Genomic DNA, 52,821 nt, shown 5'->3' with positions numbered 1-52,821 from the left:
GGGGGTTGGAGCTTCGTGATCCTTGAGGTCCCTTCCAGCCTGGGCCATTCTGTGATTCTGTGTAACAGCACTTAGATGGAAGCAGATGGCTTCAGGGCTCTTCCATTTTTGGGACCATGCTCCGAGTGAGGAAGTGCTTGCAAACATTAATCCCACCTCAGTTAAGAGAGCAAATGCAAGCCTCAAGCCGAGCTCCCATTTCAACTGGAAGATACCCATGAATATTTTATTTTTAAAATAAAAGCTGTGGAGGCCTTTTGAGCAATGGAGCTTGTGGGTGGAAGTATTCTGGTTAATTAGAGGGTGTTGTGGAAGATGTATATAACTTACAGCTCCTTAGTCATTGTTTTTAAATATAGCACTGTCTTAACGCCGGAGCTCCGCCGCAGCGGCTGGGTGTGTGGATGGCAATGCTTCTCAGCAGGTTCAATTCAGGGGGCGTAGCACAGGCTGTAAAAATACTCTGTGCTCAGTCAGACGTTGGGGGAGCTGCCCTGGCTGGGTGCTGGGGAGGAGTGGTGGTGGTGGTGATGGTGGGGAGGGGGTCCTCCGTGGAACCGGGGAACTGCAGTGAGGGCACAAAGCGTGGGGAGGTGTGGGGCTGTGCGTGGAGCCAGGCCGAGCACTGTGTGCATTCAGGGCAGTGGAAGCCAGGCAGGTCCAAAGCATCATCTGGTATGTTTTATTTTCTTTTTATTTAAATGAGGGAAATAAGAAGTCTGGCTTGTGGTTCTGCAAACTACAAACCCTCTGCTGTCTGGGATGAGGTCCTGCCTGGCTCTGCCCGCTTGCCCATAGGAGCAGTGCCATTGGTGCTGTGTGAACCCCACAGTCCTCCCTGCAGCAGCACGGTGGTCACCGAGTCCAAAAGCACGCGTTAACGTTGGCTGCAAACAAAGCCCCTCTGCTGGAGGTCACTGCTGTGCTGTGCTCGGGGTGAACTCCTGTGTGGGTTTAGGGTTTGTTCCAGGGGAGGAAAACGCTGACCTTCATTCATTGGTATTCCTGAGAGTGGCTCATCAGTGGGAATTAATGATTGTAAAGGCACCGATCGTAACACGGCGTGGTGGAAGAAAAGGAGGAGGCACCATTTCCAGCAACGTGCAGCTGCCAGAAACGCTGGTCTTAGAAAATCATCTCCCCGAGAGCTCTGAGACCCTGCGAGCATCCATCCACAGCCCCACCGCCGCTACGGAAATGTGCAGAGCCAAAGAGGAGCACAGGGGAGGGCGGGCAGCGGTTGGGAGAGAGGCTGCGGTGGGCAGGAAGGGGTGGGAGAGGGGCGGGGGGACGGGAGGGAGCTGCCGTGAGTCGGGGGCACGCGCAGCATCGCAGCCGGGCTGAGCCGCACAGCGCCGGGAGACGCCGAGCTCCAGAGATGTCTCTCTCCAACCAGCAGCCCGCTGCCCTGTCTGAATACAGCCAGCTGTGCAAGGGCAAGACTGAGAGCTTCTCGGAAGCTTTCCGCTGCATGGAGACCCCGAAAGACTTCGGGAAAACGGAATTCGAATGGCAGAGGACGGAGGGGAAGCTGAATGAGATTGGCTTGAATGTGAACTCGGGGGGACCGATGAAGGACGGGCTGGTTAAGAACGCCGGTTTCACGGATGAGGACAAGCTGTGCTTCTTTGAAGGCAAATTAGACAAAGAGCTAAAAATAGCTCAGAAAGACAAAAGAGAAATTGAGGTGCAAGGCAAAGCGTATCAGGCGGCTGCGGGTCACCTTGAGAGCTGGTCTTTGATCGCCGACGCGTTCCCTTCGGCCGAGGGGAGCTTTGCAAACCCCAAAACGACCGATTTCCACGTGGGGCCAACAGGAGCTGAGAAACCGTGCCCTGGGCTGGGCAAAACCACAGCCATCACCGACCAGGAGAAGGCAGCCGGGAGGGCCGGCGTGGAGAGCCGGAGCCAGGCAGAGCCCAGCCCTCTGTCTGTGCCGGGGAGCGATCCCGGTAAGAGCACCAAGGAGCAGGAGGTCAGCGTCTGGAACCCCAATTTCCACCCTGTCCTGCCTAATGATTCGGGCAGTAAAGAAGCAGCCGTGAAAAAAGATGGAGCCCCCAGCTATTGTGTGGTCGGGGTGGTTAATGACAACTATGTGCAGAGTGGATTTCCTTCTTCCTCGACCGCCGCGAAGATGGAGCCCCCAACCACCACTGTCGAGCTGGCACAAGATGACTCCAAAAGTCACTTCAGTAACGCTGCCGAGATGGAGGAAGAGATGGAGGAAGAGATGGAGGAGAAGCTGAGCTGTGCAGACGATGGTTTTCTGAACAGAGCTGCCCAGCAAAGGAAGGCGATGAGGCGTGCCATGTCCGAGTGCTCGCACTTGTCCGTGCCCCTAACCCTCAACCTGGCTGACAAGTACCCGGAGCCGGTGCTCCGCGAAGACGTGGCCACCGGGCTGCTGTCCCCCAGCAGCAGCCTGAGCCAGTGCTCCAGCCCCACGGCCAGGAAGCAGAGCGCTGCCATCAAGAGGTCAATGACGGTGGCAGAAGAGCAGGCGGCCGGCGTCGGGTTGGGCACAGAGCTGCCCAGTTTGGTGATACGGGAGCACCCCGAGTGCGCGGCCGAGGAGCCGAGCTCCAAGAAGAAAGAGGAGCGCGGCGGGGTGGGCAGGAAGGAGCTGAGCAGCCCCAGTGCGTATCACAGCAAGCTGGAGCAAATCCCTGAGATGGGCTGCCTCGACAGAGGGAGGGAGGAGGGGAAGGGGGAGAAGAGAGATGCCACCGGGGGAGCTGCCGGCGCTGAGCCTCCGAAAAGCAAAAGCGCCAAGATGGAATCCAGCAAAGCTGCTCCGCTGGAAAGGAAAGAAATTGAGGTCAGCGATGCGCGGAGCACTCTGACTCCCAAGCAGGATTCGCCACGTGATGGTATGTTGCTAATTTTTCCCTCCCTGGGGAGGATGCAGCCAGGAGGGGAGTCAGCTCTGTGCAAGGGGAGATGGCAGCGGGACAAGGGAAATGGTTTGGAGTTGAGGGAGGGCAGCTGGAGGTTGGATGTCAGGGGAAGTTGTGTGCTGTGAGAGCGGTGAGGGGCTGGAACAGCTGCCCAGAGAGGCTGTGATGCCCCGTCCATCTGTGGAGGTGTTGGAGGCCAGGTTGGATGGGGCCCTGGGCAGCCTGGGCTGCTGTGCAATGGGGAGGTTGGTGGCCCTGCATTGGTGGGGGGTTGGAGCTTCGTGATCCTTGAGGTCCCTTCCAACCCAAGGCATTCTGTGATTCTGTAATTCTGTGACACAGACAGGCAGAGGAAGCAGCTCGCTGAGTCCGGGCTGTGGGAGGAGAGGTTCACACACCTGGAGGGATGGCACTGGTTGGAGGCTGGTGCTGGGGACAAAAGGTGGATGTTTGGGTGGAAGAAAATGGAGAAACACTTCAACAGCTCACTGCTTTAGTGGTAGCTGGGAGCCCACATAGACTTTGCATCCTGCAGTGTGCACTTCAGTAAGGGTCCGACTGTGGGATTTCAGACCTGTCAGTTTCTCCCCAGGTGTTTGAGCAGTGCCCTTTTCAGCTCAGCCTTCGGCACCCTGTGCTGTTTATCCAAGGTGATGAACAAAAGTCTGTGTGTGGAATGGTTTCTGTCATTCAGCTCTTCACAAGTACTTCAGTGCTGGAACTCAGGATGGAATTCCTGCAGCCTTTTGCAGCCACTTTTCCAGCACCCGGCTCTGACAGAGCTTTCCCTTTTGCTGTGTGGCAACAGCAGCTTTGTGCTGGTGGTTGTGTAAATGAGATCAGTCTTCTCAGATGTACAATTTGGGAGAATTGTGGTTAATCTTTGCTCTCCAGCCTGGAACAGCATCCCTGTCCCTCCTGCCAGTCTCAGCCCGTGCTGCACCCAGATGCGGGATGTGAGGAGGGTTGGTGCACTCCCTCTTTGTGGTTTGTGCTAAGGAGCATTCATGGGAAGGAGAAAGAAAATCTCCTTCTCCTGGGGAAGGAAAGACAGAAGATTGCAATGGAATTCTGGCACCAGTGACTCTTTGTGCCTGCGCCGGTTGGCTCAGCCTTCAGAGGAGGAATCACAGAAACTTGAGGTTGCGATGCCTGCTGTGACAGGGGAGGGTGACAGCACGCAGAGAAAGGCAGCACAGGTCAGTGGGGCTCTGGAATGCTGTGTTGGAGGGGTGCTGGGCTGCCCCAGTGCCACGGCACGCAGAGCAGGGCAGGTGCTGTGCCATGGGTTTGGCCATGGTTCGTGGCGTGCTGCTGACACCCAATGGCTGCTTAGTGACCCCAGGAGCGTGGCAGCCCCCAAGATGCTCTGATCTTCCTTCCAGCTCTCAGTAACCACGTTCAGCACGGTTGTGTTCTGTCCTTAATGCCCTTTACTCCATCTGATGCCTGATTTGGTGTCCTGCACCTAGGAGTTGGAACTGGATGGTCTTTGAGGTCCCTTCAACCCAACCATTCTGTGATTCTGATCCTATGATTTCCTCGAGGTGCTTCAGGTCCCAGGGCTCCCTCCAGACCCACAAACCTCCCAGCTCTGACACACCACCCCCTCTCCCCTTCTCTTACCTTACTCATTATGGTCTAGTTGGCATGCAGATTTCAAGTTGTCCTGGCAGCCGTGTGATGAAGCAGCATCACTTCTGGTTGTTGTGGGTGCAGACATCCATCCTGAAGGGGTTAATGGGGTTGTCACAGCTCCACAGACCCACAGGAGCCAGCAGGTCCCACTGCTGACAGAGGGGTCAGGTTGGGGCATAAGAGGATCTGTGCTTCTGGACTGCTCAGCCATGATTAGCAGTGATGTCAGGGTAAAACGGGAGCAGGAAAATGCTGTATTTGTGCCTTGGACCTTTCACTTTAGGGAATTTCTGTGCTGTTGGGGTCTGCTGATGCTGAGGGTTATTTGCAGGGACAGTCCGTGTTGTTGGCGAGGAATCGTGGAATTGTAGAACCTTTTGAGATGGAAGGGACCTCCAGAGGTCCTCTGCTCCTGCTTTGGACACACAGTTTTGTGCTGGGCCTGGGCTGCCCGTCCCATCAGGCCATTTCAGAACAGATGTACAGCATCTTTTAGGCAGAGAGGCATAAGAAATGGTTTTGAGTGGATTGATGTGTTTTCCCCTGGGGGGCTGAGCACCAGCAATGTAAAGGTCACTGAAAGCTGGGGACGTGCAGGGCCTTCTGCTTGGCTTGCCTTTGGTGGATGACCGCTTCGTAGCACCGAGATGTAAGCGTCCCATTTGGAAGTTCTTTCCTCTGTGTTTTAAAAGCTGATGTATGGACCGTAGGGCACAGGTCTGAGTGTGAGCTGGTGCTGGCAGAGCTGGCTGGGCTCTCCTAGGCACGGCAGTGAGAGTGACTGCTCCATCCCCTGCCCCAGAAGGAGCAGTGAGGGCTCAGGCAGGTCAGGTTTGCTTTGTGCAGAGCCTCGCTAAGAAATCCGCTCTGGATTTATTCTCTGCTGGAAGAAAATATGGTTGGGTTTGGTGACCTTCGTGGTCTTTTTCAGCCTTAATGGTTTTATGCACTGGCACAGGTTGCCCAAGGAGGCTGTGGATGCCCCATCCCTGCAGGCATTCAAGGCCAGGCTGGATGTGGCTCTGGGCAGCCTGGGCTGCTGGTTGGCGACCTGCACACAGCAGGGGTTGGAGCTGGATGAGCATCGTGCTCCTTTGCAACCCAGGCCGTTCTGTGATTCCATGATTCTTAATGACTCTATGAAAATGTAGCAGTAGAAGCAACAGAATGTATGTTTTTGCTTCATATATCTACAGTTAAGAAAGAATTGTTGGAATGCAAAAGAAAACAGAGCAAAATTACTTGGCTGTGTATGCAGCGCTTCCAATCCTGTGCTGAGCTTTCGCTCCCCCTCTGCTGGCACAGGCAGAGTGCCATCAGTGTGCTGCAGGTTTGGGCTGATAGAGCTGACTGGCACTCCGTGCTGTGCTCCCTTATCACATCAGCATTGGCCACAGAGCCCGGCCACAGCGTGAGCTTGCATTGTTTCCTGTGCTGAACAATAGATTCATGTATGCGCTGTAGAAGCAGCCAGTGTGTGATTTCTTGCACATACCAAAAATGTCGGCCCCGATGGCATCCCGTACAAAAGCGATGCCGTTCCCCACTGCTTTTTTTGCTACTTTCTTTGAATTTCCTCCGATTTCAAAGATTTTTTGCTCTCAAATATCTGCAATCCCAGGCACTGCTGGGATATGACAGCCCTGACCGTCGCTCCCAATGCTCAGCACAGTGTGTGTGCATCCAAGAAGCCATCCTGGCTTTGTGAGCATCGTTCCTCTGTCAGTCCACGAGCAGCAGAATGCTGTTCTTGTGTTCAGAGGACCATCTGAGCCATCCCTCCCTGCTGGGGGAGGCTGTGCTGTCATCACCCCATATTTAAATAGATTAAAGTTAATGATGGGCTTAGGAAATATCAGCCCCACTGCCTTGTAGCCAAGTAATGATGTTTGCTCAGGGGATGCTGGCGGCGTGGTGGCTGCTTTGCTGACATGGTTCCTTGCTGGATGAAATCATGGTTTGAATGAGAAGGAAGGGAAAGTGAAGGACTGCGGGATGGAAGGGAAAATCAAGAGATAGGTGATGAACAGAACCTGATACAGGGTCCCATAAAGTCCTGGTTTGGTGTTCAGCCTTAAGCACAGAACGGCATCGATGTCTGTCGGGGGCTGAGCTGGAAATGAATGTGGGAGATTGATAAGAAGGAAGGTTTGATAAGAAAATAGTTTATACTGAGGGCAGCGAGGCACTGCATGGGTCGCAGTGAGAGGTGGTGGTGCCCCAACTCCTGCAAACACCCGTGGTCAGGGCATGGGCTGTGAGCACTGATGCAGCTGTGGGTGTCTTCATTCACTGCAGGGAGTGGGACCTGATGGCCTTCAAGGGTCTCTTCCAACTCAGACAGGTCCAGGATTAGCAGGATAGCAAGATAAGGAGAAATGGTTTGAAGCTGAGGGAGGGCAGCTGGAGGTTGGATGTGAAGGGAAGTTGTGTGCTGTGAGAGCGGTGAGGGGCTGGAACAGCTGCCCAGAGAGGCTGTGATGCCCCGTCCATCCGTGGAGGTGTTGGAGGCCAGGTTGGATGGGGCCCTGGGCAGCCTGGGCTGCTGTGCAATGGGGAGGTTGGTGGCCCTGCATTGGTGGGGGGTTGGAGCTTCGTGATCCTTGGGGTCCCTTCCAATCCAAGGCATTCTGTGATACAGGATTCTGTGATTCAGTGATCCAAGGTGTTGTGTTGGTTGCAGTGCTCACATGTATTCCTTAGAACCATTGCCATGGAGGCACAGGCTCAGCTCTGGAAGTGCGTTGAAGTGGGGGGAGCACAGAGGAGCAGCAGGGCAGTGCAGAATTTGCTCCATCCAATAAAGTTATTGTGCTCTTTGTAGTTTTTTTCCATTTAGTTTCCAGGGAAATAAATCAGAGGCGTTACTCTTGGGGTCACCTACATGTGTTGGTTACTCTAACTAAAGCTGACTGCAGGCTGTGCCGTGCAGTAGATACAGCAAGCAGCTGGTTTGCAGGAGAGCAATTTGTGATGTAGGGCTTCCTTTCCCATGTAGAAATAGTAACAAATCAGGCTGGGCTGGGCCAGGCTGGCCATGAGGATGTCAGCTGTGCTCCTTCAGTTCTGATCACAACACCCAACATGACATTGATGTCCGGTGCCACAGCAAATTACAGAACCGTTATGGGTGGAAAAGCCCCCAGTGATCTCCAATGCAACACCACCCAGCTCCACACTGCCCACATCCCACAGTCCTGGCGCAGCCCTGGGTGGTGACCCCAACCCCTGGCAGCTGTGCCTGTGCCCAGGCACTCTTTGGACAAGAAATGCTCTGCTCTTCTGTGTGGGTGCCAATGGGAGATGCTCTTCTGCACGGAAGACGCTTTGGTTGGCATTCTCTGGGGAGGAAAGAAGCAGACGGTTGTATTTTGGGTTGTATTGCTGCTTTAACGATGAGCTGTTTTGTGAGTAGGATGGGTGAAGTGGAAAGCTCGTGCCTGTGTGATATTTTGGGCAAAACCAGCGTCGAATGAGGGCTGGTTTTGATTCTGAGGTTGTTTACGTTAGAGAGAGTAAAGATGGCCACTGCCTTATTGCTTAATCTGTTTCTCTTAATGGATTTGCTGTTGATGACTCTAATCCGTATGAGAATTCCGGGGCTGTTGCAGTGAATGATGTTTAGCTCGGCTTAGCCCGCTGATATCCCTCACTGGAGATTGGGGCTGAGCGCCTGGCCTCGCTCACAGCTGCCTGGGGATGTGGCTGCAAATCCACCCCAGAGCTGGCCCAGGCCTGGGAGGGGGTGCAGAGACCATAAAGCTGAGCAGGTGGGACAGGAGTGGGTTGCTCAAGTCTGTGGTCTGCACTGAAAAGCTCTTGGCTTCTTTTTGCCCCGTCCCTGGATGGAGCCCTGGGCACCTGAGCTGTGTCTGTGTTAGGGGCTGGCAGCCCTGCCTGTGGTTGGAGCTGGATGGTCTTGCAGTCCCTTCCAAGCCAACTGTGCTGCGCTTCTAACCAGCCAACAAGCAGGAAAGAAAGGAAAAAAGCCCTGGCAGCACTGATGTTCTCAATGCGTGGTGTGTGGTCACCACTCTCACTTATCTTCCTTTTCACTTTGGAGCTTTTGCTCACCATGGTAGCAGGAAATAGAGCTGCTTGCTTGTGGCCCTCAAAAATGAGCTTAAGGTGCTTCATGGTGGGGTCTTCCTCTGTTCCTCCTGACTCAGAGGATGAATTTTTGGGAGTAGTTGCATGAGTTGCTGCGTGGAGCTTGGGAAACAGCACCCAGGGGTTTTGTTCTGCATCAGTTCATGATCCATGAAACATGGCAGTATGGATGGAATGTAAGAGTTCTGATAGGAGAAGAGAACCAAGTAGGCAAAAAAAACTCCATCCATTTATATGTATATCAAATATTGGAGGAGAAGCCCCATGGTGTGGGATCCCTGGGGTACTCAAAGGACACCATGGCAAAGCCTTGAGCATCCTGCTGTAATTTGGAGCAGTTTTGAGCTGGGAATTGGTCTGAACGACCTCCAGACATCCCTTCCAGCCTTCATCATCCTGCCATCCTAATGTTAAATGGTTACGTGGGCTACAAAGCTGTCGGAGAAGCTCATGGGAGGCTGCAGGGAGGCCTGGGGAGCCTATAGGGTGAAAATCACAGGGTGCTGGGGGGCTTCTTCTTAGGGATGGTGGGTTGGTTTTTTTCCTTATGTTTAGGAAAACTCCCTGTGGTTACTCTGCTTGTAAGCAGGACTTGGTTTTGGGACAGCAGGTCAGGAATTACGTGTGGTGTGGGCATCCTCCTCTCCATAACACAGGGCCCTGTAGACTGGCGTGAGTTGCAAAGGAGCACGATGCTCATCCAGCTCCAACCCCTGCTGTGTGCAGGTCACCAACCAGCAGCCCAGGCTGCCCAGAGCCACATCCAGCCTGGCCCTGAATACCTGCAGGGATGGGGCATCCACAGCCTCCTTGGGCAGCCTGTGTCCACCAGCACTCCAGGGAGGCCCCATGCGCTGTGTCTGCTGCTCGGAGCCGATGTCCTTGGAGTACTTCTGAGGTTTGCTGCCACATGGGGGGAGCTGAAGGGCTCTTCAGTAACTCTTGCAGACTAATGAACACATCTGATTAAGGTTTGGCAGCTTTTCCCAATATCCCCCACAGCGAGCACGAATTCCCAGGCGGTTCAGTGCTCCGGATGGCAGAGTGCACCCTCCTCATTAATGGGTGGGTGGAAGCAAGCAGACTGGGGAGCGTGTTGGGCTGGTAATTGCATGGAAGCAGCACAGAATGGTTCCTCTGCCATCCCTGGGGCTGTGTGCAGGTGGGACCCCCTTATTGGGTGGGACCCCCTTATTGGGGCTGCCATGAGCAGAGCCCTCAACCATCCGGGTTCCCTCCCCCATCCTCAGTGCTGTTCCCAGGTGTGGGTCCATGACCTGGGCCGTCATCCTGTGCGTAGCTCCATCCACCGATGATGTTGCTGTTCTGAATTAAAGAACTCTGCTCTGCTGGTTGTGTAGGAGCTCTGTGCTCACCCAGTTGCTTGGTGTGTTTGCTGGGGCTGCTCGCAGGGGTCCTGTGCTGTGGTCTGTAGCTGGTAAGGTAACATAGAACAGTGTCTTCTGATGCACTGCAAAGCTTGGCAGCTGCTGGAGTTGGAATCCTGAAGCTTCAGTAATCCACATCCCGAGCAGACAGGCGGCTTCTGTTGGGTGGCTTTAGAATTGCCATCAAGGGAGAGGTTTTGTGCACCACTGAGTGGGCTGAAATAGCAGCAGTAATGGCAGCGCAGGGAGGGAAGGTCGTTCCAGTGGTGGCTGATGGCTGAGAGGGGAGATTCCAAACCCAGCTGTGCAGGATGAGCTCTGTGGGGGTGGATGGGCACAGGGCTGTGGTTCCACAGCACGTTTGCTGACAGCAGGCACTCGTCCTGGTGTTACTGCGGGTAAAATGGGTGAGAGATGAGGAGAAGTGGGGATTCGGTGGGGAGAAGAAGTAGAAAGGAGCCAACATAAATCAGCTGCAAACCAGGGCTTTGTGGAACTGCTGAGATGTCTCTGAGTGAGAAAACAGGAAGAGAATCATGGATTTTGCAGAGATACAGAAAACAACGTCCCTCTGTTGGGGTTGTTGTGCTGCTGTCCTTTGGCTGCAGACAATCCCTCGCCTTGTTGTGGGAAGCGGCACTGATGGCTCTGTCTGAACTGCAGGTGATGGGGGATGAGCATCCCAAGGCTCAGCGCTCTGTGCTGGGAGATGGCAGAGCTTCGTTCCAAAATGTAACAGCACTGAAGGATGGGAAAGTTTGCTGGTTTTACTTAACCAAGAGGTTCCCTTCGGCAGCTCCACGAGCCGAGCAATTGGATGCTGATGGCATTGGATGAGCGTTTGTTGGCCTCGTCCTGTAACAGGGAGGGTGTTCTTCCCATGGGTGTTCTGGTTTTGGGGGTATTTTCCCCAAAATAGCCAACCCGTAACCGATTCTGTTCTGTTTCCTCTTGTTATGCTAATGAATAATAGGGAAAAAAACAAACCGCCCCGCCAACCACGCCAACAAAAAAGGCTCACACTGAAATCTCCGTTCTTCTTTTTTGCCAGCAAAACCAGAGGAGCCCAAGGCAGCCGACGCCGTGACAGGGAACGACATCACAGCACCCCCCAACAAGGAGCTGCCCCCGAGCCCCGAGAAGAAGACAAAGGTAAGAAGACAAAGACCTCCCACCTCCACCCTCTGTGCTTCCATGGCTCCCTTTGCTGGCTTTGCTGCTTCTTAAGCCCCAGCCACGACTTCTGTTTTCTGAGCCACCACTGGGGAACCGTTTTGTTGAAGCAAACGCCTTCAGTTCTGCAGTTGCAACCTGTAGCAGAGTTGGCTGAGGAAGGGTGTAACCATTAAGGGTGAGCTTTTATTTCAAAGGTTGACATCTGCCATGCAGAAGTGGTAAAGATATTCAGTAACAAGTGTGCTGTGCTGATGCTCTCCTTGTTGACAGCATTGCATTTACAATGTAATTACATTGCAGTTAGCACCGAGGTGTCCTGCTCAGGACCCCACATTCCCTCGCCTTCTGAAGCATGGTAGAGCTCTGCCCCCCGCAGCATGCAGCCCTTGGCACGGCCACGTTCCTGCAGTTAGCACAGGGCAGGGAGCACCGGGCCATTGGAGCCGATGGGCTCGGATCTACAGCTTGCCATCCCCCGTGTGCATGTAATTTGGGAAGCAGCATCTTGCTTCCTGCGTGCAGGACTGGATGCCAGGAGCAGCCATCACTAATCCCAGCTTTAGCAATGCTTCCTTCTGTTGCTTCGGATGTCGCTGGAATCAATTTTTAGCAAACTGAATGGCAGAACTCCACTGGGCTCTGAAGGCATCGGAGCTGCTTCGTTGTCATCTCCGTTAGGCTCAGAAAATAGAAAGCTAATTCTTTTTCTTTCATTTTAATTGCCGTTTTCTTATGTTCCTGCAGCTTGATATTTCAGTTTTACCATGCGCTCTTTTTTTGTTGTTGTTGTTGTTGTGTTTTCTTTCGTTTTTCTTTCCATCCCGGATTTTGCTTTTTGACAACCCATAAAGCCTGCAGCATCCACACCAGCAGCAAAGCCCACGGCAACGAAAGCCAGGCCCGCGGCCGCCACCAGCCCCAAACGGCCGGCCTCTGCCACTCCTGGCCCCCACAAAAAGCCCACCAGCCCCACGGCGGGCCCTCCTGCCACCACCACTCCCAAGCGCCCTGCCAGCAGCGCCACGCGGCCCTCCACCCTCACTCCAAAAGAGATTAAGCCAAAGGTAAGTACTGCCGCGCTGTTGTGGGGAGCCCCGAGAGCTTCACGTGCCCCCAGTTCTGCCCAGAAGTCAAAACTAGTGCTGACAGTGGGAGGATAAGGCAGCAGATGTGATTTACTGTGTTAGGAGGCGTGCGGTTGTTGAGCAGTGAGGAGCTGGCGCTGCCCAGAGCTGTGGGTGCCCATCTCTAGGGGTGCCCGAGGCTGGGGGGGGTCCTGGGCAGCCTGAGCTGTGAGGCAGCCAGCTCAAGGCAGAGGGCAGGTCTGGAAATGGCTTTCAGCATCTTTCCAACCCGACCATTCGGGGATTCTTTGGCTCTGTGGTCTTAAAGAACCCTTCCAACCAACCATCCTATGGCTCTATGATCTTTAAGGTCCCTTCCCACCCAACCATCCTTTGGCTCTATGATCTTTAAGATCCCTTCCAACCCAACCATCCTATGGTTCTATGATCTTTAAGGTCTCTTCCAACCAACCATCCTATGGCTCTATGATCTTTAAGATCCCTTCCCACCCAACCATCCTTTGGCTCTATGATCTTTAAGATCCCTTCCAACCCAACCATCCTTTGGCTCTATGATCTTTAAGATCCCTTTCCACCCAACCCATTCTATGGCTCTATGATCTTTAAGGTCCCTTCCAACCCAACCATCCTATGGCTCTATGATCTTAAAGATCCCTTCCCACCCAACCTATCCTATGGCTCTGTGATCTTTAAGATCCCTTCCAACCTGATAATTCTGTGTTTCTATGATTACTGACATTAGCTTGCATTAACCCACATGGAGCATCAGGTCTCAGGCATTTAGTTCTCACAGAGGTGAATATGAAACTTGACTGCATTCCCATGATTTTCCTTGTGAGCTGTCACAGAGCACGCAATATATTTTTCTGTTTCTCTATTTCTTGTCATTTTGAAATATAGATACACTGCAAACCCAAGATAACTGTTAAATCAAACAAAAGCATGGAATGGAGAATTTCAGAGTATTAATATTGAAGGAGGAAAAGCAGTTTGAACACTCCAGTATTTCCCACTGACTGTTTCTGTATGAAGGGCTGGAACTGGATGATCTTTAAGGTCCCTTCCAGCTTATGTCCTTCTACAGCTCTATAGCCATTATAGAACTATGCAAAGATAACTGGTACAGTGATGGGCTTAGCAAACACTGTAGATTTGTAATTCTCCTCGAAGAGATCATCTGTGAACAGTTCTTGAAGTGTTTCATCTGAAAGCTCAAGTAAGGCTTCCATGCACAGTGTTAACAACAGGGAATGTCCCTGGGGTTTTCCCTACCCTGACTTCTGTGGCCTTTCTGCGTCGTGCAACCTGGAGCTTACAGGCATGGAAATGTGGAGCATCCCTCCCCAGCCCTTCACATTCAAACCTTGTAGGAATGGAATCAGCTTTTGCCTGAAATCCTGTTGATATTAAGTTGAATTTTAAGGTCTAGTGAATTTTCTGCTCTCAGTGAAGTTGACAAACGAAACTTTCATTCTTCTCTCTGCTTTAATACACATTTGGCCCAAGGTCCTATCTGTGTTCAAGGATTCACCTTCTAGACTTAGCACATGAGAAAAATAAACCTATTTATTTCATGCTTTCTGCTGTCAGACTCTTTGAAGAGGCAGTCAGTGAGCTGCTGGCTGTGACAGAACCTGTCTGTTTCCAGGTCACAGATGCAAAGAGCCCGGATAAGAGGACCTCGCTCTCAAAGCCTCCATCATCTGCTGCTCCTCGTGCTGCTGCCAGGAGCACCGCTGCCACTCCTCGGACAACGGCCACCTCCCCTGTGACTGCAGCTGCTGGGGCGAAGAGCACCACTGCCTCCCCCCCCCAAGAGGCCAACATGTAAGCATGCCCTCCTTTGTTTCCAGCAGGTCTCTTTCTATCCAACTGCTGGTTTTTGGTTGAGTAGCACCAGCAGTTCATGCGAAGGGATGTGTCCATCGTGTCGCTGTGTTCAGTAGTCGCTGTGTGGTCATCACCCTGTGACTCCCAGTTGATTAAAATTAGTCTCTTAATGAGCAAGCAAGGTTGATTCGTGGTTAATGCAACTACTGAGCATGTTTGATTTAAGAGCGAGGACTCGGCTGCTGTCTGGTCTGTCTCCAGCTGGAGGCTGGTGGCTTTTCCCCTTGACCAATGCTTGGAGAGCTTGCAGATCACATCAGCTTCACCCGAAACCTGTGTCCACCCAGGGCACTGCTGCCACGAGGGAACTTCCCATGAGTTTAACACAGCCAACACAGCAGCACATTGGCCTCCTGAAAGCATTGTTTTCACCCATCTCAGTAGTCTGAGAGATTGAACTTCAGATGAAAAGGTATTGCAGTGTTCTCACGTGGTTGGACCTCATCATCACTTATCAGAATGCCGTGGAATCATAGGATGCCTTGGGTTGGTTCCAACCTGAGATTAGCCAGTGAACTTTTAAAAACCAATGCACATTAGTTGCTTTGCTCTATGAGTCCCAGAGCATGAATTCATAACCCGCATTTCCTGAAGGAGTAATGGTGTTATAACTGTGCTGAAATGTGTTACACTAGATGTGCATCCCACGCTTTTTTTGCTCAGGGGGAAAGTGTAATTAATCCTGCGCAGAGGAAGTGTTGCAGTTTGCAAGAGCTGTATGTCTTCACTCATCCTGTGGACGTTCTGTTAGAATTCCTTTTGTTTGCTCTGTTATGCAAACTGCAGCATAGAATGCTTGACACATTTTAATGAGTTCAGCTGAGTTAATTCCTCCTTCCAAAACTGAGATGCAAACAAAGGAGAAGTGTCATCTGCTGACATCTGAAAGGAGATGGAGGCACTGATGCAGAGACAGAGGGAAGCTGTTCCAAGTGACAAGATGTGCAGTGGAAGGGGCTCCTGTGCTATTGAGGGTGTGGGACATGGCCAGTGTACAGAGGGGAAAGAGGGACGGTGGTGGAGACGTGAGGGCAGCTGGAGGGGCTCCACCAGGAACTGAAGCTGTCCTGGGTCTGGAATGCAGAAGGGAGGCAGGGCTGGTGGAAGAGCCCCATCCCTGGAGGTGCTCGAGGCCAGGTTGCATGGGGCCCTGGGCTGCTCCTCTGCTGTTTGGCTCGAGGTTGGCAGCCCTGCCTGCAGCACTGGGTTGGAAAAAGGGGGTCTTTGAGGTCCCTTCCAACCCAGCCACCCTGTGACCCTGTGAAAGAAGGGAGGCTTCTTTTGGAAGGGGACAAAGTGATGGTGCAGTGAAGGGTGAATGGTGCAGTGAAGGGTGAATGGTGCTGTGAAGTCTTGAGCCACTGCAGCTCAGGCAGAGCAGATGCAGCTCCAGCAGGGTCCAGTGGAGAGGATGGAGAGCTGGCTCTCATCACGGCGTAGCATTAAGCCAGAAAGTAACTTTCTGGCTGAAGATGACATTTTAGAAGGACATCTGCCCTTGATTTTCACACCTTAGAAACCACATCCCAGCTTGCCCAAATGTTTTATCATTCTCACTGTATGAAAGTGTGGATGGTGGCTTCTTTGGAAGTTGCATGGCATCGCTTCTTTGGGTGCTGGCAGTCAGTCTCCTATCAGAGAAGAGGTCTGAGTTCTGTTCAGTGCTTGGCCCACCATTACAGACCATTTTCCCACTACTGGGTCTTCAGCATCACGTGCTGCTGATGTGAGTGGGCTTCCAGCACCTGGTCCTTGCTGACAGGAGCAGAAATAGTCACAGCTCTTTATGTGTTTGCTCCTCACACCTTTATACTGGGCTGCCCCTGCCCTGCTGCCAGCAATCCTAGTCCTGGGGTCTGGAGGAGGGAGATGCATTTGGTTCAAGAGGACCTTGTTATGTGATTGGCTTTAATTAGCTATCTGTCCTCAAGGTCTTATTAAATTATTCTGGTGTGTTTCATCTCATTAGCTTGTGTCTTATCTGTGGTGTTTAACTGAGAGCTTTTAGCAAAGTCTGGATGGAACGATCAGGATGACCTGACCTGTCATTACCTGCCCCTTTTTTCTGTGCTGATGTGCCATGAAATTCCCCCCCAGCCCCTGGAGAGTACCAAAAAACCTAAGACTGTTACAGGAAATTAAGCATTATCATTATCAACTCCTTCAAATAAGGTTCTGTTTGTGTATTTCAGTCCGTTTTTACCTTGATGGTAAAAAATGTGCATAGTTTTTTTCTGCTTTGAGCAAAGATGTGTTCCTGGTTTAGTGACCTCTGCCTGGTTGGGTTGTAATCAGGTCAGCATCACTGGGCTTTGCCCAAAGGCACATTTTCACTTTTGTGATTGATTTTATTTTTATGCAGTTGTAACAGGCACCAAAATGTGCAATAACCTCTGTGCAAGGAAATTGGCATTGGTTAACATTGATCTACCAGTGACACCAAGGTTACGGGTGGACAAGCGTTTGTTTTTGCTGTTAGTTAAAGAAAGGCTTTTGAAAGCAATGAAGCTGGGGTAATGTTGGAGTGAGTGCCATCAGATTCTGGAAGTTATTTTAAGAATAGAAGCAGTGTGTGGTGACCTCTGGGGGAGGCTGTGCTGCTCACCTGCGCTCGTTGGCTTTCCCCACTGAAGTACCATAGACTCAGAATGGCCTGGGTTGCAAAGGAGCACGATGCTCATCCAGCTCCAACCCCTGCTGTGTGCAGGTCACCAACCAGCAGCCCAGGCTGCCCAGAGCCACATCCAGCCTGGCCTTGAATGCCTGCAGGGATGGGGCATCCACAGCCTCCTTGGGCAACCTGTAACAGTGCCTCACCACCCTCTGGCTGAAAAACTTCCTCCTCATATCCATCCTAAACCTCCCCTGTCTCACTTTAAAACCATTCCCCTTGTTCTATCAGTGCTAACCACACGTTCTGCCTTGGGCAGCCATCAAGACCGATGCAAAGCCTGCAGATGCCAAGAAGGCCACAGCCAAGTCCCCGTCAGGTAACTCTGCTGTTTCCATCTACTCGAATCCTTTGTTTGCAGCCGCTCTGTGCCTTCGTGGCCCCGGGGCGCTTTGTGGCCGTGCCATCTGACCCCCCTTCCTTCCCCATCATCCCTCCCATGTCCCTGTGCTCATTACAGCAGACCTGGCCCGCCCTAAGAGCGCTGCTGGAAGCGCTGTGAAGAGCAGTTCCACCACCCCCACCACCACCAGCACCACCAGCACCGCAGCCGTGCCCGGCGCAGCCGCCAGCCGCCCCAAACCCAAACCTGCAGCAGCCAAACCCACCGCCGCCTCCAGCGCCGCTGCGGATGCAAAGAAACCACCTGCAAAGGCTGCAACCAAACCCAGCGCTGCCCCCAAAGCGCTGCGCCCCACCAGCAGTGCTGCTGCTCCAGACCTGAAAAACGTCCGTTCCAAAATCGGCTCGACGGATAACATCAAGCACCAGCCTGGAGGAGGGAAGGTACGTTTCTTCCGACTTGAGAACCGTGTGCTCTCTGAAACTGGAGCTCTGAAGCGTTCTGGGTGCTCGTTGCTGGTGTTGGTGGCTGTATCCTCGCTGCTCTTCTCGTGTTTTTGCCCTGCAGAGCTCCTCTTTGGGTTCTTGGTTTGTGCACAAGGCATTAACAAAGCAGTGAGAGTGGTGTACAGAAGGAATCCACCAGAAAAGCCTTCCTGGCACACGTACAGGAATTCACAGTGTTGTGGTTCCGTGTTTGCTGTACATCCTGACAGAAAGTAGTTGGTTTGGGGAGCTTCAACCTTGTCTGTGTTCCAAAATGTTGCCTTTGGAAAGAGGATCTGAGTCTGCCGGGTGGTACAGGGGTGAAGTAATGCACTGTGATGCAGGAAATCTGGATTCAGGAGCAAGACCCACAGATCCTTCCCCAGGTGTAGGAGCAGGGACCGTGGTCAACGTGTCGGACCTAAAGCTGAAGTTAATCTGCATCTATTGCTCTTACGTAGAACCACAGAATCATTATGGTTGGAAAAGACCTGTAAGGTCATCAGGTCCAGCCATCAACCCATGCCCACTAAGCCGTGTCCCTAAAGGTGGGGACTTCCAGCATTCCCAGCAAAGCACATCTGTACCCACAGCAATTCAAGGAACGTGCTGTGAGCTCTGTTGGCAGAGCTTTTGGGGTCCCACCAGCACAGTCACTGGTTAAGGATGGGATGCAATTTCTCCACGTGCAGCTGCAGCCCACAAGGTCATAGAATCATGGAGTAGTGAAGGTTGGAAAAGACCACCAGGCCCAAGCATCAACCCTTCCCACCATGTCCCCAAGTGCCACTTCTGCCCTTTGGATGATTTATGGTGGCCACAATAAAAGAAGTGTTGGATGAGCTGTAGGGAGAAGTGCGTGCACAGATAACACTTGAGGCTCTCCATCAGTAATGGGCTTAAATTGCATTTTCACTGCCATGTCAATGGTGCAGGTTTGGGGATGTGCCTGTAGCCCTTTTGTAATCGCTTTGTGGATATCCTTCATCCTAAAATCCTTATTGGATGTTGTCCAGCAGGTACAGCCATCATTGCCCAGCAGCTTGCCTATAATCAGAGGGCTTCAGATTCCACAAAGTGGAGCAAATTCACCCACTTACCTTTGCTGCAGCTCTGCTGGTATGAATGCCCAACCCACAGCTTCCACCTGACGCCAAGGGAACGCAGTTGGTGCTGGGAGCCCAAATCTCCTCTTTGGCACATGGAAGCCAGGGTGTTCTGTGGGGTCATGTGCCACAGGGAGCATCCAAGTGTGCATGGAGTTACCCTGCAGTTATGGGTGTGCTGTGCTCTATCACAGTGTGGTCCCCTGAGCTTGGAGGTGTGGGAGATAAAACGTTCACTCCCCAGAACAGTTTCTGGAAGTGACAGCAAGAAGAACTGCAGAGCTTTGAGGCGAGCAGAATTGAGACCCTTCCCAGCACAACACACTGCAAATTGAAACCAAACTGATGTTCAGAAATGCTTCTGGTATCTGCTCAGAAAGGACACGTATGGCTGCTCTGTGGTTTAGACCATGGTGGGGTCTGGAGGGTTGCAGTGCTCTGTGCCTTGCAGGGTTACCGTGTCGGTTCAAGGGATGTGTTTTCACATTCTGTTTGACTGCCCTTTACTTTGTTGCCGTTTTCATAGAGGTGCTACATTTGATTTTGAGGAAAGCTGTCTTTTTTGTACCCTTCCTTATGCTGGATGCTTCCAGGGCCTCAAAATGCCTCAGTGCTGAGTGCTCAGGCTTTGCTTCCTGGTGGGTCGGGGAAGGCAGGATCCCTGCTGACAAACTGCTCTGCTCACCTGGATCCAGAGCAGCAGACGAGTGGATATTCTCAGGCAGTTGGTGAATTTTTCTATTATTGTACCTTTTTATTCCATCTTCTGTTTAATGGGATCAGCTACAATCACCTGGGTTAAGCTGCAAAATTACATCAGCTCTTCATTCCCAAGCCTGAGTCCAGGCAGTGTGGGGCTGAGAAACCCGAATGGCAGCACAGCTGTGCATGGGGTGGAAGCTCCAAGCAAAGCAGATGTGCCAGCAGTGTGTATCCCCCAGGTCTGCACAGTGCCCTCCGTGGGAAGGAGGTGGTCCTGTGCTGCTGTTGGCTTAACCCAAGGTTGGGGTCGGTGCTTTCAGTGTGTGATGGTGTCCTCTTGGACTCCCGGCCGCGGTGCTGGGCCCCAGCTGCGTTGCTCAGGTCTCTGGGGTTGGCAGCTGTGCTGTGTGGATGGGGAGCTGGGATTCCCGTGCCTTCCTGCCCGTGCCTTTGCTGTTGCTGGTTGAAACCATCCATTTGTCTCCATCTAGGGGAAGGTAGAGAAAAAGCCAGAATCAACCGCTGCTGCCCGAAAGTCTGAGCCCAATGCGGTCCCTAAAATGGCTCCAACTAAAACAGCCGTAACAAAAGAGGGTGTCCCCAAACAGCCCAATGGGAAAGTGAGTTCCTTTCAGACTTTTCTCTGTGGGAGATGAAGGACAACATTTCCATTTTGAGTCACTTTCCCTTCTCTTCAGCTCTCCTGCTTTCTCCTGTCAGTGTCACTGTCCCTTGCACAACACTTCTCCGGCTCTTCCCTGGGATGTGCTCAGTAAAACACGTGGAGACCACGGTGGTAATGATGCCTCTGCATTCCGTGAGCATTTTTGGAGTAGAGTTCTCCATTTGCCCTTTTAGCCTTAATTTTGAGTCGGAAGAGCCTCAGCACCACTTTTCCCTTAAGGCCACTTTTCCTACACGGCGCTCATTTGGAACCAGGGCCAGAGCTGCAGCTCAGCGCCGTGCATCGCTGTGGATGTTGCAGAGCATGAAGGGCTCTTCCCTCCAATGTTCCCATCCACTGCCTGGGAGCAGCCTGGTGTGTTGGGCAGCCACCGCTGCCCCAGCTCAGATGGATTCAGGGAGAGCCTGTAACGAGCAGCCAGGGTTTGTGCTCCGTGGAAGGCAGTAAACCTACATGAGCTCAATGGCCAAAGTGCATTTTTCAGACAGGGTTGCACTGAATCCAGTCTTTCTGAACGGGACGAGTTGCTGGTGGAAACCTGTTACAGTGAGAGTGTTCCGGTGCTTCCTTTCGTGCTTTGGGTTCATCACCTCTTTCCAGCAAGTGCTTGGGGTTCAGCTTTTGCCACGGGGAGCGCTGCTCGCTGTCACTAACCCTACAGACACGTGGATCTGGCACTCTGACTCAGTTAATTAACCCCTGGGAATCAAAGGCAGCCCGTGTATGCACTGCTTTGGGATTTGGTTAAAAAAAGAAAATAAGAATAAACAGTCCTGATAGTTTAAGGGGAAACAGTGCATCTCTCTAATGACCGTAAGACTCATCAGATCAACGGGAAGGAGGTTGTGCAGCCTTCAGTGGGATGTGGGGTCTCTCAGCCCAGGCTTTATGCCCACGGCTGCTGGAGGACATCCCCAGCCCTGCAGGCAGGAGTGTGAGCACAGCCCCGCTCCGCTGGACACGGCAGCCCATGGCTCCCCTGGGCGACCTTTGAGGCCCTTCCACCCCCACCTCCTCAGGCAGTGCCACGCTCTCACACTAACACTGTGCAGCTCTTGTTCCATCCACGTCTTCACTTCTCTCTCGCTCTCCTCTCCGTTGCTTCCACCCCCGTTTCTGCAGTTGCTGTGAGTTTAACACAGCCCCGTGTTTGTCGCCGTTCGGAGCATCCTCTCCAGCCACAACGCTAACCGGTCCTCTCCCTTGTGTTGTTTTCCATTCTGTAACATTCCAGGTCCAGATAGTCTCCAAAAAAGCGAACTACAGCCATGTTCAGTCCAAGTGTGGTTCCAAGGACAATATTAAGCATGTCCCTGGAGGTGGGAATGTAAGTATGGACTCTGGGCAAGCTGTCTTTCTACTAACTCCTGCTCGTGTACTGTGTTGTTGTGTGTCGGTCCATGGATGCTCTGTTCCTGCAGAACGGTGTGGCAGAATTTCAGGGCTCGTGCAAACGGCGTGGGCTGGAGACCCGCATTGGCCATGGGTGCTGCTGTGGGTGGGTGCTGCTGCTGGCTGACAGCTGCAGCTCCTGACCTCTTTCTCGCCTCGTTTACGCGGTATTAATTGAGCGAATGGAGATGTGCTCAATGCTGGCCCCGGGAGTTGGTGCACTGTGGATTCCCTCTGCAGTCAGTGGAGGCCCATCAGTTCCCGGCCTGCTTCTGCTGTCTGATGTGAGATGAGATGAGGTGTGCTGAGTCAGATTCGTTTCCCTCTGTGTCTCACAAGAAAGGAGACTTCAGCAGAGGAGGGGAAGGCTGGGAGTCACCCTTGAAGCTGCAATTAGCTTCTGAAAGTAGAGGCTGCTGTAAAAGCTGCTGGTGTCTCTGGCAGCAGAGCTGAGCTCGTTGAGCGCAGAGCTCACCTGGTGGTGTCCATGTGCTTGGTTTGCTGGGCTGTATCCTGAAAGCTTCTGGCAAAAGAACACAAGGTAACTACAAAACTACACAGGTGCTAAATCATGGACTCATAGAACGGCCTGGGTTGCAAAGGAGCACAGCGCTCACCTCATTCCAACCCCTGCTGTGTGCAGGGTCACCAACCAGCAGCCCAGGCTGCCCAGAGCCACATCCAGCCTGGCCTTGAATGCCTGCAGGGAGGTGGTGGTAGCCTGGCAGACAGGCAGTGCTGACCTGCTGTACTCGTTTTGGTGGTTTTGGTGGATGGTTCCAAAAAGACACCCAAGTGTTGAGCACAAAGGTCTCTCTCTGTTGGTGTGAATGGATGCTGGGCTGAGGAGCAGTGCCAGCACATCCCGTGGCGCCCGGTGGCCATGGAACTGCAGGTGTCTCTGCGTGGTGTTGGCACTCAGTGCTGGGTTCTGTTGGACACCAGGCTCAGCAGTCCCAGCCCTGAGGTTGCTGCTGACGCCGCTGCTTCTGGGAGCACAGTGTGTGTGGATGGGGCTGAGCACTGCTGCAGCACCAGTTAGAATCACAGAAAGGAGCACAGTGCTCATCCAGCTCCAACCCCCTGCTGTGTCACCAGCCAGCAGCCCAGGCTGCCCTGAGCCACATCCAGCCTGGCCTTGAATGCCTGCAGGGATTCCTTCCTGTTTCCATCACATCTGACAGAAATACAGCAACACAAGGATGAATTTCCTGGGCAGAGCCTTTCTTATGCTTTAGTGTTTTTCCCCCCCTTCTTTTAAAGAAAGCAACAGTAAAGCCACAGATTTTCCACCATGCAGCTAGAGTGGGTATTGCTGCAGGTTTAATCAGATGATTTGGAGTTTGCACGTCGTTTCCCTACCCTTTGGCTGTAGCTCCAGAGCTGGATGAGGTGATGGTCAGAGATGGAAAACGTACCAAGAGATGAGGGTCACCTTCCTACCAGAACCTCTGCACGGAGCACTGGAGGCTCAGCTGTACTTGGCAGTGGGCTCTGAGTGTTTGGCTCTGCAGGTGCCAGCCCTGCTCTTCTCCCATTGCGATCTGAACGCAGCGACTCATGTTAGAGTTGTTACACTTCCAGTGAGGTAGGACTGTTTGGATCCCCAGGAGATGTCAGATGACTGCATGGAATGAAAGACATAGGGGCTGACTTTGGAGCAGGGGGGTCTTTCACCCACCTGGAGCTGCAGGGAGGAGCCTTAAGGCCTCAAGCTGGGCTCAGTGCATTGCAGAATCACAGCATCACAGAATGGCCAGGGTTGGAAGGGGCCTCAAGGATCATGAATCTCCAACCCCCCACATGCAGGGCCACCAACCTCCTCGTTTAATGCTAAACCAGGCTGCCCAGGGCCCCATCAACTTGGCCTTGAACACCTCCAAGGATGGGGCATCCACAGCCTCTCTGGGCAGCCTGTTCCCATGAACCCATGGTCTGAGAAGAGATGTTTGTAGGACAGAAGGACCCCAAACCAGTGACTCCTCACCTGCACCGCTGTGCTAACATAGAGAAGATGCTTTGCCCCAAATTCAAACCGATGTCTGTAAGAGCTGTGTTGGAACATTTGGCTCATTATTGGTTTTGAAGATGGTTTGCTGAGCATGGATGTGTCACGATCTTATGGTTGCATCACCTCGATGTTTTTTTCCTGAGAGATTTTCTCTGCCGGTCTCAGATCACTGATAGAGTGAGGTTCAGCAGTGATGGGAAGCAGCTCCCACGCACTGCTTGTCTCTGAGGGCAGCTTGTTCTCTCCAGTTGTTCCATCTGGGCACGATCATTGAACCGCAGAACCATTGCAGTTGGAGAAGCTGAGATCGCTGAGCCCAACCTCCGCTGAGCAGACGGGATGGGGGACGTGGCAGTGAGAGCAGCTCCTCTCTGTCCCTCTGCCACGGATGTGCCATGAGCACAAAGCATTGCTGATTCTTGTCCATGTGTCAGCTTTGACCTGCCTTCAGTTTCTCTCTGCTCACATTAACTGCTCCGGGTTGGTGCAGGTCTACAGGTGACACCAAAGCGTGGGGCGTTCAGTGGCTGGGAGGTTGGGGGTGGGTAAAGAACCCAGTGCAAAGGGGTGTGGGTTCAGGAGGTGCCAGGACCCGATGGGGGGAGGCGCGTTGGCCTCCAGGTGCCCAGGAGTGGTTCTTTGTGTTCAGTTCTTTCTTTCTGTCTCTCCAGGTGCAGATCCAGAACAAGAAAGTGGACCTCTCCAAAGTGTCCTCCAAGTGCGGCTCGAAAGCAAATATTAAGCATAAGCCAGGTGGGGATTTTACCATTTCCTCATTGTTTGTCTGCAGAAGATGAAGTCATTTATGCATTGCCCTGCAGTACTGAAGTAGTTCAGGGGCTTTGTTGCTCCCAGGCTGTATTTCCAGAAGGGCTGCCTGGGTTCGTAGTGGTTTTGAGTGCAGAGGAGGGATGGGAGATGCCTTACCCTGGAGGTAACCCACTGAAGTGCTTGGATAGGCACCGTGGCTGCTTCTGGGGGGTGGAGGCTTTATTCACACTCAGATTGCTCCAGGGCTGTGCTGGGGAAGGAGCCATGGGAGGACGAGTGCCCTCTGTGCAGGTGGTAGAGCAGCTACGAGGGAAGTGTCAGCCTCCAGCTCAGCAGAGCTCCTGATTTATTTGGGCTCTTCGGTGCCATATTATGAGATGAGGGTGCAGGAACTGTTTGTTCCCCACTGAGAGCACAGTGACAGCCTGCAGCCTCCAGGCACCACGGCTGGCAGCACACTGTGTCTCTGTAGCATCCTGAAGCGTGGCCAGCATGCTGCCTTGTGCTGCTATGGCTCTGTGTGGGGGCCGCTACTGCACGGAGGACTGATGGCAATGGCACATCCGTGTGCGAGGGATGAATCTCAGTGACCAGAGCTGGAAGCCATGATCACACACTTGTCTCTGTGTGCTCCTGGTGTTTCCTGGCCCCCTCTGCCAGCACGATGGGTTGAAAGCAGTTCAGCCGTACGCACAGAGCTCCACAGCTGAACACATCACAGCTTCCATGCTGAGAACATGGGGCCTCCAATGTGACCTCTGCTTGTTCAGCCATCTCACCATGAGCTCTGTGCAACAATGCTGCCCTTGTCCTGGGGTGAAAGCAGAGTGATCCATCCAGAGCTCTCTGCTGTCAGAGCTTCTCACTGGTTTGCTCGGTTGGCTCCCACTGTTGGCCACACCAAGGTGGTGCCAATGGGGGAACTGCAGCCACCCATGTTGCTGAAGGGCCGTGGTTGTTTCCTGACCTTCGGTGCCCATCCATCTCCACGTGTGCCCTCAGTGTCCCCTCCATTTCCACCTCCTGCCATGGTGACACGTGGCTCTGTGTGTCGCTCACAGCGGTGGGGTGGGAATGGGAATGCACAGGGAGAATTTGGGAACCAATCTTAGGCATATTTGCAGCCACCGGATTCTGTGGCATCATTGCCTGTATTTCTGTTGTGGGCACTTCCACAGTTGGACTTGATGTTTGCACAATGGGATGCTGGGGGTTTCTCTACGGGTCGGGAGGGGACAGTTTGGGTAGAACCATTCAGAGCCCCCCATGAATTCACTGCTCCTCCATCTTGTCCTAGGGGGAGGAGATGTCAAAATCGAGAATCAGAAGCTGAACTTCAAGGAAAAGGCCCAAGCCAAAGTGGGTTCTCTGGACAACGTGGGACACTTGCCAGCAGGAGGAACAGTGAAGGTGGGTGCGGCGAGCTCTGGTACAGCGGCGTGGGGCTGACATTTGGATCTTCTCCTTCTCCTGCTGTTATTGCAGCCCAGCCTCTCCACCCCGGCCTTTTATAGCCACCTCTTTCCGTAGCCTGCTGTGAGCCCCAGCAGTATGACTCACAGAGAAGAGCTGTGAACACACTGGCAGCCTGAATGGGTCCCTGCTGTGTGTTACGTGCAGGGCTCGAGCTGCCCCATCACATCCCTCCCCAAGGCCCTTAGCACAGGCTGTGCTCTGAGCTGTGGGACGTCAGAGGAGCTGTGCAGGACTTCCTCCCCTTCTCCTTTTGCTCCACAGTGGAATTTGCTGAGACCCCAGCTGCTATTGCTGGGAAATGGCCCCAGCAGCCCATCCCACAGCTCAGCCCAAAGGCCCTTTGACTGAGGATTTGTGCAGTGTTGCTGTGACTCACAGCTTCTCCCCATGAAAGCAGAACTCGAGCTGCCCCCATCCTGAGCTCTGCAAATTGACATCTTCCTTGGGGAGGGGAGAGCCAAGCTGTGGGCTTCTGTGTCCCAGAGTGCTTGGAGTAGTGCTGGGAACTGCAGCCTCGTACGTCCACTTGTGCTGCAGCTTCTCTGCCAAATGCTGCTTCTGAATGGCAAAGCTGGGACCTGGCTGTGCCCCCAGCAGGAGGGGGGAAGCCCTGGGAGCACCGAGCCCTGCGCTCATCCCAGCATCGCTCCGTGGAGCACCTGTGGGTGCTGGAGGGACCTCAGGCGCTGCTGGGTTGGGCTGTGGGGGTGAACGCTGTTCCAAGAGCTGATGCTGCCCTGGAGGGCAGGGAGCAGTGCTGCACTGAGCCCCATTAACACGTGGCAAGAGGTGACTGCTGGGATGTGCTGGGACTCTCCCATCTCCAGTCCTTTGTGGAACCCTCAGACTGACAGAATGGGCTCGGCGAAAAGCTGAAAGCTGCTCTGGGAGAACTGCTGCATTGGTTGGGGCAGAGACCTCAGTGCAGTGATGCATGACTGCTCCCCTTTGTTGGGGTTCCTACCCATATGCTGGTGCTGTTTGCTGCCTGTCAAATCTTAGCTGGTCTGCATTAGTCTCATTTTTCCCAATCGCCATTGGAGCTGTGGGTGCCCTGGAGGTGCCCGAGGCCATGGCTGAGCCCTGGGCAGCCTGAGCCCTTGGGATGGGGCTGGGGGTTCCCTACCAAACCAGCCATGCTGTGATTCCATGGCTCAGTGATCTTTAAGGACCCTTCTAGCACAGCCATCCCATGGTTCTGTGATACGGAAGGTCATGGCCGTGCAGCAGCAGTCCTTGTTCCCCATGGAGGGGGCTTTATAGGGCAGGGGCACAGAATAAGAGCAGAGCTGCTGTGAACTGAACGCCAGCAGAAGCTGGTGACTGCAGGTGGGATTTGGGGCAGAGCAGGACAGGGGCTTCTCTAAAGGCTGCCTTCCTGGGCCCAGTTCTTGTAGTCCAGCATCAAAGCTTGGCCATCCAGGTTGGGGATCTACTGCGTTTCCTTTAGGTCTGGTGTATGAATGCATCCACGAGAGCCAGTGGAAGCCCCTTCATTGCAGGCACCCGAGGTCAGGGGCTGGGCTCTGAGCACCCGCTTGGTTGCAGGGAGTTGGGTTAGGGGACCTTCAAGGTCCCTTCCAACTCCAGCCTTTGGTCCTGTGAGCCCGCAGGGGGTTCGGCTCCTCGGAGCTGCCCTCATCAGCTCGGCTCTGGGCCCGCAGAGCTCTGCCCTCCATCCCGGCTCCGAGGGGGCGCTGAGCCCACAGGGGAGGGCGGAGGGGCTCAGACGTCACCCCCCGGCGCCCCGTCTCCTATTGACCGCTCCTGTCGTCCTCCCCACCCCGTTGTTGTCTCCTTGTAGGCTGAGGGCAGCGCGGAGCCAGAGCAGCTCCCGCCAGCCCCTCAGAACGGAGAGGTGCGAGCGGCGCAGGCAGGCAGCGCCCTGCAGGAGAATGGCGTAGGGCCGGCGGTGCCCACTGCCCTGAGCGGTGGTGACCAAAGGGAAATTCAGAGCTTCGAGACTCAGATACAAGAAACAAGTAAGTGCCCGCGCTTCTCATCACGCTGCCGGGGGGTGGGAGAGCACCGGTCGCACCCCGCTGTCCTCCGAGCGTGGAACTGTTTGTAGCGACGGCCGTAGGGCTCCTGCTGTTGTTTTAACTCGGAAAATTGCCTTTTATCTTCCAGGCATCTAACGATGACATTCTGCTATCGTCTCCCGTCCCCTTCTCCCCCTTCTCTCCTCTCCCCGTCCCCCGCCCCCCCCCCCACCCCCCTCCCCGCCCTTTGTCGCTGCAGATTGAATCCCACAGGCTGACGTTCCGTGAGAAGGCGAAGGCGCGCACCGACCACGGAGCGGACATCGTCGTCGCCTCCAAACCCCCCACCCTCCCCAGCAGCACCTCTGCCAGCGACAGCCCGGCCTCCCCGGCACCGCCGCAGCCGCCGGCTCTCCCCGCCGCGCTCCCGCAGCAAGGCTTGTGACCCCCCGCCCCGCGCCCCGTAACGCAGCTTGGCTCTCTTCACGCGGCCTCCGGCTTCACGCGGGACGGGGATTTGCCCAGCGGCCCCCTCCCTTTGGCTTTGGGGGTTTGGGGGTTTGGGGGTCAGTGCTATGCTGTCCCGGGGGCTCCGGGGGGAGCGCGGCGGCGGCCGGGCCGAGTTAATAGGGATAAGCTGTGATTTCTTTCTTTTTAAGAGAACCCCCTTTTCCTCCTGGCTGCTTCGTTCCCTGACCCCATTGACGCTGTTACCACACACGTTAGGGCTGTTTTAACTGTTGACTTTTACCTTTTATTCTTTGTGACGACGTGTTGATGATTTATCGTGCTACAAACCCACACCGAGGTTCCTTTCCTCTTTCCTTAACCATAGCAGAGTAGGGACATTAACCGCTGCTGCAGTGCTGCTTCTTACTGACATATCCAGCAGTCGTAACTTTTGTTGTTGGTTGGTTGTTTTGTTTTCTTTTTTTTTTTTTTTTTAATATTTTAAAAACGATGGAGCAAATTCATGGGATTAAGCCATGTCCGAAAGAGAAAGGCGTAGGGATGTGTTGAAGGAAAGCTTCTTGGTGAGCAGCTCGGGCAGAGCTGTGTTGGCTGCAGCCGGACGCGTTGCGTTGGTGCCGGCCCCGCTGTGCGGCGACGTTGGGTTGGCTGTCGGTTGGATTTTGGCTGGTTGTTGGGTGTTGGTTGGCTGTTGGCTTTTGGTTGTTGGTCGGTTGTTGATTGCGGGTTGGCTGGTGGTTGGATGTTTGTTGGTTGGCTGTTGGCTTTTAGTTGTTGGTTGGTTGTTGGTTGGCTTTTGGCTGGTTGTTGGATGTCAGTTGGCTGTTGGTTGTTGATTGCTGGTTGGCTGTTGGTTGGCTGTTGGTTGGCTGTTGGTTAGTTGTTGGTTGGTACAGCCCAACTCGGGCTCATTCTGGCTGGAGGCTGAGCACGGGCTGTGCAGCTCTGTGGGCTCCTGGGCAGCTCCATGGCTTTGGGGCAGCTCTGTGGATTTGGAGCAGCTCTGTGGGTTCTGGGAAACCCCGTGGTTGCAGGGCTTGGAGTGGGGCCGGGAAGTGCAGAGGGTTTGTGGCTGTGGAGCCGGGGAGGTGAGCTGCTGCGTGAGGCCGGAGCTCCTCGTTCCGTGTTTGCAAATGACACTAAAAAAAAGATGAGATGTAAATAAAAGAAAAAGAAAAAAAATAATAATAATAAACCAGAAAAGCCGTTCTTGGGTCGTCGAAGTAATTTAAAGAGAAAAAAAAAGCAAAAAAAAAAAAAGCAAAAAAAAAAAAAAAGCAGAATAATGAAACACTGGGATCAAAGTCAATGGAGGGGAGCAGGCGCTGCCGGGGGCTGCGCGGAGGGGCGGAGGGAAGCTGATGGCTTCTCAGCTTTGTGGGAACGGTTCTTGGGGAAGCCGACAACGACACGATAACCCGGAATCTGTATTTACACACAAAGATTCTTATTGCACTTGTATTTTTTATATTAAAGTTTGCATGATTTCTAATAAAATGGCATTAAAATGTACTAGTTTGCATCCAAGTCGTCTGCTAGTTTCATAAGTGCTTTTTTTTCCTCTGGATACAAATTGAAACGAGCAATGCAGATTTGCACCTGAGCGGGGCGGTTATATATACCCACAGCCCTGCTGCCTTCCTCCTCCTCCTCCTCCTCCTCTTCACCACCTCCCCCCTGTGCCCCCCCAGCCCCACTGAGCTCCTCCTGCCCCTCTCCCCCCCCAGCCTCCTGCACACCCCCCAGTATATATCACTGCCCCTCCGCTGACGCTTCCTTCTTTCCATTGCTAAATTCTGAACACCAGAGCTCCATCTCTGCAATCCATCGATACGTATTTTTTATTTCTATTTTTTTTTTTTTAGTTTTTTTTCCAGCACTTTTGGAATAGGGCTGTTGGAAAGAGGGGGCTCAGGGCAGCTCAGCCCCTCCGCCTCTCCTCCCAGAGCCGGACCGGAGCGCGTGTGGGGCCGGTGCTGCTCTGAGTCCCCATAGAGGCAGACGTGGCCCCGCTCAGCTCCAGCACTGCTGTAGGAAAGCGATGGCAACGCTGCACTTTGTCTTTGCACTGCGTTGGGTCGCTGCTGAAGCGCCGCAGCGCTGTGGGTCGCTGTGCTCACTGTGCGACGGCTGCGGTGCCGCTCGGGGCAGCGCTGATGTCGGGAGGCGGCTGCATGCAGTGCGTTGGGTTTTGGCCGTGCATGGAGGCTGCTGGGGGCAGAGCAGGACAGGGAGCGGTGCCTGGAGCTGCCCGAGGGCTTCTGGAACCAAAAGTCTTTTGGGGAGGGCAAAAAAAAATCATCCTGATTACTTTTAATGGAGTTGTGGTTCGACTTTGATGCAACGTGAATGTACGGCCGCGCGGTGCTGAGCGTGGGGCCCGGCGTCGGCTGCAGCGATGGCACAGCGCGGTGCTGGCGGTGGTGGAGATGCTGAGTGCAGGGATGCGCTCTGAGCGCTGTGCCCTGGGCTCGGGGTGGGAGCACGGAGGGGCTCAGAGCGGCCAAGCGGCTGTTGGCCCCCGGGGGGTGCCGTGTCATTGCCGGTGTGGTTACTATGGGCCTTTTTCTACTGTACAAGCAGTTTACTGTCCCGGCTGCGGACTGAATGTAGCGCGCTCTGCTGCCCCTGGGCTCCCCCTGGCTCTCAGTGGTGGCGTTTGGGCAGAATTTCTCAGCAGCGGCCCCCGGGTCTGGGCACAAAGCCCAGGGCACAGCGGAGGAGCGCTCCGTCCTTCACCCCATCCCCACCCGGCTTCCCCGCGGCGCTGCCCGTGCCATCCCTGCACACAGAGCCTCGCTGGCCGCCAGCTGGTGTCTGGGATCCATCAGACACGGGGCTCCTCCCGCACCTCCCGAGCGCTCAGCATCGCTCCGTCACCCCGGGACGTGGGGCAGGATGTGGGGCAGCGAGCGCAGACGCATTCGGCCCCATGTGGGGCGAGCGCAGCTCCAGGCTCCCGGCCCTGGGCAGTCATAGAAGCCCTCTGCCTCAGTTTCCCCACCCGTGGGGGGGACGATGCGTACCTCACTGTGAGGAGTGCGGGGAGCGTTGGCTACATGTGATGTTTCCTCATTATTTTGTGCTGTACGGAGGTTGTGCTGCAGCTCCAGGGTCGGAGCCGCACAGCAGTGGGGCAGAGGGTCGGGGTCCCCCCTGGGGGCAGTGGGGCAGAGCTGCTCTGTACCCACGCAGGGCTTTGCGTGTCTGTCTCCTGAGCACCATTTCCTGATTTGATGTTGTGATTCTCTTCCTATTGTAAACGAGTTGAAATAAATAAAGCTTCTCGATGTTGCCCTCAGCGTGGCTGCGTTGTTTTTGGGGGGGGAGGCAGCTGGGGGCCCTTGGGGGGCTTCACCTACAACTCTTTGCCCCATAGGCTACAATGAAGAGCACCCAGCCCCCCAACCCTCCCCCACGTACAGCCCCGCTCCCATTGAACAGAAGGACGAGGACAGAGGCTGTTACTACTCTATCCCTTTTTATTGTCTTTAATCTATGTTGTAAAAAGATCCAGTATCACATAACAGCCACTGAAGTATCCCAATATCACACTAGTTCTGAACCATTTAGACAATAGCTTAGTCTTTTTTTGTTTTTAAACCTGCTGGAAGGGAAGAAAAAAAACAAAACAAAAAAAAACCAAAAAAAACCCCCAAACCCATCCTGCCCCTCATACAGGCTGAAAGAAACAAACACTGCTCAACTCAGAGTGACAACCTCAAGCAAGTGAAATGAATGAGTTCCGCACGCTGCGCCCATCGCCGCCCATCAGTTCGCACGGCCAGGGCTGCAGCTCCGCTCCTAAAAGGCCGTGAGGAGGAAACGAAATCGCAGTGCAGAACAAAAAGGGGCCCCGGCGCTGACTTCAGGTACAAAGAGCGTAAGAAATGGTGAATAAAAACAAAACGTGGGCCCTCAGAACCCCCCTGCACTGCCCGCAGCCCAGCGGCCCACAGGGGACGAACGGAACGAAGCCTCACAACAGCCCTGTGAGGTAGGTGGCACCGACAGGGACCGAACTCCAGAGCTCCTTCACTGCAGTGCCGCCCCAGTCCTCCTCCTGCACAAACGTGGTCCCCGCTCGTACAAAACAAAGGCTCTGTGCCTGTGCTCCTGGGCGCCTGCAGGAGCCGCGCTCGCAGGCACAGTGACAGCGACAGCGGGGTCCTGCGGTGCACAAGGCCAGGGATCCGAGCTCCTGGGCGCGGGGAGGACGAGAAATCATACAAAAATCATAAGAACAACGCAAGAGACAAAAAGTACAGGCAGGGCGGGAACAACGAGTCACGTCTCACAGGGTGCCAAGGCACCGCGGATCCCAGGCGTCACCGATCCCGTGCCGAGCATCACCGCCGCGTCTTTCTCCCCTGTGCCGGGCTGGGAGCCATGGAGCTGTGCTGCTGCTGCTGCTGCTGCATCCGAAGGCTGAGATCCGCATTCCAGAGCTGGAGAAGCTCAGCTCTGCCCAGCGCTGCTCCCTCCCGGCCCTGTGGGGATGGGCAGAGGACGGCGCAGCCGCAGCCTCGTGGTCCAGTTCAGGGTGCGCGGCGCCCATCGGCTTCCATCGGCGCTTGTGGTCCGGGCGGGCGGTGCTGCGCTGGTTGTTCCTCCTGGTGACCATGCACGGAGCCGACAGCAGGAGATCAGACAACATTAATCTTCTAGGATGGAGAGAGATGACTTCACAAGGGATAAATAGAACTTTTATTTAAATAAACATTTGTGAACATCTTTATACAAATTACAAGTCCCCACAAAATCCTCCGGCTCCGCCTCAGGCGCCGAAGCTGCCGGGAGGGCCTTTGAGCAGATCCACCAGGATGTCGAGCAGCTGGCTGTGCTGGTGGTGCAGGTCGCCGGGGATGGCCGCCATCTCGTAGCACAGACACGTCTCCACCATCTTGGAGAGCGAGACGCGGAAGTCGCGCAGCAGGCGGATGGTGTAGGAGTCGCCCTCCAGCACCAGGAGGTCGCTGTCCGTCAGGGAGACGGTCGCTCGCCAGCCGTCGTCTTGGTGGGGAGAAGAGAGCGGGTGAGGAGCCAGAATGGCGGGGAGCTGCTGCTCTGCCTCTGCCAGGGGCACCACAGGCACTGCACGGCTCGCAGGGCCTCGGCTGGGCCAAGCCAACCCTGGGCACAGAGCAGAGCTCCAGGCTGCCTGCACCACCGGGCTGGAGCCCAACAGCAGCAGCATCCAAAGTGCAGGGGCTAAAGCAGCACACAGCAGGAATCACAGAACGGCCTGGGTTGCAAAGCAGCACGATGCTCATCCAGCTCCAACCCCTGCTGTGTGCAGGTCGCCAACCAGCAGCCCAGGCTGCCCAGAGCCACATCCAGCCTGGCCTTGAATGCCTGCAGGGATGGGGCATCCACAGCCTCCTTGGGCAACCTGTGCCAGTGCCTCACCGCCCTCTGGCTCAAAAACTTCCTCCTCATATCCAACCCAAACCTCCCCTGTCTCACTTTAAAACCATTCCCCTTGTCCCATCACCACCCACCCTCACACACAGCCGTTCCCCTCCTGTTTATCCGCTCCCTTCAAGCACTGAAGGTCACCATGAGGTCTCCCTGCAGCCTTCTCTTCTCCAAGCTCAACAAGCCCAGTTCCCTCAACCTCTCCTCACAGCAGAGCTGCTCCAGCCCTCTGAGCACCTCAGTGCCTCCTCTGGACCCGCTCCAAGAGCTCTGTGCCTTTCTTGTGCTGGGGGCCCCAGGCCTGGAGGCAGTGCTGCAGACAGGGCCTCACAAGAGCCGAGCAGAGGACAGACCCTGCTCCTCCCCCCTGAAGCCCAGCCCAGCAAATCCCTCCCCCAGGGCTCACCCCAGGCCCTTCACACTCACCTCGGACGTGGATGTCCGTGTCAGTCATGAGCAGCACAGCCAGCGGGTGGACCTGGGAGGAGTCCCGCACAAACACCCCTCCGTTGGACTTCACCGCCATGAAATAGGTCAGCCAGCGACTGTACAGCTTGGAGGCCTCCCTGCACAGGGGAGCCCTGTCAGCCATCGCCGGACGCAGCAGAGCCCCGAGGCTCTGGGCCGGTGCGTTCACACGCGTGGCTCGCTCACCTGTTGATGGTTGACTTGTGAAGCAGAACGGTGCCCGCCTTTGTCCGGTACGCGTAGCTGTTGGGCTTGAACTTCCCTTGGCGGGTCACCTTGCCTTGTCTCACCTGGAAGGAGAAGAACAACACCTCAGGCTCTGCCCACAGAGCAGCTTTGTCCTGCACAAGATCCCACCTGGGCGGCTCCCAGCCAACCTACAAGAACCGAGCAGCACAGCCCCGCTCCTCAGAGGAGGATCCAGACGCCCAGCAGCGAGTGCAGAGTGGGGAGCTGTACCTGGATGAGGTTGGGGTAGAGCCCGGCCATGAGGACTCCCTTGACCAGTTCCTCCTCTTCACTGTACTGGTTACACACAGATGAAGGCATGGTGCAGTCAGATGGCGAGGACACCAGGAAGGCTTCGTAGAGGTTCTCTGAGAACTGCTTGACAAGGCCTGCGGGGAACAGACGGCACTGCTGAACCCTCTGCTCTCCCACCAGCAACGAAACGACCCCAGCAGGGCAGCTCCAGCTCCAGCTCAGCTTGGAGGCTCTGCCTTGGCACCAGAACAGACTTTCCTGCCTGTGGCCTCCTGCAGCCGGGGCTGCCTCTGCACTCCTGAATTCCAAAGCCAGGATTCACCTGCAGGCCAATCCCATTTCTGCGCTCTGCTTTTCATTGAATCATTCAGGATGGAAAAACCCTCTGAGACCCACAAGCCCAAGCCCACCCTGCCCACTGCCCACAGTCCTGAGTGCCACATTTCCACAGTTCTGGTCACCCCCAGGGCTGGTAACCCCCCACATTGCCTGGGCAGCCATGCCAGCATCCAACCACTCTCCTAGGGAGTAGGAGTTGTTCCTAATATCCAACCTGAACCTCCCCCTGTTGGAACTTGAGGCCATCACCTCTCATACTATTGCTTCTAGGAGCAGAGGCCAAACCCACCTCACCCCAACCTTTCAGGAGCTGTGGGGAGCAGCGAGGCCTCCCCTAAGCCTCCTCTGCTCCAGACTGCCCCATCCCACTTCCCTCAGCCACTCCGTGTAGCACCATGGCTCCAGACCCCTCCAGCTCTGCTGCCCCTCTCTGGACACGCTCCTGGCCCCCCACGTCTTTCTGACAGCGCGGGGCCCAGCACAGCACTGAGGTATTAAACAGGAGCAGTGCTTCAGCCTCTTCAGGGGACAGGATGCAGAAGCAGGTGCGTGGGACTCACCGTTGATGAAGCGAAGGCTGGGGCCATACAGGTAGTAGTCCTGCAGGTAGTTATCCCTGGCACGGCTGTCTCTGCGTCTCAGCACCTCCTCCCAGCCCGCCACAGCTCTGACAAAGGCGAGGTGATCGCTCCCACTTTCCCTGCTCAGAACGGCCTTGGCCTGGCAGAGGGACGCAAGGTCAGCCAGGCGACAGCCCCTCTCCTGCCCGCTCCCACCCTCCTCCTGGAGGTCTCCTCACCTTGTCCACCTCCGCACGGTTCTGCAGGCTGCTGCTGAAGGGGTCCCGGGTGAGGCAGGAAACGATGACGAGCAGAGGGTGGAGGCAGCGGTAGATGGATGCCAGGACGATGGCCTTTGCCAGCCGAGGGTCTGTGGAGATCTGGGCAAGGCGTTTGCCCAGCGTGGTGAGGGCTTCTCGCTGGTCCAGCACCCCTGCAACAGAGCCGCACGCGAGGGCGTCAGCAGCAGCTCCAAGCAGGAGACAAGTGGCAGCCAGCTGCTTTGGGGATCTGCCAGGAGGATCTCAGTGCTTGGATTATTTGGTGTAAGCTGATAAAGCACGCAGCACGGGGGCCGTGGAATCTCAGAACGGTTGGGGTTGGAAAGGACCCCGAAAGCCCCCCAGGTCCAACCCCTGCCATGGGCCCAGGGCCCAGTCACAGCCTCAGGCACCTCTCCAAGGGCGGGCACCACAGCTTGGGGCGCCTCACCAACTTCTGAGTAAAGATCTCCCCTCTCCTTGAGCAAAGCAGTGCAGGAAATGAACCAGCACCACAATGTGCGCAGTTGCCATCCTTATCTGGGGACAATCCTGCCCAGTCTATCCCACAGGATCCTGTGCCAGCTCTCACTTCCCACATTCAGACAGCAAACACGTTCCCATCACACCCACACCAGGACATTGCATTAGCTCACCGATTTCCTGCAGCAAAATCACTGCTTCATCCACAGCTTTGATGTCAGGGCTGTCCAGAGCCTTGGAGAGAAATTCAACTGCCTGCAATACACAGAGGGAAAACAAAAGGCATGTTTCCCAGCACATGGAAAAGCCTCCATGAGCCCACTGTTCTGCCCCAGGGCCATGAGTTCCCCTCGTTTCCCCTACAGGGACATAAGCACAGTCCTCTCCACTCACGCACAGAGTCTAGCTCTAGACACACTCATCAAAATAATCTCTGTATTTTCTGGTCTTCTCTGGATAGCAGTGCATTTGGGGAAGCAAGAACTAGAGCCATCAGCACTGGATTGAGGCAAGAGCTCATCTCTGGAGCGGGCCCCCGGCACGCCGCATCCCGCTTCAATTGGCTGCTTACTGTTTTCTCTGGCATGTGGATCTTGGCCTGAACCACCAGGTTCTCCAGCGGGGTGCGCAGGATCTCTGGCACCTGGTACGTTGGCATCTTGTCCAGGCGGCTGCGAGGGAAGAGGTGATAGGCAAACCCCGACTGGCAGCGGCCGGCGCGCCCTCGCCGCTGCACCACGTTCGATTTGGACACCCAGACTGTTTCCAGGCAAGACACCTGGAAGAAGAAGGATCAGATATGAATGCTCCCGCAGCTCTCTGCCCTGCACAGCCACAGCCTTCCATCCGGTCTGCAGACCCAGGAACTCCTCACAACCCACCGACCGTCCTGCTGAAGGGCAGGGGAAGCCCCGCCGTCCTCCTGCATCCCGGCACTGCCGCTCCCCAGCGAGCAGCGGCGCAGAGGCCTGAGGCACTCAGCACACGGGTGCCATCAGGATGCCATCTGCCTGCAAAGCTCAGCGCTCCCCTCGGCCCTGGTACCTTGGTCTTCAGGTCATAGCGCTCCTCCTTGTGCGTGCCACTGTCCACCACGTGGACGATGTCATTGATGGTGATGGAGGTCTCAGCGATGTTGGTGGCCAGGACGATCTTCCTGACGCCAGGTGGAGGCCGCTGGAAGATGTTCTGTTGGTCCATCATGGGGATGTTGGAGTGCACTGGCAGGGAAAAGCAGAGTCAGCCCTGCTGAGCTGCTTTGCTGCACGAGGACGAGGTGACTGGCACCACCAGAACATCATCCCATCCCTTCCCCAGTCCTTCAGCTTCCCCTTTTCAAAAGGTCTGAGGCAGGAGATGGATAGCCCCACTGCTGCCTGGTTTCACTCCATCAGAAACACATGCTGACAAGAGCCCTTAACATTTTTATATCCTGTTTTCCATACCACAAATCAGTGACAGAGAGATTTCCAGCAACTGCACAAAGGGCAGGGAAGCACAGGAACGTGCAGCTCTGTCAGAGCACCTGCATTAATCAGCAACTGAGCTGTTCAGAGATGCACCCCTCTGACCTGTCTGATACTGAATGCAGAAGACTGTGAAAGCAAGAAATCCAAAACAGAACAAAAATCTTTCAAGCTTTGCAAGGAAATACTGACTTGTTCTGTATCCCAGGAGGGAAACCTAAAACATGACATTCATAAGTAGAAGGTGAGCAACAGACATCCCACAAAACAGTCCCGAAGAGCTCTTCTATCAAGGCTCCAGTGACACAGAATGCATCGGTCTCCTCCTCACCTAACTCTGCACTGCTGGAGGCAGACAGGAAGGCAGCTCACCTGATCTCACACAGGTTTGGCCAGCCTCTGCTAGCAGTTATTTGTGCTTTACATGCACTCCTCATACATCAGAGCACACAGACTCGCTCTGTATCTACATGCAGCTGCTGGAGGGGTTCGTGCAGTCAGCTGCCCCTCTCCTGGCTGCTGGGGAGAAGCCTGGCCCATCTCACCTGGCAGAACGAGGTACCGGCTGTTCTGAGAGCCCAGCATCTCCAGCAGGCGCTGCTGCACCCCTTTGATTTCCTGCCACCCGGGCAGGAAGCAGAGGATCCCACCTGTAAAACAGAGCAAGAACACGTGGCGTGGGAATGCAAGCATCCTCCCCAGCTGGGGACACAGAAACTGCTGCTGCTGCACAGACAGAACGTGCCCTTAATTTCCCCTCGGTCCAAGAAACCTGCACAGCAGGGCCAAGGGCTGTGATGCCCACTGCCAGCTGATGACTAAAGGAACTGCCATCGTACTTCTGAACAAGGGACAGGCACAGCCTTTGAGGGCAGCCCATCCCAGCACCTGCTGCATCCAATTCTGTGAACTCATCAGGACAGAGCTGAAAACCAGAAAGGAACAAGGCTAGCTGCATTCTGGGAGTGAATATCTTCTATCAGCCTTAAAACATTGAAAGCCCTTAGAAGTAATCGTAGAATATTGCCTTCTTCACAACCCCATCACCTCCTAGGGAATGGCACCCAGTGGGGATGGTTCTGCAGTACAGGAATGTAACCAAACAGTGCAGCACAGGCTGGTGCACAAATGAGTCCAGCACTTCAGCCCAGCAACTGCTGGACCTTGGGACACAATGACTGAGGCACCAGTGCAGGATCAGCACCCAACCCAGCCCCCAGAGACCCTTCTGGACTCCAGAAATAAATCTGAGGGACTGCTGTGAGCACTGTTCACTTCCTCTGGCTGAGATGTGGAGGACTCAGATGTTGGCTCAGGCAGAGACTCAGAGTGAGGTCACATCACACTGCCTGCCACCACTCACTGCAGCAGGAATGCAGGGTGCTCTGGCAGTGTTTTCTCTGCCAGGGGTCTGGGCTCTGCAGATACCACTTCTATTTTCCCCCCAGGAAGAGTAAAAGGGAAGGGGGCAAAACAGAACCTACCTGGTTCTCCATGGGCGTCAATCTGGAGTACAAGGTCGGTGATCAGATCAAGATCAAGGACACATTCATCATCTGATTGCTGGATAAAACAGTAAGCACAGCAAGGTAACGTTTTGATACAGGTACTAAGGGAGCTGACAGGAAGAGTGCCATCCCAGCTCTGCTGTTTGTAAATAGAGAAGGTTTCACGGGTGAAGTGATGAGTGGTGGCTGCCTCAACCACAGTGATCATGCAATGGCTGAGCTGAAAATCTTGGGTGATGTGGAGAAGACAGGCAGCAGAGCCACTGCCATGGGCTGTAGGAGAGCAGGCTGCTCGAGGAACTGGTCAGGAATGGGAAGGGGGCCCCCACCGGTGGTGGGATTTGAAAAGCCATCTCTTCAGAGTGTGGGAACAGGCAATTCCAGCGTGCTGGAAGCCAAGCAAGCAGGCAGAAGGCAGCCTGCTGAAGGGGGAACTCCTCCTGGAACTCAGGCAGAAAAGCAAAGCGTGCGGGCTTGGAAGCAAGGTCAGGATATACAGAAGGACTACAGAGGTGCCCTCTGCCTTCACAGGGAGAAATTCACATGGCCAAAGCTCAGAACTGAAGCTGGCATGTTGTGATGGATAGTTAGAAAGAAGTGGTGCATTCTTTTGTTGTGTTGATTTTTACTTGATAAAGTTAGCCATCTCCAAACAGGGATAAGATAAAGCAGACATTTAATGGCTTCTTCACCTCCACCTTAACATCAACCCTGGGTTGGAGCACCACAACCTAGGAGTGATAAGCTCCCAGCTGACTTGATTTACTGCTGCAACTGAATGCAATTAGCCTATGGACTCCAATGGGATTCATCCCAGGGTCCTGAAAGGCCTCTCTGTTACCTGCTGCCAGTCTTAGGAATTTGGTCAATCCTGGTCAACTGGAAGCTTGCTCACATTACTCTGATCTTTAAAAAGGGCAAGAAAGATGATGGTGGTAATCAGTACCTGAAAACTTCTGAAGGCTGTTCTAGGAGTTAGTGAAGAAACACTTGCAAGATGCCATCAGTCAGAACCAACATGGGTTCACAGCAGACCAGTCGTGCCTTACTAGCTTTACAGTCTATTATGACAAGGTTCCACTCCCTTCTTTTCACCCACCAGCTATGGGCTATGAGGTTTCTGGCAAAGCTTTTGATAATCTCACAGTATCCCTGTAGACAAAGGGTCCAGCACACAGCCAGACACAGAGCAGTGATGGGCCAGGCTCAAAGGCTTCTAGGGCACACTGCAACATCAGCAGCCAGGCTCTGCAGGGCTTCATTTTAGGGCCAGTTCTCTTCAGTACTTCACTCAAAGACCTGGACACAAGAGTTGAGTGCACTGAATACATTTCTGGATGATACTGAACTGGGAAGAGCCACTGATTCCCTTAAGGGTAAAGAGGCCTTGCAGAGCAGCCTGATAGAGTGCTGGGCAATCACCAAGCACGTGAAATTAACTAAGAGCAAACAACCAATTCTGCAGCAGGGATGCAGTCATCCTGGATGTACACAGAGCCTGGGGACAAGTGGCAGCCCCTCAGAAGGGATCGAGGGGCTCTGCTTCACAGCAAGCTCAATAGGAGTCAGCAACTTGCCTGAGCAGCCAGACAAGAAAGGAGTCAGGGGCAGGAGCGTCCTGGGGGGCAGCAAGCACAGGTAAGCTCACTTGATGAGGTCAGTGACAGTGGTCACACTGCACTCAGCACTGCTGTGGCCTCACCTCAAGAACTGCGTGCAGTACTTTGGGATCCACAATATGAAGGATGTAAAATACCAGGATGTGTGCAAAGCAAGGCAACAAAGAGTGAAAGGGTTAGAGGGCACAGTTTATGAGGAGCAGCTGAAGACACTTGGTCTGCTCCACTGAGAGCTTGAGGGATGACCTCACTGCTGTCTGCAGCTTCCTCAAGGTGGGGAGCAGAGCAAGTGCTGATCGTTGGTGGCAGAATGAAAGGGAATGGCTCCCAGCTGCGTCAGGCAAGGACCAGGACAGATACTAAAGAAGAATTCTTCACTGAAGAGATGGTCAGGCACTGGGACAGGCTGCCCAGGGAAGTGGTCACAGCCCCCAGGTTGCTGGGTGCTCAAAAAGCATTTGGACAACACTCTCACATCTACAGTTCAACTCTTAGGTTGCCCAGCATGGAGACAGGATTTGGACTGAACAATCAATATGGGCTCCTCCAATTCTGGACACTCTGTGGTCCCAGGAGGACACATGTGGAGCAATAAGCAGTGATCCAGCAGAAAGGTGCACAGATTCCCAAAACATCTTCTGGAGAGAGCAAGTGCCTGTAGCTGGATGGCCTCCCCAGGAGCAGGAAGCTCAGGAGCCTGCTCTGCTCCATCTGGCACTTGCTCCAGTCACAGCACTGCCAGCTTCCTCTGCTGTGCTGTGATTATTATGCACTCTCTTTCCTGTTCTCCAGGCTTGAAAGCTAGCTGACACTTGGGAACCTCTACTGAGTAGCACCTCATAAGTAGCAACACTTAAAGGAAATTTCATGGGACAGAACTATGCCATGCATACCCCAGGCCTTCAAATCCACCAGGCACAGAACAGCAGCTTTTATGTCTCAGTAATTTGGAACAAGTGTGTCAGGCCAGCCTAAAAGGAGCAGGGTAAAAATCCCAGCCACAGCAGAAACAGGAAGGTGGCCCTGAAAGCAACGGGACACTCTCAGCAAGTCTGCTGATGATACAAAGCTAGGAGATGTGGCTGATACACCAGATGGTTGCTCAGACACAGACAGGAACTTCCACAGGCTGACAGAAACCTCGTGTGGTTCAGAAAGAAGAAAGCCAAAGTCTGCAGCCTCAGGAGCAAACTCCTGGACAGGCTGAGGGCCGGCCAGCTGGAAAGCTTAGAATCCTGATGGACACCAAACTGAACACAAGGCAGAACAAGCTCCAGCTCCCCAGGCTGCACCAAACACTGCCAGCAGGTTGGCAGAGGTGATCCTGCTCCTCAGGTGAGCACACGGCAGCCAGGTCTGGCTCCCACATGAAGCAGAGCCACCAAAGAGAGTCCAGAGAAGGGCCATGAGATGATGAAGGTCTGGAACATGCCTGCTGTGAGGAAAGACAGAGAGCCTGGAGTAGAGGCAGCTTAACCTGTATAATTATTCAATGGGAATATCCAATATTTTATAACGAAGAAGAGGGAGCCAGGCTCTTCTTGGCAGTGCCCACTGACAGGGCAAGAGGCAACGGGCACAAATAAAATGCAGAAAATTCTATTTAAGCACAGGAAAAATCCATCTTTACTCAGGGAGAGATTGAACACTGGAGAAGCTGCAAAGTATCTACCCTTGGAGATGCTGAAAAGCTCCTCCTGAGCAGCGGGCTTGGGCTGACCATGCTCTGAGCAGGGGGGCTGGCCTAGATGAACCTGCAATGAAGGATTCTTCCAATCTCAAGCACTCTGTGGTTCCACGTCGTGCCACTGAAGCGAGGTTACCCGCAGCACAGCCCTGGAGGCACTCTCCAAAGAACAACGTGGAGCAGTCAGAGCAGTTGCACAAAGCAGCCATGAAGGAACCGAGTGCTGCAGGACGACGAGTGCCTGCTAACACAACTGCTCCAAGGCACAGCCATCTGGATCCTGCACCAGACTCTCATGCTGCATACGCACAAGCACACGGAGCTGGTAGCTTACTCAGACACACACACACCTCATGCCGAAGAGGGGAAAAAAAGCAACTTAAACCCCAACATGAAGCTGCCTTCACCCATAACTTAACTAGAACACAAGGGATACTGCTAAGCTGAATTTAGCTCGTGAGTGCTGACTTGGAACGAAAGCTAAGCGAACACTGCTCATGAACAACAGGAAGGAGGGACCAGTTCCAGGCCCAAACTCTCCCCCTGCTGATATGCCAAAGCCCCTCGTGCAGGGGGAAGAGCTTCAAGGCCGCGCTGCACACATGCACACATACCCACCTTTATCTCGTAGTGCCGGTGTCGGTGCCTACCCAGCTTGGCCAGGATCTCCTCCAGGTAGTACTCCTTCACTGGGTACATGAAACCGGGCACCTTGACCACAGGGCAATCCCCAAAGTAATGCGAGAAGCGCTGATTGTCTCCCGTGGCGCTCATCAGGACCAGGCGCAGGTCGGGGTTGAGCTTCTGGATGCCTTTGAGCAGGATGAGCAGGAAATCCGTGTTGACGTCTCGTTCGTGGACCTCGTCGACCACGACGTGGCTGACGCCCTCCAGACTGGGGTTTCCCTGCAGCTTCCGCAGCAGGATGCCCACGGTGCAGAAGAGCAGGGCTCCTCCCCGGGCCGGGGGTTTGCTCTCCAGCCGCACCTGGTAGCCCACGTTCTTCCTCATGTTGGGACCCAACTCCTGCGCCACGCGCTGGGCCACTGAGATGGCGCTGATCCTCCTGGGCTGCGTGATGACGACGTTGCAGCGGGCGCCGCGTCCCTCCAGGATGTAATGTTCCAGCAGGAGCTGAGGGATCCTCGTGGTTTTCCCGCAGCCCGTGTCTCCCGCTATCACCACCACGGGGTTCTGCTCGATGGCTGAGAGGATGGTGTCCTTGTGAGGGTCCACGGGCAGCGGGTGGCTCTCCTGCCACGAGGATCCCCTCCTCTTCCAGAGGGCCAGCAGGTTCTGACTGAGGCGCACTTCCTCCGCTTCCAGCATAGGGATGTACGTCTTCCCCGTGATGGCGTCGCTGATGGCGCCCGACTCCTTGCTCAGGTTCATCATGTCATCAGCAATCCGGGGCCTGGACTCCCTGATGTCCACCGGGTACTGGGAGAGATGGAACAAGTTGTGAGGGACAGATTGGGGACAGTCATCAGAAGGAAAGGAGAAGTAAGTGCCCAAAAGGGACTCGGTCAGAGGGGTTTTGCAGTGACCAAAAAGCTGCATTCAAATCTCTTTAGACTGCGTAACTCAGCCTCCTAATTCTCACTTTAAATGACCTCAACTCAGACTGCAACTTGAGCAGCTCCCTGCAATTTCCTTATTGTGTCTCCTAAAGTCCAGGTTAGATATTAGGAGGAAGTTTTTCCCCCAGAGGGTGGTGAGGCACTGGCACAGGTTGCCCAAGGAGGCTGTGGATGCCTTCGAGGCATTCAAGGCCAAGCTGGATGTGGCTCTGGGCAGCCTGGGCTGCTGGTTGGCGACCTGCACACAGCAGGGGTTGGAGCTGGATGAGCATCGTGCTCCTTTGCAACCCAGGCTGTTCTGTGATTCTATGATCTGTCCTGACAGAAACACTAACACCAATGTGAAACTGACAGGCACAGATCTGTACCTTACACTCTCCAACTCAGTGTCTACACTGTATGCAAGCGATGCATCCACCCCAGAAACCAAACGTTTGATACCATCAAGTTGTCCCACCACTCTCCTCACGCTCAGGAAGTCCAGACAGGTAACTTGCACAAAATTTAAGTGCTTAGCTAGGCCAGAAATATTCAGTCCTGGTTAAATTAAAAACAAAAAAAAAAAAGCCAAACATCCCACAGAAATAACTAAAAAGGAGCAACAGTGGAATTGACAGGAACACAAACCAAACCATAGACCCAGGTGTTCAGAGGATTAAAGGTCCAGCTGCAGATCAGTAGTTCTGGATTCAGGCTTCTTCAGAGTCACAAAAGCAAGCCTTGCATGCACTGTGACAGCTTGTGGCACGTACACATGGAGGCAGACCAAGCACTCACAAGATGTTGCTGTTTTTCTAACTTTTCCAACCCTTGATTCAGCCACTCAGAACAGCTCACTGAGAAACAGCTGCTGCCTTAGGCACAGGCTTGGCTTCCCAACATTCTCACCACTGCTTCATTTATGGTATCTGCAAAAACTGTAAGCATCCCAGAGATCCACATTGTGCAGCTCCAAAGTGCATCAGCGTGGCACAGCGACCACCGGTCACCTTCCAAACATGGGCACTATTTCCAATGACTTCAATTAGCTGCAGACTTTATACCTGTGCCACACTCATCCTCAGCTAACCTCAGCACTAACTCCTGCTTTGACGATGAATGCTCCCAGGGAACCCCATCCTGTCCCCAGGGAACACTGCTTCAGCTCCTACCAGCCTCCCACCAGAGAGAGGGATCTCCTGGGTGAGCACAGGCAGGTGCTGGGGGACCTGCACCCACCACTACACTGCACATGCTAGAAGAGACACTGCCAAAGGAGATCTGCAAATTTACCAGCAGTTGGCCTTGCAAAGGAACAAAGCAGAACCAGTTTTAGGGAAGCAAGATCTGCTTGTAACAAAGAACCCAGAGAAGGCCCGCTGCACATAAAGGGTCTCCTTTCTCCAAGGCTCAACAAAGACTGATCAGTTCTGTGGCAAAACACTGAGCCATAAACTCCCCCAGCACCACGACACAGAGTTCCCAGCCAGTGTACAATTTCTGAAGTTAAAGGTGATCAACCAAAGGCGGTTCTGAGCCTTACATGATTCAGATAGTTCTCAATCTTACGCAGGGTTGCTTCAGGGACTTTGATGTGGCACGGCTTCCTCTGGTTCTCACCAAGCTCCCGGAGGGAAGTCATGTTATACATAGCGTGGCTGAGTGGGTTGTTGTTCTTGTCCACCAGGCCAAGGCTCTGAGAAGGACAAAAGCAAAGAAGAACATCAGACGAGATGGCTGCACGTCACGACAACAGAGAGGGGTCCAGCAGGTTCTGATGGGCTGACTGCCCACCCTGCAGCCACAACCCTTCGTGTCCTGCTTTTACCAGTGCAAGGAACAGGACATGTTCCTATTGCAGAAATGGACAGGTGGAAGCAAAAGGCTTCACTCCTTCAGCATGGTGCTCACAGGGTCTCAGACCTGTCAAAGAAACCACAGCCACAGCCGATTGTGACAAAACCCTGCTAGCATGGGCTATTAACTCTCCTGCTGCAGTCCTGGTACGCTGGGACAGCTCAGTACCAAGCCTTATGCTGTTTTCCTGGACTTCCTCTGACAGCTTTAGAGTCCACAGAGAAACCTAACGCAGCCATGTTGCCAGATGAGCTCATCTATGAGAACAGGAAGGCAGTCTGTCCCAGCAGAAACCGAGGTGTCCAAGAGAACAACACTTCGAGAGCAATCCCCACCTGTCACTTTGTTGAGAGCTCAAAACAGCCTTAAAGGGTCATCACAGGTTTGATACCAGAGGGGTACAACAGCAACTGGGATTGATTGCCAATTGAGGTTTGGAAATATAGGTTTACTGGTTTATGAAATCAGAGGTAAGGAAGTTTCACACGCCATCACATCAGGCTCAAATACGGAGAGTCAGGTGCAAGGAGCATCTCTGTGTGACAGGAGGGAGCCGTATGTGCTTACCTTCAGCTTCTGACAGGCCAAGGCTGCTGCTTTGTTTTCTGCCTCCACCTTACGACGGCCCTTGGCTGCAAAAGTCATGGGACAGGGCCAGCGCAGCGTCAGCTTGCAGATCTTGGTCTTGGTGCCAACTGTACGGAACTGCATGTATTCCTGAAGGGTGGGAGAGAGGGGTGAGAGCCCGACACAGGCTGACTTTAAAAGACACCCTAACACTTCTAAGCAGTGTTTATTGCACAGAATTCCAGATGCCCCATCCCTGGAGGCGCTCAAGGCCAGGCTGGATGTGGCTCTGGGCAGCCTGGTGTGCTGCACACAGCAAGGGGTTGAAACTGGATGAGCATTGTGGGCTTCTGCAACCCAGCCATTCTATCAGCATAAATTCCACCTCAAGCCCATAAGTGGAGGCAAAAGTGAAAGCAGACAGCTGTGTGGAGAAGAACGTGTCTGACAGCACATGGGATGGAGCACAGCTAAGCACGTGGGGTCTGGAAAGGAGGTGGGTGACACACACCAAGCAGCAGAACTGCTGGATACTGGCAAGAACCGAAGCGAGGAAAGATTCCACCAGCGCAGAAATGACACAGTTCTGAGTAACACAGACTTGTATTTGGTGCAGACATTAGAGGAAATGCCAACTTATCTTAGAAAACAGACTCCTTCGTGCAAACAACAGCTCCTCTATTGCCTGGACCTCAAGTAACAGCATTCCTGGTGCTTCATTTCCTTCACTCCCACCAAGATTTCTCCCACTCTTCGGGCTGATTTTTGTCAGCCTAATTAACCTCCTTTCTCCCCCCAACATCCAGCTGCCCCAAGAAGCATCCAAAGAGATTCCAACTGGAGCCTCGGAGCTTCCTCACTGCAGGTCCCAGGGCAGGGAGCAAACAGCACCTTACCTTGACTGTGGAGGAAGAGGTTGCAATCTGAATCACTTGGGCCAGGAGGTTTTTGGGAAGCGGGAACTGCGTCAGAGCACGGATGGCAGTGTTGTCATCTGTCATTTCAATGGAACCCCCTCCTCGGCTGGATGGAAGAGAACAGTTTGATACACAAACATCCACTCTATCTTCAGACCCCAGCTCACCTCAGGGCTGCTGCTGAGTACAGGTAACCTCAGTCACCTGATCAGGCTGCTCTTACTACTAAAATCTGTCAATTACAGAACAATCACCCTGGGCAGCAATTAAAACATTACAGCAGTATTACGAACCAGACTGAATAAATAGCTTTTAACTGATTAAAACAAACAAAAAAAAAACCAACAAGGCAGGGTTAACTTATTTCTGCATCCAACAGCATTCCTCAAAACAACCACCACCACCACCAGGACCCTATTGATTTTTCTCCTGTTGACTACTTGAAATGTAAGATTTCTGCTCATAAAGTCAAGCAAGCACAGTGATGAAAAGGAGCAGACTTAGCATTGCCCCCAACATTTAGGGGATTGGAAAAGGATTCCTACCTGCACTGCTTCTGGAAATAGAAATCTCTTTAGGCCCAGGACACCAAAGATGGCACTTGGGCTTTCCATTGTGAAAACCATCAGGCACAAGGTCAGGCTGCCTCACTCTCACATACAAAACGGCACCACAGTCAGTGCTGGGCCCACATGCAGGGGGTCCCTTGAGGGGTCTGGAACACAGGGCTGATGAGGAGAGGCTGAAGGAGCTGGGAATGTTCAGCCTGGAGAAGAGGAGCTCAGGGGAGACCTCATTGCTCTCTATAGCTTCCTGAAGGGAGGATGTAGTGAGCTGGAGGTCAGCCTCTTCTCTCGTGTCATCAGTGATAGGAGCAGGGGGAATGGCTTCAAGCTACGGCAGGGGAGATTCAGGCTGGACATGAGGAAGTATTACTTTTCAGAAAGGGTGGTCAGGCACTGCAATGGATGCCCAGAGAGGTGGTGGAGTCACCGAGCCTGGGGGTGTTCAAGGAAAGGCTGGATGCTGTGTTGAGGGACATGGTTTAGTGGGAGCTATTGGGGATAGGTGAATGGTTGGACTGGATGAGCTTTTAGGTCTTTTCCAACCTTGGTGATTCTATGATTCTATGATCAGCCACAAAGGAAAAAAATCTGTCTACTTTACTGCCCTGCATCAGCAGCTACCTAGCAGACTCACCTCGCATCTCTGCCAGGAGTTCGAGCGTCCTGATGCGCCATGGGTAAATAATCGGAGACATCGATGGCCTCTTCTTCCAGCTCTCCCTCCTCCAGTTCCCCTTCCTCCAGCTCCCCTTCCTCCAGCTCTTCTCTCCTCATGGCTTTGGGCATCCTGCCCTGCTCCATGGGCTGGATGGGGTCGTCGGGCTCCATCCGCCGCCAGCAGGTCGACAGGTCGGCGAGGGAAGGGCCGGACTTGGAGCGCCATTTGCCCTCCGAGCACCACCTCTCATCGGGGCAGCCCAGCTGGTCAGCCAGCAGCCGGTACTTGGCAGCGTCAAACAGCTCATTCCTGGGCCCCAGCAAACCCCAGCCCTACCAGAGAGACACGACAGTTATGGAGCAGCGGGGAGGAGGCAGAAAGGTGACAGCAGGGAGCATCACCTCTGGTGAAGGGGGGAAGGGCGGGAGCGGCTCCTTCGCAGCACACAGAAAGGGAACTTCCAGAATCTCAAAGCTTTCCTCCAGCCAGGCTTAAGGAAGGACATTCGTACACCAAGCTCCCTCCCCAAAGCACAGTTGCCTGGAATTCTGTATCTCCTTAGAAAGGCTGGGCCAGGATCTATTGGTGTTTTACAAGGTTTTAATGCATTCAGCACCTTTCTGTCAAGGTCTTACCAGACCACTACAATCCATTCCACCTTTAGCTCTCAGAGGACCTCTGTTAGATAAGGCTGTATCACTCTGTGCTGTAGGAGTGCCTAGGACAGCGAGAATTCACTTTGCTGCTGTACTCAGAAGCCATACTCAGATGCCCTCTGCCCCAATTAACAGTGCCACGCTGCCCTCATTGATGACCATTCACTTAGAGCAGCACTGGGCCTATTTCTATAGCTAGGACTGCACCAGGCCTCCCATCACCAGGTTTTCCTGTTGGTTTCAGCTCCAGCTGGCAAACCACACAGCTAAAATTTTGCATGCTTCATCTACAGTTCCAGGGTTAGCTGGTTTTTGCTGTTAGTTGGTTTTTTTTGTTGTTCATTTTGGCTTTGTTTGCTTTCTAGTTCCAAAGTGAGAAGAGTTCAGTGATTCCCCAAATTTACAAACAGCATACTGCAACTGTTTCCCTATGAAAACTTTCAGGGTTACAAAGACAGCCAGAAACAGTGCTTTCACTGAGTGCAGAAGAGCAGGGCTAAAACAACCACATGTTCAGTGAACGTGAACTGAATGAGCACCAACTGTGCTGCAGGTACAGCCAACCAGAGGAACAAGTTCTGCTAATCACAGGATTCAACAAACCAGCTGAAGAAACTGCTGGCTTTAAGGCTGCAATCCTTGAGATCTGAAGGCTCAGCTTGAAAACTAAACAGTTACTTCTAAATGCACGTTTCTTGGTCTACAAGCAAATTACAAGTTCTCCTGTTGCTGGAGCACCTGCAGCACTTCCTCCAGGCTCCTTAGCAGGAAGCACTGCTCCTACTCCTGGATGAGAGGGAAACTCCACACAGGCCAACTAAGAAGGTCAAGAGGCAAAGACAGAGAAATTCAGAAGGGGTATCAGCAGAACTGGCAAGGCCTGCATGCTCAAAGGCTCGTTTCATCGAGTTATGGAGGAAGAACCAAAGCTCACCTTGAAGAGCTGGCACGCAGCAGCTGCCGCTTGTCTCTCAGCATCAATCTTCTTGGTCCCATAGCCTTCTACTTCCACATTCTTAGGCCACTTTATGTGCAAAGTGACTTTCTGAAATGCAAAGAACACCAGAAGCTGAACTCTGCCCATTTAAAAAACCATCCCACATCCAGAACTCATTCCACTCCCAGCCCTGCTGATCTGTAGCTGAATTTCTCTAAGGCTCAAAGAGGGTATGTCCAAGGAATTCTCTCCTGTTGCTGCAGCAAAGATGAAAGTTACGACCTTGTTGCTATCACAGAAACATGGTGGGATGACTCCCATAACTGGAACACCACCACTGAGGGCTACTGGCTCTTTACAAGGGATGGGTGAGGTAGGAAGGGTGGGGGAGTTGCCCTCTATGTCCAGGAGTGGATAGACTGTGAGCAGCTCTCTCTGAGAAACAGGCAGGAACAGCTTGAGAGCCCGTGGGTTAAAGTTAGGGATGGGACCAACAAAGGCCAGCTGGTGGCAGGCAGAATCTACAGGCCACCAGACCAAGGGGGGGTCGGTTGGCAAGGCTTCCTTGCTTCAGATGTGTCGTGCTCACAGCTCTCGTTCTGATGGGGGCCTTCAACCACCCAGAGATCTGTTGGAAAGACCACACAGCGAGCTGCAAGAGGTGCAGGAGGCTCCTGGAATCCCCTGATAACCTTCTGGTCCAGGTGTTGGACAGAGCGACCAGAGGTGAAGCGCTGCTGGACCTGCTGCTCACCAGTGTGGATGAGATGATTAATTAAAGGCGTTAAGGTTGGAGGCAGCCTAGGGTGCAATGAGCACAGCCCGGTCGAGTTCGTGATCTCGAGGGATGTGGCAGCAGGTCCTGAACTTTGGGAGCGTGAACTTTAAGCTGTTCAACGTTGGCTGAGATCCCCTGGGATGCTGTCTTTAAAAACAAAGATGTTGAGGAGAGCTGGCTGCTCTTCAAGGATGCCTTCCTGAGAGCACAAGAGCTCTCCATCCCTCTGAATGAGAAAGCGGGCAGAGGAGGCAGGAAACCAGTGTGGCTCAGTAAGGACCTGCTGGGCAGCTGAGGGCAAAGAAAGGGCAACAAGCTCTGCAAACAAGGCCGTGTCAGCTGGGAAGAACACAGGGATGGAGTCTGGACTTGCAGACGTGGGATCAGGAAAGCGAAGGCAGAACTTGGTGAGGGATGTGAAAAACAACAGGGAGACTTTCTACAGGTACATTGGGCAGAAGAGACAGGCCACAGCGAGTGTGCCTCCTTTGTAAATGCAAAAGGAGAACTGGTTGCAATGGATGGAGAGAAGGCTGAGGGACCCAATGGGTTCTTTGCCTCGGTCTTCACTGGCGGCCAGGATTCCAGTTCTTCTCACGTCCCTGAGCCCTGCATCCCTAAACCTCCAGGTGGGGACTGGGGCAGTAAATCCCCCCCACTGCGAGGACAGAGCAGGTCTGAGACCGCCTCATGAGACTCAATGTGCACAAGTCTACGGGCCGGGTGGCTGCAGCCCTGGGCTACGAAGGAGCTGAGGTGGCTGCTGAGCTGCTCTCCATCGTATCTGAAAAGCCGTGGCTGTCAGGTGAGGTCCTGGGTGACTGCAGGAAGGGTCAGGTCACTGCCATGGACAAGACAGGGAGCAAGGAGGACATGGGAACTACAGGCCGGTGAGTCTCACCTCTGTGCCTGGGAAGATCGTGGAACAGATCCTCCTGGACGACATGCCTGATCACATGAGGAATGGGCGAGTGATCCGAGACAGCCAGCACAGCTTCACCACAGGAAGGTCGTGCTTGACCAACCTGGGGGCCTTCTGTGATGGAGTGACGGCATCGGTGGACAAGGGGAAGGCGACTGATGTCATTTAGCTGGACCTGAGCGAGGCCTTGGACATGGTCCCCCACCACATCCTCATCTCCAAATTGGAGGGATGTGGATTTGAAGGGTGACCACTCAATGGATAAGAAACTGGTTGAAAGGCCGCAGACAGAGGGTGGTCATCAATGGCTCTGTGTCCAGGTGGAGGCCGGTAACGAGCAGCGTCCCCCAGGGCTCTGTGTTGGGACCAGTGCTCTGTAACATCTTCATCATGACAGCGATGGCAGAATCGAGTGCAGCCTCAGCCATTTGCTGATGACACCCAGCTGAGTGGCGCAGTCGATGCGGTGGAAGGAAGGGATGCCATGCAGAGGGACCTCAAGAGGCTGGAAAGGTGGGAACAGGTGAACCTGGTGAGGTTCAACACAGCAAAGGGCAGAGTTTTGCTCTTGAGCCAGAGGAATCCCAGGCATCCATACAGAATGGAAGGAGCAGTGCTTGAAAGCAGCCCTGTGGAGAAGGACCTGGGGGTCCTGATGGATGAAAAGCTGACCGTGAGCCAGCAGTGTGCTCTTGTAGCTTGGAAAGCTGATGGTGTCCTGGGCTGCATCAGCAGAGGGGTGGCAGCAGGGACAGGGAGGTGATTGTCCCTCTCTGCTCTGCCCTCATGTGTCCCCATCTGCAGCACTGCATCCAGGTCTGGAGCCCCCAG

The 52,821-nt window shown here is 53.9% G+C and overlaps 3 protein-coding genes across 3 annotated transcripts; 2 read left to right on the top strand and 1 right to left on the bottom strand.

Annotated features, from left to right (window-relative positions):
* Positions 1 to 1,342: 1,342 nt before the first annotated feature.
* Positions 1,343 to 2,689, top strand: LOC122171694 (the record flags this gene model as incomplete). The annotated part of the gene is made up of 1 exon (XM_042839428.1): positions 1,343 to 2,689. A coding segment is annotated over exon 1 (1,311 nt), but the record flags the coding sequence as incomplete, so codon positions are not given.
* A 50-nt stretch (positions 2,690 to 2,739) lies between these two features.
* LOC122171692 (microtubule-associated protein 4-like) lies at positions 2,740 to 28,038 on the top strand. Its single transcript, XM_042839426.1, is given in 13 exon segments — positions 2,740 to 2,873; positions 11,088 to 11,188; positions 12,064 to 12,276; positions 13,946 to 14,106; positions 14,108 to 14,124; positions 17,118 to 17,177; positions 17,319 to 17,644; positions 19,986 to 20,114; positions 21,414 to 21,506; positions 24,254 to 24,335; positions 25,651 to 25,763; positions 27,634 to 27,811; positions 27,960 to 28,038. Coding segments are annotated over 13 exon segments (1,578 nt in total). The 5' UTR covers positions 2,740 to 2,776; the 3' UTR covers positions 27,968 to 28,038.
* Positions 28,039 to 31,746: 3,708 nt separating this feature from the next.
* DHX30 (DExH-box helicase 30) lies at positions 31,747 to 50,452 on the bottom strand. Its single transcript, XM_042839427.1, has 17 exons — positions 50,288 to 50,452; positions 48,674 to 49,029; positions 47,453 to 47,579; positions 46,557 to 46,706; positions 45,676 to 45,828; positions 43,192 to 44,013; positions 39,244 to 39,322; positions 38,305 to 38,409; positions 37,338 to 37,513; positions 36,865 to 37,071; positions 36,467 to 36,548; positions 35,790 to 35,983; positions 35,551 to 35,710; positions 34,628 to 34,785; positions 34,355 to 34,458; positions 34,127 to 34,266; positions 31,747 to 33,295 (listed from the first exon to the last, which is right to left on the bottom strand). The coding sequence occupies exons 1-17, from the start codon at positions 50,435 to 50,437 to the stop codon at positions 33,060 to 33,062; spliced, it is 3,399 nt and encodes a 1,132-aa protein (XP_042695361.1). The 5' UTR covers positions 50,438 to 50,452; the 3' UTR covers positions 31,747 to 33,059.
* Between the last annotated feature and the right edge of the window lie 2,369 nt (positions 50,453 to 52,821).

Source organism: Centrocercus urophasianus, unplaced genomic scaffold (assembly GCF_019232065.1).
Source record: "Centrocercus urophasianus isolate 14NV4802_14NV808 unplaced genomic scaffold, USGS_Curo_1.0 seq_912, whole genome shotgun sequence".
NCBI classification, from domain to species: Eukaryota; Metazoa; Chordata; class Aves; order Galliformes; family Phasianidae; genus Centrocercus; species Centrocercus urophasianus.
This window is presented reverse-complemented; position numbering and strand designations above follow the sequence as displayed.

Excerpts from the sequence above, each read along its gene's own strand:
- DHX30 (XM_042839427.1), bottom strand. The coding sequence starts at position 50,437 with ATGGGCAGAGTTCAGCTTCTGGTGTTCTTTGCATTTCAGAAAGTCACT. Across the intron at positions 36,549-36,864 it reads TCCACATGCCAGAGAAAACA|GCAGTTGAATTTCTCTCCAA; the intron begins GTAAGCAGCCAA and ends TGTGTATTGCAG. Across the intron at positions 33,296-34,126 it reads CACGGACATCCACGTCCGAG|ACGACGGCTGGCGAGCGACC; the intron begins GTGAGTGTGAAG and ends CTCCCCACCAAG.